The sequence below is a fragment of the Helianthus annuus genome, chromosome 5 (genome assembly GCF_002127325.2).
Source record: "Helianthus annuus cultivar XRQ/B chromosome 5, HanXRQr2.0-SUNRISE, whole genome shotgun sequence".
Taxonomy (NCBI): Eukaryota; Viridiplantae; Streptophyta; class Magnoliopsida; order Asterales; family Asteraceae; genus Helianthus; species Helianthus annuus.
In genome coordinates, this window is record NC_035437.2 from 147,033,824 (window position 1) to 147,105,912 (window position 72,089).

At 37.6% G+C, this 72,089-nt stretch overlaps 2 protein-coding genes across 2 annotated transcripts; both read right to left on the reverse strand.

Annotated features, from left to right (window-relative positions):
* Nucleotides 1–9,683: 9,683 nt before the first annotated feature.
* Nucleotides 9,684–12,939, reverse strand: LOC110939233. Its single transcript, XM_022180984.2, has 5 exons — nucleotides 12,880–12,939; nucleotides 12,698–12,814; nucleotides 12,322–12,624; nucleotides 10,196–11,251; nucleotides 9,684–10,126 (listed from the first exon to the last, which is right to left on the reverse strand). Exons 1-4 carry the CDS (start codon nucleotides 12,937–12,939, stop codon nucleotides 10,730–10,732), a joined length of 1,002 nt encoding a protein of 333 aa, XP_022036676.2. The 3' UTR covers nucleotides 9,684–10,126; nucleotides 10,196–10,729.
* An 11,096-nt stretch (nucleotides 12,940–24,035) lies between these two features.
* Nucleotides 24,036–29,980, reverse strand: LOC110941457 (auxilin-like protein 1). Its single transcript, XM_022183094.2, has 7 exons — nucleotides 29,500–29,980; nucleotides 26,286–28,587; nucleotides 26,110–26,184; nucleotides 25,513–25,578; nucleotides 25,334–25,423; nucleotides 25,000–25,176; nucleotides 24,036–24,368 (listed from the first exon to the last, which is right to left on the reverse strand). The coding sequence occupies exons 1-7, from the start codon at nucleotides 29,808–29,810 to the stop codon at nucleotides 24,333–24,335; spliced, it is 3,057 nt and encodes a 1,018-aa protein (XP_022038786.1). The 5' UTR covers nucleotides 29,811–29,980; the 3' UTR covers nucleotides 24,036–24,332.
* Between the last annotated feature and the right edge of the window lie 42,109 nt (nucleotides 29,981–72,089).

A 72,089-nucleotide genomic window follows, 5' to 3' on the forward strand; every position in this document is an offset into this window, starting at 1 on the left:
ATACACAGCAAATGCTCAAATTAATTGTAGAGACGGGATTATTACCATGATCGAAAAGAAGCGTAAGTTGTCCTTTGATGTTCAAACTAAAGTGATTAGTTATGAATCCATTGAGGGGTAGGGTGGTGAGTCTAGTGATTGTATAAAAAAGGTGTTCCAAAGAATGAGAAGAAATTACCCACCGGATCGTGAAGAAAAGCATATGGGTTCAAGCAAGAGCATATTTGATTACCCACCGAGTCAAAACAAGATGGATGCATTTTGCTCAATGGCACAAGGAAGTGATGGAGATGGCAGGAACCGATTCTTTGAGCCACCATAAATAGGGGTGGCACGGTATGGCTGAAGACTAGAAACTAAGCGCTGCTCGGGAGGCAACCCGGGGTTTTACATTGATCTTGTTGTTTTTATCTTTCTATGTTTTAGGGCCATGGCGACATTCAAGTGTGGGGAAGATGTACGGATATTTGTGTGAAGGTGGTGATAGGAAGTCGGATTGTCTACAACATCGGTTGTGTCAAACTTCACCAGGTCAATGTACTCTTTCCTTAGTCTTGTTATGTTCTTTAGCTTTGAAATCTTGGTAGTTATGTAACACCCCCAAAATTTCACCTGCGGAAACCCCGCGAGGCGTGTTACGCATCAGAGTTCGAACCACCAATCACATTGAACCAATGATAAATATCTGAATAAGTCATGACATTATTTTACCAGAATAAGTTATCAACAAAATATTAATTCTCAAAAGTTGTGTAGCGGAAGCATGTAATAAGTTGTTTAGCAATTGTTTCATAGTAACGCTTAAAACCAATGTATCAAATGTAATTTAATCCAAGAGCCTCGATCCATGACCACTCCAGCACTCCCAGATAGCAAGCTTCCCAACTCCAAGATACCTAACGACCTGCGAGCATGTAACACGTGTATCAGACAAAGCTGGCGAGTTCACAGTTTTAGAAAACGTTTGTTACCCGTTGTATGTAAAACAGCCCAATAACCAATGCAAGTAATATTGTTAATATCTCATTTCCGAACAATGACGGCTCCTGAAATACACGACTGCCCTTCCCACGTACTCCTATCTAGTACTGGGCCAGACTGGGTCATTAGTTCACCTCCGTCCTCTACAGGCACGGGGTGAGGGTGCCAAACCTAAGTAGCGCTACTAACTAATACCCGATGAGGGACTTACAAAAGATGATAGGTGAGAATATTAACCAATATACTCGTTTTTACCCAAAGACTCGTCCCCCCATGGGATACCCACTGACTGTCCCCAACCACTGGGACGCATGCTCGAATGTAGTGAACTCACCTTGGTTTGCTCGGTAGAATTAATTACTTGTTTCACAACAGTGATTTACCAAGCCCTATGATAGTTACACATAACAATCAGTTTGCATACAAGCACAACACGTATCATTTCACGTTCAGTCATCAGCTAGTGTACACGAATACAAGTGTTAACATTCATCACTAAGCATGGCATACCAATTAATCATGCACAAATTCCATCATTCAAAGTATGTTCATAACCCCCCAATATCTTTCGGTTCACAGTTATCTTTCGATCACAGTTATCTTTCGATCACAGTTATCTTTCGGTTCATACTTATCTTTCGATCACAGTTATCTTTCGGTTCACACTTATCTTTCGATCACAGTTATCTTTCGGTTCACACTTATCTTTCGATCACAGTTATCTTTCGGTTCACACTTATCTTTCGATCACAGTTATCTTTCGAACAACTATTATCTTTCGGTCAAACAGTTACGTTGTTTCCCTAATTTAAGCAGAATTTGTTACAATCAACCATTAATTCGATTGGCCAATATAACCGTTTCCTTAGTTACAGTTCCAATTAACACAATATCAACAAATCAATTTGTAACATATAGATCAAACAAGGCAAATTTAAGCTATCTCATAAGAACCCTAATCCAAACCAACATGAACAACATTCTCAAAACCTTGAATAAACATATAGACTTAACAACATGAAGCTGATTACATGCATACCCGATTCCCTAGCACATGATTATCCATCCATATCACAGCCGACTACATTTGACAACATTCTAATCATGATGCCCTAATCCAAAACATAACATGTTAGTCGATTGCCATTTAATCAGTTTTAAATTATTTTCATGGAACCTAACCCGCAAGAACATCAACACGTAATTCATATCGTTCATCACATCGACGGCCCTAATCATACTAATCCAAACATGAAATCATATAATCGTTTAATAAAGAAAACAACATAAGACACTAACCGAGGAACTGGAAGGTATGATAATGATGATCACGACAAGAGGGGGGGGTCCTTGACTACTGCCGCCGCACAAGAGAGGTTTCTAGGGTTTGGAATATGATTGAATGTTTTGTGCTAGGCATCTACGTAACGTCATATAATGTTGATGGGGGTTTTGGGCTGGTAACAAGTTGGGCCGAAAGTTAAGGTCTTTAGTCGAAAGATCTTGGCTCGAAAGACTTGAATTCCAGCCGAAGGATCTTAGCTCGAAGGATTTTATCTTAAGTCGAAAGATAGAGTCTTGGATCGAAGGATCTCATTACTTTCGGTCGAAGGATCACCTTATGTCTTAGGGTCGAAGGATTAGTATCAAGTGTTTAACGCGTTAATAACAAGTTTGCAACGTAATCCCACTAGTACAATACTCTTTTTAAGATTCCAAGAATATGTAGATACAAACAAAAGAGTCGTGGAATAGGATAATACTAACCTCGGGAATTCGGGTTGTCACAAGTTAGTTGTTTGCTTTTGTTTATGGTTGGGAGGTTTGGGGGTGTATTAGTTTGATGTTATGTTTTTGGGTTGGGCTAGTTGGTGGTGTGTTTAAAAAAAATAATAATGAATAATAATAATAAAATATAAAAAAATACAAAAAGAAACTTGGGGTTTGAGAGTATAAGCAAATGTTGGTGTTTGGATAAAGCATCTTTCCCTCAAAACCATACATTGGGACAATGTATCCCAAGTGTGGGGATGGGGGAAATTTTTGAGAATTTTGAAATTTTTGTAAATCCAAGCGAAAATTGTCAAAAATTTGAAAACTTGATATGGTTCCACTTGACACACCGACACCCATTCCTAGTCTTTTCTTGGTAAGGATTTGAGTCACACATGATTGTTATTGATATTCCATTGAGTGGTGGTGTGTGTAGTGTGTTAATAGAACTTGTGTGTGAATACTTGTTAAATCCTAGAGTTAGCATGCTTTTGGAAATGATAGGGGACTTTTAGGTAGCCTCGTCTAGATGTGTGAGAGTGCGGGATTGGTGGGTTGGACCTCATACTTTACATATATGAGCTTGGTATTGTGAGGGGTGGGGGTTTGGTCCTTTAGAAAGCCATGTTTGAGCCTTAAACCATTCGGTTGTGACCCAAACCTACTTCTTACAAAACTTTACCTATTGAGACGACCCGGTTTAGGAATTTAGTTTGTGATTGTTGATATTCTTGTATATATTGTTGAGTTCTATATTAAAAAAAGAAAAAAAAGAAAAAAAAAAAGAAAAAAAGAAAGAAAAAATATGAGAAAAGTGCAAAAAGAAAGAGTTAGTTGCGATAATAGTTGAAAATGTTGATGAAGTTGTGTATATAGTTGATGTTTGCTTTGTTTAGTAGTAGAAATAAAAACCGGGTCAAATCAATTAGCTCCTTCATGTGTATTCCACCATTCCCTACCTTTGCATTTAGCCCCGTTACAACCCGTAAGTCCCTTTGATTCATAAGCATGCTAGATATTTGTTAGGAGGAAACTTGATTCTTATACAAGCTTATTGTCGCACACACACACACGTATTGAGTGATTTAGCATAACATGCTAATTTATCTTGTCACCGAGAGTTCTTGTGAGGGGTGTGCCTTGTGGAATGATTGAAAGTTAGTAAAAGGACGGAACTTTAGCTTGGTTTACAAGATTGATTGCTTGAGGGTTGAAAATAGTTTGTGAATGAGTTGCTTGGGACAAGCAACGGGTAAGTGTGGGGATGTGACGGGTGGTCCGTAGGACAACCCTTAAAAGGTCTAAATGTACGCACATTCCCTGCTTTATTCAGTTAATTGCTTGAACTTGGTAACCACTCTATGTTTGATTATGCAGGTGCTAAAGTGCTTAAGATGTGGGACTTATGATATTTGAATGGATGTGGGAAGATGGCACCGTTAAGAGGTGAAGAAATCAAGCTGTAGTGAAGAAATAGGAAGACAAGTACACTCAGCGCCGTAACCTACGGCTGAGGGCCATAGGTTACAGCCCCAACCTTTGCATTAAAAGTTCTGCCGTAAAACAGGAGAGGCTTGCCGTAAAGAACCACTCAGAGCCGTAACCTACGGCTGGGGGCCGTAGGTTACGGCACCCTATGTTGACCTTGGAGCTGCTGACAGCCGTAACCTACGGCTGGGGGCCGTAGGTTACGCCTTCGACTGATCTTATTTTGTAACTTGCACATTTATTGGTCATTTGATGGGGTTTTATGGAGACTTATGATTGTTTTTCGGTTACTACTTGAGGAGAACGAGATTAGGAGTATATTAGAGGCTCTTGGGAGTGAAGAACATATCTTATCATCTATCTTTCATCTAGTTTTGTTGCTTGTGATTGTATTGAACAAGATTAACTTTATTTGCATTAGGCCACACGGGGCGGGTGCGTTATGGGCTTCCATAACGCGTTGAAAATTAACGGAACACCGCCGCCGGTGTTGTGGTCACGCGTGATAACATCAACGCGTTACACAGATCACGCGTTAACATTTCAAAAATTCGACCGTTGGGCACTTGTATATGACCGTTGATGAACGGTAAATTCAATAAAAAAAAATTAAACCATTTATCTATATATATCTACATTTTAAACCATTTTTCACACACCAAACTATATCTTTTTACCATTTTAAACCCATTTCACACAATTTTTATATCTTCTCAAATGGAATTCCCTACGGATTCGACGTTTCCGATGTCTAGCGATACCGATACCGAGTCGTCTTCCGACAACGACACGCTAAACTTTTTTGTGTCGGTGTATAACGAGCTTGATGCCGAGTCGTCCCGCCCAAAGAAGAAGATGGTCGACCGTGATCGTATAAGTGCCAACGAAGTTTTGATGAACGATTATTTTGTGGAAAACCCGCTATACAATGCCGAAACGTTTAGAGATCGGTTTCGTTTACCCAAAGAATTATTTTTAAAGATTGTTGGAGACATCGAGGCAAGCGAGGGGTGGTTTCAAGAAGGTTACGATGCGAGGGGCAAACCAAGTTTCACGCCGATACAAAAATGCACGTCCGCCATTCGCCAACTAGCGACAGGTAACCCACCCGATCAATATGATGAATACCTAGCTATGTCTGAAAGAACTTCACGTGAATGTTTGCAATTTTTTTGCAATGCGGTCATTAAGTTGTATGCTAACGAGTTTTTACGTAAACCGACGAGCCACGACTTCTCACGTATTTACGCCGCACACGAGGCTAGATGGCATTTTCCCGGGATGCTCGGTAGCATCGATTGTACACATATCGAGTGGAAAAATTGTCCAAGAGAGTTGCGAGGGGCGTATGTGAGGGGAGACATCAAAAGACCAACCATCATACTAGAAGCGGTGGCGTCGAATGATTTATGGATTTGGCATTCGTATTTCGGTGTCCCAGGTTCAAACAACGACATCAATGTGTTGCACACGTCGCCGTTGTTCCAAAGCGTAACGGATGGTACCGCACCTTCCTTTCCTTTCTATGTTAACGGTCGACATTACAGACGAGGCTTTTATCTTGTGGATGGTATCTACCCGTCTTGGTCTGTTTTTGTGAAAGCTCCCTCATTTCCCGTCGAGGCTAAAGAAAAGGCGTTCAAAAAATTGCAAGAATCGGCAAGAAAAGATGTTGAGAGGGCATTTGGTGTTTTAAGGGGTAGATGGGGTATACTACACCGACCGGTTCGTTCGATGACCAAGAAAGCAATACATAGCATAGTGTATGCATGTATCATATTGCACAATATGTTGATCAAACACGACGGACGTGCAATATCCCCGGATTGGGTACCGGATCCTCCTACACAAGTTCAAGTTCCACAAGATATCAATTTACAATTGCGTAACGAAGAAACTCACTTTCGGTTGAGATTCGATTTAATCGAACTAGTAGGTTCTCTAGGTTTGGAGTTTCCGGATTCGGACGAGGAGTAGGTTTTTTTTTAAAAAAATTGTATGTTTCTAGTATGTTAAATTCGAGTAGGGTTTTTTTTTTTTTTTTTTTTTTTACAAATTGTATGTTTCTAGTATGTGAAATTGAAGTAGTATGTTTTAAAATTAATGAAATTTTTAATTTTAGTGTTTTATTGTTAATTTCTAATTTAAAATAAAAAATTAAAAAAATTGGGAGGGAGTGACAGAATTCCATCACTAGTGATTCCACCCCTCCTACATTTCTATCACTAGTGATGGAAATTTGATTGATGACATGGCATTACTTGATTGGATAGTGGGAGTGATGGAATTCCATCACTAGTGAACCACCCCTAGTGGCCTTATGATGTTGCTTCAAGCCATGTGTGGCTAAACACTTTATGGTCATCTTAGGTGGAAGGTTTGTGAAAACTATTGTGTTTGTTTTATATTTCTAGAAGAGTAAACTGCCATTTTGGTCCCTGTGGTTTGGCCAGTTTTGCCACTTTAGTCCAAATCTCACACTTATTACATCTGGGTCCCTGTGGTTTGCATTTTGTTGCCATTTTAGTCCAAAATTCAAAAACCCCATTTTTTTACTGTTACAACCTCCTATTTTGTCCTTTAGTGCAGGGGCATTTTGGTCCATGTTAATTTATTATAACATTTCAATAATTAATAACATCATCTTCAAGAACATCATCAAACATCATCATCAAAACCCAGAAAATTCAGAAAATCAAGAACATCATCTTCAAGAAAATCAAGAACCCAGAAAATCAAGAACATCATCAAAACCCAGACCTCGTTCATCTTCAAACATCATCATCAAAACCCAGAAAATCAAGAACATCATCTTCAAGAACCACCATCTCTCACGGCAGATCTGAACCACCATCAACATCATCTTCAAGAACATCATCAAAACCCAGACCTCGTTCATCTTCAAACATCATCATCAAAACCCAGAAAATCAAGAACACCATCTTTTCCCATATCAACTCTACAAACTAGTCATTCGGTCTGCATCACAACCGTAAACATCAATCAAAAAGTTAAACCCTACTAAAAACATCAATCAAGAAACTTACATATATGAAACATCAGTTGATTTTTGTTGAGAGGGTTCACTCTTTCCACTGATAGATCATCTATACAACTCTGAAAGTGACATCTTTGAATCAAAATTTCACAAAAAAAAATCTCTCAAATTCACTCACACCCTTCAAGAACTCCAACCCACTTGAAGAAACCCCTGCAGAAACCATGACACCAAACATATTCTTTAATGGTGCCCTAAAAGATAAACAAACCAAAGCTGAAACTCAATCTAATTAACCTTCAAAAATGCATTCTTTAAGCAATTAACTAACTACCCACAACAGATTATTAATAAAGGTACAAACTTGATGAAAGAAGGTAGAAACCCACCTCTGTAACTGCAAAAAGAATCACAATCAAGAATACCCAAAAGAAGATCAGTTGATTTGAGCAGGCATGATTGATTTTATGAGGATATGAAGTGATAATCTTGAAGACCCAGATGATATCTTGATTGAAATAAGTGTAAATATGTTGAAAATGGTGAAAGTGATAATCTTGAAGACCCAGACCTCGTCCATCTCTCACGGCAGATCTGAACCACCATCCCGCACTAACAACCCCGCACCACCACCACACCGGCAGATCTGAACCACCATCTCTCCTCCATCCTTCTTTCTTTTCATATCTGTAAATATCGACGTTATTTCGGCAGGTTATAGCAACGAGATGTTGATGATGACTGATGATGATGATGGATGGTGATTATGATTATGAGGGTGTGGCTCGGGTTTGGGTTTGGTGAAGGTGGTGACGGCGGCTATAATGAGGGTTTGTGGTTTGGGAGGGATGATGAAGATAATGATGATGGGTTTGTGGTTTGCAAGATGATGAAGATGATGTCTTTATGATGATGACGACTGATGATGAATTAAGGAGATATGTTTTAATAAATTTAAAAAATGACCAAAATGCCCCTGCACTAAAGGACAAAATAGGCAGCTTTCAACAGTCAAAAAATGGGGTTTTTGGATTTTGGACTAAAATGGCAACAAAATGCAAACCACAGGGACCCAGATGTAATAAGTTTGAGATTTGGACTAAAGTGGCAAAACTGGCCAAACCACAGGGACCAAAATGGCAGTTTACTCTTTCTAGAATGATGAATTAAACTTATGTTTTGTTTATCATGGTGTGTTATTATTTGTTTGTAAATTGTTGATGTTTACAATTATTCTTCTTTGAAACCATACGTTCTTGGTGCCGTTGGCAATCGAGATATCATGGGTAGAATTAGGATTGGGTAAGGGTCAATTGGTCATCGGGTAACAACCTCACGTTCTAGGAATCTGAGTACTTAGTTCCCTTTTATCACAACAAGTAATTTCACATGAACTATGTCTATGTAGTTCTTTCTAGTAAATGATAGCACAATTGTTGAAACAAAAACGGAAGCTTAGGATGGTCATTTGTCTCTAATCTGTTTACAACCAAATCTTTTCTCTTGAATTTTAATTAGTTTAATTTAGTCTAAAACCAATTCACTCACATAAACTCTTGAATTTTATCTTTCTTGCAATTAGATTAATTTAGTTAAATTAGATAAACTTTCAAATAACACATATTCCACAAACTCCCTGTGTTCGATACCCACTTGCCACTATCTATTTAGTAGTAATTGGATTAAATTTGATTGTGACCACGACATCACGTCGAATATACCCAAAGTAATCTTATTCCAACCCTAAACCCACAGCCTCCGCCCGAAACCCACAATGTCCATCCGGCCTGACATCTTTTATTCTTGAACAGTAGGGGTGTAACACTTTTGGAATTTGTTTTTTGTATCTGTGCGCATATTCAAGCATTCCCTCATCAGTGATTAACGGAAAGACATTGCCCTTGCCAGGCTCTTCTTCACGTGAAGATGTTGAACGACCGCGTCGATTTAACGACCTTTGAGACTTTAGAGACATTGCAGACGTAGACGGTATTAGGGAATCTTGCGATGGTACATAAGAGCTATGTCGAGGAGGGTCACACCTACTTTGTTGTCTGGGAGGCCCAACTGAGCTATCTCTAGCAGATTGGTCTTTTCTTTGTTGTTGGACCTTGGAAGTTGGCCGCCCGCGAGTGTTTTCTTATACGACAGGCGGTTTTTTGTCGCTCATATATGGGTCTACCACCGCCATGATCTTCGATAAGACATTTTTCCTCACTTGCGGGGGTTGGGTAGACAATTTTTGTTTCACATATTCTATTTGTTTTTCTACATAAACATTTTCCTCATCAAAATTTGATGGGTTCAGGTCAAATTTTCTCTAGAAAATGTCTATATCTTCGAGCTGAATGACGCAGTCTGCAAAACAAAAAAAAAGAGCATTAGACAATCATATTAAATTAAGACAACAAAACATTTTTTATAAGTCTATAAGTACCTGTATTCTGCAATCTCTCCAGGCGACAGGCACATAACACAACCCGGCACTCGAGTATAGCTGACAGCCACATGTTGATCCGAATGACCGCAACGTGTCTATTCTCCGTGTTAGCTCGTTTTCCAATAGGTTAAGAGCATGGATGGAAACTTTAAGAAGTAGGTTGGAAAACATAGGAATCTGAAGGTGGCTGTTCATTCGCTTGGTGCGGCTTTCTTCCAAGGGTTTCTTTATTTGCGCATATTGCTTTAGTACCAAGGTGTCCACCTTTTTCACCAGCGATTCCAGACTGCATCTCGGTGTAGTAAGTTGTTTCTTTAATGCAGCATGTGCGCCTTCAGCTCTGTTTGTTATATTTTGCAAGAAAGTCAGGGTTTGATTGGTCCATGCAGATACGAACAATTGTCTGGAGGTGCTTAACCAGTTATTCCATAGGTAATTAAAAACATCTGAAAAAAATAAACATATTCAAATTATATATCAATTTGTATGAATGTATTTACTTAGAGAGAACATACATGTAAGTTGTTGATTGACAAGGTGTCTCTGAAGGTTGAGGACGTTATATTTGTATAACTCTTCGGTAGCAGAATTACACACTGTTTTCCACTGATTTATAAAGGCATCCCAATCTTGCCCATTAAGCGAACCCTTGCAGTGCTTCACAATATTTTGTAAGATGTGGAACCTGCAGAGATATATGTGTGCGCTAGGGAATATTTTTCTACACGCGTTTATCAGTGCCTGTTCCCTGTCCGTTAGAATTACATGCGGCTCTATGCACTCGTGCAGCATAGACCTGACCCTCTCCAAGACCCAGACGTACGTTGCCTCCTGCTCGTTTGAAAGAAACGCATGCGCAACACAGAAGGTGTGGTTTGTCGACGTCATACCCACAACTTGCAAAAATGGAAGATTGTACATGTTAGTCTTGTAGGTAGCGTCGATCATAAGCACATGCGGGAATGCCCTCCACATTTCAAAGGACTTATCGTGACAGAAAAATATATGTTGAACGACGTTGGTGGAAGGTTCCGCCTGTATGTAACAGGTCATTTTTTTTCCTGGAGCATTTGTTCTAGTCGTTGCATGGGAGACGGTTTTTTCTCGAACTTCGCGGCCCTAATCTTTTGGCGAGCGTTGTGTATGTCTTTCGGAACACATACGTTCTCAGGGTTCTGTTCGGATACGGCCTTCGAGATTGTATGGGGTTGTATGTCTTGATCTGTCAGCTCTTGCACCAGCCTAAACTCATTAGGAGTAAGCCTCCTGGCATACGCGTAACCCTCCAGATGTTCAGCAGGGCCGTGGTTGTGCGCCTCGTTAAAATTTTTGTTCAGATAATCTATCCGCCAAGCCCGACGACTCTGGTCGAGACGACCTATCACCATAAAAGGGCACGCGCATCTTTTGCTGCCGGTTTTCCTAACCGTGGCCTTACTCTCATGCTCACCGCTACGACAACATTGGAGCCACACCCGGTTATCCTTGGACCGTCTGGTAACAATTATGTATCCGTTGGCTAAACCCCTTCGTTTTACCCAACTTTCCAAATCATCGCGGGATAAAAAATCCTAAAAATATAACAAGTAATTTAAAAAAAAAATATAACAATTTTGAATGTACTTTTTTAAAATTCTTAAAAAAATATAACAATTTTAATTAATTTTATAAAAACATAACATTTAAGTTAATTTTATAAAAATATAACATTTTATAATCAATTTTATCTTATTTACAAAATATAACAATTTTGAATGTATTTTTTCTTTACAATTTTTTATTATTGTGCAAATTATTATTGTTTTTTATTGCGAGGAACGTGCGAATTGTGCATCGGTTTTGAAATGAACGAGGTAACAAGTATTAAAACACATAGAAATTGAGATAAAGTAAAAGAGAGGCTTGATAAAACATCGGATTGTTTCGCGTTTAGAAACTTCGAATATTCCAAAGTGAATCAAAAGTTCTTTCAAATTAGGGAAACGTGCTTTCACCTATAGGTAAAATACTCTCGTCGAGAAGCGATTAACGGTACTTTACCCTTCCAGTTACTACACGTCCCTAATCGATTGAAAAATCGAAAGTTTGGCGGGATTGAAAATCGAGGAACGGGACTAGTCGACAAGATGCGGGTTTCACCTCTAACTTGAAGATTTCGTACCATAAGTGTGGTTGGTATTCGCCGGGTCAAGAAAGTTAATTCCGACACTTTGACGAGGGTCCACTAGAGTTTGAATTGGAAACTTACCGTCAAGATGTGGATCTCACTCCTAACTTGATGGCGTATTTTCGTGCAAAATTGAATAAGCGGACTGAGAGTCATTCACCAAATTATGGGTTTCACGCCTATTTTGGTGAAATCATCTCGTTTGTATAATACGAGTGTCTTCAACTCTTCAACGAATATTTTAATTAATATTTTAATTAATATTTAAAAAAATATTTTAATGTATTTTTAATAATATTTAAAAAAATATAACAGGTTTAATTAATTTTATAAAAATATTTCATATAACATTTATTAATTAATTTTTATCCTATTTGAAAAATATAACAATTTTAATGTATTTTGTATTAACAATTGTATAATAATTTAACAGAAAAAAATATAACATTTAACAAAAATATATATCGTTCGTACCTGATCAGTTTTGTACGAAACTTCAGGGTAAGCGGGTGTCTCGTCACCCAATGACTCTTGCACGGCTGGCTCGTCACCCAATGACTCTTGCACGGGTGGATCGTCACCCAATGACTCTTGCACGTAAGAAGGGTGACTAAGGTCTCCTTGTACTGCCGATGGACCACTAACGAAAACGTTATTGCCATATTCTTCATGTCCGTATGAGGGAACGTAACCGGGTTCATAAAACGGAGACCTATAACCTTGATCATGGCTACACGCGTTCAAATCTGGTAGCAACGGTTGGTGGGGCATAGCAGACTAAAAAAACAACGGGTAAAAGGTAATGATAAGTTTAACGCCGAATAGAAAAAAAGTAAATATATATACTTGCCTCGTTGAGGCCTGGCAACGACGATTCATTATGACGGGGACGATAGCCGGACACGACCTCGTGCGCGTGATCATCATTTCCACCCAAATCGTAAGAATCAGGGCCATTAGACCCCGCCTAATACAAACGGCGTGCTAAGTATAAAACAAAAAAAAAACAGAATAAGTTAAAAAATGATATACCACACTGCTATCCGGAATAAACGTGCTTGTGTCCCGCCTCAGACGGCTCACCGAAAACATAGTTGTACCAAGACATGTTTGTTAGTGAATGTGAATATATAACGAAGACGATATATATATCGCCTTCTTCGTCGTTTAAATAAGGGAAGCAGAATTCAAATTCGGAATGGAATACGAGTCGTATAGCCCTATACGATGCGTATAGGACATACGTCAATCACTCTACGTCACTCAACAGTGACAGAAAGCTGATCGTACTTTCTAAAAAAAGTAATACGCATCGTATAGGCCTATACGATGCGTATTACTTTAACCCCCGTGAGACATTGTCAGCCTTTGACTGACACAGAATTAATTACCAACTCAATACGCATCGTATAGACCTATACGATGCGTATTGAGGGTGTCGATTTAATAAGGCAAGGTGTGCCAATAATACGACCCTTAGAAAAATATATTATGGTTAAAATTTTGATTATATAAATATATAATAATTACATAAAATGAATATATATATTTGTTTACCAGCTCGTGAAGTCTTGCATATGATCTAGATATAGGTAGCTTGATCTAGATGTAGGTAGTTTGAAGCAAGTTGATTCCATCCTTGATCATCTATGTAAGTTGTATCTGATTACAACCATAGAAAACCACAAAGAAACGATTACAACTTGAGCGATGTTGAGAACATCGAAAGATTCATGTCTCCTTCTTTCAAATCTCTTCTAAGCAAAACTGGAACTCCTGCAACCAAGTTGTACTCCATCATTCTGACTTCTGGAGGTCTAAAGCAACATCAACTTGTCCATCGAATTCTAGTGTTTCACCTTTTAAATTATTAGCTAGATTCAATATATAAGCTGAAATTAACTTCTATTTGATTGTAGTTTGATCATCTTGATTGGCATCATTGGGTGATACACACCCAAGTTTCCATTTATACAAAGTTCAAAAAGTAGTTATTATGAAAAAAAGTAGAATGAATCACATTTTTCAATAAATATCATCTGCAAGATCAAGCAAAACATCCGAAGGGTTTATGGCAACTAATGGTGAAAATCCAATACTAACAAAGTAAGACATAACTTCTGAGCCCTTACCAAAAACACCGATTTCTCTTTTGATAGCAATAAAAACTTATGAAAGGTGTTAAAAAGATGAGTTGAAGGTTGATGAATTGCCATCATAAGTGCTCACCCTCCTATTGCTAATTCCCATAAATTTGAAACAATTAGTCCCATAAATTTGAAACAATTAGTTGAGCACTAGTTGAATCTAGCCCAGATATTGGTCCATCTAGAAACAACAAACTAGGGTTTATAAGCATCTCTTGTCCAATGCAAACCCTTTTTCGCTCCCCACTTGATACCCCATTTAATGACCGGCGACCAACTACTGGGGTATCAGGTGGGGAGCAAAAAAGGGTTTGTATTGGACAGGAGATGCTGATCATAAGCCCTAGTTTGTTGTTTTTAGATGGACCCATATCTAGGCTCGATTCAACTACTGTTCAACTAATTGATTCAACTTTATGGGAATTAGCAATAGGAGGGCGAACACTTATGATGGCAATTCATCAACTTTCAAGTCATCTTTTTTACACGTTTCATAAGTTTATATTGCTATAAAAAGAGAAATCAATGTTTTTTTGGGAAGGGCTTGGATGTTATGTCTTACTTTGCTAGTATTTGAACTTCACCATTAGTCGCCAACAACCCTTCAGACTTTCTGGTTGATATTGTAGATGGTATCTAATGAGAAAATGTGATCCATCCGGCTTTCTTTCTTTTGCATAATAACTAATTTTTGAACTTTGCACAAATGGAAACTTAGGTGTATCACCTGATGATGCCAATCAAGAAGATCAAACTACAATCAAGCAGAACATAATTTCAGCATATAAGTTTAACCTAGCTAATAATTTAAAAAGTGAAACACTAGAACTTGATGTACAAGTTGATGTCGGTTTAGACCTCAAGAAGTGAGAACGAAGGGGTAGAACCTGGTTGCAAGAGTTCACAGTTTTGCTTAGAAGAAATTTAAAAGAAAGAAGACATGAATCTTTCAATGTTCTCATGATCACTCAAGTTGTAACAATTTAATCTCTTTGTGGTTTGCTATGGTGGCAATCAAACTTGGGTTAAAGCACTTCAGATTAGTGCATATCTCCATAACACTGTGCCGATCAAAAGACTCAACTTTCACACGCCAACATTTGCCTTATTCGGTTGTCAGCCAACGTACGGCCATCTTCGTGTGGTAAATATATATTCATAGCAAAGGTCTGAGTGAAGAGTTTATATAGGGCAAGGTTTGATGAAAAAAGAAATAAATATAAAAAGGGTGCTCGCCTAATTACTGTAACAATGTAAGTATTATGTAACAAACTACCGTTGGTAGTTGACGCTATAGTTGGGGTTTAATTGTTTAATGTTTAAGCTTCAATCATAAAGAGAACAAAACATGAAAACTCTAAACTTATGAACTGAGATCTATTTTGGCTATTCAAAAAGGGATAGCGGGTCACCTTGTTGCCCATGAACCCATGGCCCATGAACAAGCCCAACTAGTGCTACAGCTAGCTATCACTCACAATTTTGTTACATGCTTCTGACATGATCAATTATGAACATTTAAATTCATAAATTTTCATATTTATGGTACAAAAATATTTTTTTTTTGTTTTTTTTTTTTTTTTGACGGCAAATTTGGATCACTGACGGACCACCGGAGTATCAACATGCCACCAGCGGAACCACCCGATCATATTCATCTCCACTAGGCATAATGCCTATACACCAATTCATGAGAAAAACCCAATAAATCTGGAAAAACCCTCTTGTGGGAGTCAAACCCAGGACCTATTGGTCCCAAAGTCTTATTACACCCTCAAAATGTCACTAGGCTATAAAACCATGAAAAAAAAATATTTAATATCAAGTCATATACACTAAAAATCAGAAGTACACGTTAGTTAAGAAGAAAGTTCAAGGTTGGCTCATGATTTTTTTACTACCGTCGTACCTTTTACAAGGTTCACACATTGTATCTAAATAATTGTTATCGGAGAAGGGTTTTAGAGTTTATAGAGAAAGATGACGCTACGACGCAGACCATAGAGAGCTTTTATCTTTCATGTAGAGACTTTGTATATAACCATAGATGGACCACACAATTTAATGCCACCAAACGTTAGTTATTTTCCCCTTTTTTATGACCCAACATGATCTTTTCATGTTCTTGGTACTATATATACATCAAGATGCGCATTGTTCGATAAGGTTGTTAACCATCACGTTATTAGTACTATACGTCTATACGTACGCCACTACATTGATACGGTTGTTAATAATCAAGTTCTGGTAAACACGTGAAATCAAACATATTAAACATAGATGGTACTTTGTTCAGTCGATAGTTGCAATTTTGCGATGGATACATCTCATACGCTCTTCGACTTGAAAGACCTTCTTTTCTCCATCTTGGAAATAGGCTAGCGATGAGGCGATAAGGGTCTTGATTTATTAACCTCTTAATTGGTTAATCATAGCAAAGAGTAGATGCTACCGCTTGTTTCCTCTTACTAGAAAAAGAGCAAAACAAGCTATAAATCTTTTTTGAGTAAATTGCCATTTTAGTCCCTGAGTTTTGTTCAAATTTGCCATTTTAGTCCAAATAGTTTTTTTTTCGCCTCTGGGTCCCTGACTTTTCCCTTTTGTTGTCATTTTGATCACATACACTAACTCCATCCAAAAACTCCATCTTTAACCAGGAGTATTTTGGAGATTTTCATTTTAAATGTTTTCAATTGCCATTTTGATCCAATTGCAAAAAATCAAAAAAATTCCAAAAAATCAAAAAAAATTCCAAAAAATTCTAAAAAATATTAAAAATTCTAAAAAATCATAAAAATTCTAAAAAATCATAAAAATTCTAAAATATTCTAAAAAATCCAAAAAATCCGTTTCGACGCGAACCGTTTCGAGCCCGAACCGTTTCGAGCTGAACCGTTTCGACGCGAATCGTTTCGACCCGTACCGTTTCGACCCGTACCGTTTCGAAGCCGAACCGTTTCAACCCGTACCGTTTCGAAGCCGAACCGTTTCAAGCCGTACCGTTTCGAACCGAACCGTGCCTTATCGAACCGAACCGTTTCGAGCTGAACCGTTTCGACGGTTCAGGTCGAAAGGGTTCGGTTCGAAACGGTTCGCATCGAAACGGTACGGTTCGAAACGGTTCGCGTCGATAAGGCACGGTTCGCATCGAAACGGTACGGTTCGAAACGGTTCGCGTCGATAAGGCACGGTTCGCGTCGAAACGATTCAGCTCGAAACGGTTCGGGTCGAAACGGTTCAGCTCGAAACGGTTCAGCTCGAAACGGTTCGGTTCGAAACGGTTCAGCTAGAAACGGTTCGGTTCGAAACGGTTCAACACGAAACGGTTCGCGTCGAAACGGTTCAGCTCGAAACGGTACGGGTCGAAACGGTTCGCGTCGAAACGGTTTGGCTCGAAACGGTACAGGTCGAAACGGTTCGCGTCAAAACGGTTCAGCTCGAAACGGTTCGGGTCGAAACGGTACGGGTCGAAACGGTTCAGCTCGAAACGTTCGGGTTCGAAACGGTTCGCGCCGAAACGGATTTTTTTGGATTTTTTAGAATTTTTTAGAATTTTTATGATTTTTTAGAATTTTTTGGAATTTTTTTGATTTTTTGGAATTTTTTTGAATTTTTGAAATTGGATCAAAATGGCAATTGAAAACATTTAAAATGAAAATCTCCAAAATACCCCTGGTTAAAGATGGAGTTTCTGGATGGAGTTAGTGTATGTGATCAAAATGGCAACAAAAGGGAAAAGTCAGGGACCCAGAGAAAAAAAAAAAACTATTTAGACTAAAATGACAAATTTAGACAAAACTCAGGGACTAAAATGGCAATTTACTCATCATTTTTTTTCTGACTTAATCATTTAATCAGGGGGAAATCTCCAAATGGATATACGAAAAGTCAAATTCCTCAAAGATTATTGAATTTTAAACCTCCGAAAAGTGACCTTGTACATCCGGTGCATAAATGTCGCCACATGGCGAAGTTCGTACTTGTCCACTGGCCTCATGGAGCCACCGAATAGACACTACGGGTCTGCTAAGGGGGGACGGGGCACCCATGCGGGTACCCTTTCACGTACAATCTTGTTGTTCGATGCATTTATTGAACATTGGGCTTGATTGGTGGGCTTTGAACATTTGATTGGTTAAGGAGTTTGACTTTACTAAAATAAAAAAAATGGTTTATGGCAAGGCTTTTGTGGCTTAAGGGGAGTTTTTAAGATTTTTAATATTGCGGGATTTGATTGGTTAGGGCAAGGGTACCACCCTTGGGTGTAGGGCTGTTCATGAGCCGAGCCAGGGTAAGCTCGGGCTCGGCTCGATTATAAACCGAGCTGGCTAGGCTCGCCTTGGATTTGAAACCAAGCTGAAAATCTAAGCTCGGGCTCGGCTTGGTTTTAAACCGAGCTGGCTCTGCTCGGCTTAGTTTGGCTCGATTTTAAAAAGAAAAATATAATATATAGCTCTCAAAATTCAGTAGCCTAAAATATTATTCAATACTTAAAAAAAAACATATTCAAAATAAGTTCATCATAATACATTACAAGCCAAAATCATGTTCAACAACGAAAAATAAGTTTTAAATTTCAATTAAATACAATATTATTTCATTAGCAAGGTAATTAAGATTCAAATATGCCATGAATATCAAATTACAAGCCCAAATACATATAAATAATAACAAGTTAATTGTAATTTATTATAATGTATATAAAAATAAACATATTATAAAGAAAATAATCCGAACAAAGTCGAGCTGAGCTACCAAGCGAGCCAAACCGAGCCAATTCGGCTCGTTACGAGCCGAGCCGGCTCACTTTCTAACCAAGCCGAGCTGGCTCGGCTCACTTTCAAACCGATCCATATCGAGCGAGCTTTTTCCGAGCTAAATCCGAGCGAGCTTCGAATGAGCTCCGAGCTGCGAGCTTTTTGGACAGCCCTACTTGGGTGCCCTTTCCCCCCAAGAAGGAATCCGCGTATGGTAAAGAATATTTGTGAGAGTTCGGCTTCCACGTGGCACTAGATGTCTCGATGAGTGTGCCAGCCATTCTACCACTGTCTCGGCGGTCACCTTGGTTGGTATATATATATATATATATATATATATATATATATATATATATATATATATATATATATATATATATGTATATATATATATATATGTATGTATATATATATATATGTATGTATATATATATGTATGTATGTATATATATATATATATGTATGTATATATATATATGTATATATATATATATGTATAGAGTAGGAGTTCTGCGGAAAGTGTGTTTTTCCTAGAAAGTCTAGGAAGCGATCTGGGTCATCCGATTTGTGTTTTTAATGGCTTAGATCTAATGGATGGCATTTTCGTAATATTTGAGTTATATAATTAGAGACTTTTAATATAGTGAGGGTATTTTGGTAATTGGAAGTGTTTTAAATTAGTCAAGAAACTGCCATATTAATAACCAATCCCTAAAATCATGGGATTTCCCTCTTTCTCTCTCTCTCTCTCTCCCTAAACGCAACCAAAGAAGAACCAACCATTTTTCCTGCAAATATTCTTCTCTGATTGGTCATATATCGGTTGTTTTTCATACTTGTTTCAATTTTTTTATCTATCATTGAATCGGGTTCTTATTTTTAGTTAATGGACCTCAATGTTTGACATGTTAGAGTGGGCTCTAGGTTTATGTGTTTTACCATTTTAATGTTGATTGATGACAGTGTGTTGAAGACGAAGACACTGGGTTGTGTTGAAGAGGAAGACAATGACAGTGTGTCCAGCAATCTGCTTGCTGTTAAAACACAATGTCAAGAAATATGCTTGCTGTTAAAACACAGTGTCAAGAATCCTCCAGCAATCTGCTTGCTGTTAAAACACAGTGTCAAGAAACCTCCAGCAATCTGCTTGCTGTTAAACACAGCGTAAAGAAATCTGCTTGCTGTTAAAACACAGTGTCAAGGAAATCTGCTTGCTGTTAAAACACAATGTCAAGAAATCTGCTTGCTGTTAAAACACAGTGTCAAGAATCCTCCAGCAATCTGCTTGCTGTTAAAACACAGCGTCAAGAAATCTGCTTACTGTTAAAACACAGTGTCAAGGAAATCTGCTTGCTGTTAAAACACAATGTCAAGAAATCTGCTTGCTGTTAAAACACAGTGTCAATAATCCTCCAGCAATCTGCTTGCTGTTAAAACACAGCGTCAAGAAATCTGCTTGCAGTTAAAACACAGCGTCAAGAAATCTGCTTTCTGTTAAAACACATTGTCAAGAAACACAACGTCTTGTATCATTTAAATTGAAACTGCCAATTTGATTTAAATGGAATATTTAGTTTCCATAGTTAGTTATCCTAATAAAATAATCCATAATTAAAATAATATTCAAATTACACAATTGCCCTTTTAGTTAAAATCCTTCAATGCCACATGTCGCGTTCTTATTGCTTCCTAGACTTTCTAGGAAAAACACACTTTCCGTAGGAACCCTACTCTATATGTATATATATATATGTATATATATATATGTATATATATATATGTATATATATATTTATCTGTTTTGTTATTAAAGGTTTTATCTTACCAGCTAGTGTTCCTCACCAAGTTTTTATGGACGCCAACACTAATAGTTTGTCTTTAAAATATAATTTTTTTTTGATAAATTGCTTTTTCTGATATCGGTGACCACTACTCCCTTCTTTTATCTCGTAAAGTCTTTTGATTTATATTCATCTACTCCCTTCTTTTATCTCGCAAATCTCTTTCTAATATTTCCGTTCTCAAAACACTCTTATAAGTAGACACACGTAACGTCACTCTTGTAGTTTTCCCATGGCTTCCTAGATGGTTAGGCGTGCAGTATCCCATCTGTTTTCGCAGATTGTGAGGTGTGCAGTATCCACGATGAATCCATAGATAATGAGGCCTGTGTCAGAATGTTTTGTCAGGCCACAACATGACCTTTCAGCATAATCAAAGCAACCCATATACTTGAGCCCCTTTGAGCTAGCCTTTCTTAACCTTAACTTCTTCTAAAGGGGTCTCCTTTTTGCAAAGAGACCTCACTACTTTCTTAGATGAACTTTGCCACTCTCTCTCCGCAACCCCTACTCATTTAAACCCTGTGGCGGCTCACTTAGTAACCTGAAAAAAAAAGATAACACACCTTCATATGTCATCTACGTTGACCCAAAAAAAATCCTGATGAACTCCGTCGCGCTCTCTCTCTCTCTCCAACCCTCACTCGTTACAACCATGTCGCGGCTCGTATAGTAACTTGAAAAAAAGATAGCCCACCTTCATATGTCATTTACGTTCCGGGTTCCAGGACTGTTTTTGGGTCAACGTCGATGACATATAAAGGAGGGTTATCTTTTTTTCGGGTTATTAAACGAGCCACAACAAGGTGTAATGAGTGAAGGTTGCGGAGAGAGAGCATCAGAGTTCATCTAAGAAAGCAGCATGGGAGAAATCTTGGTTCTCCAAAGGTGGCTTTGCAAAAAGGAGACCCCTTTGGAAGTAGATAAGGTTGAGAAGGCTAGCTCAAAGGGGCTAAAGTATATGGGTTGCTTTGATTATGCTAAGAGGTCGTGTTGTAGCCTGACGAAACATTTCGACACACACCTCACTATCCGTGGAGTCATCGTGGATACTACCCACCTCAAAATCTGCGAAGGAGGTGGGGATACTGCACGCCTAACCATCTCGGAAGCAATGAGAAATCTTATTCATTGATATCAACATCATATACAAATGTCAGTGTATGTAGAGGCACCATAACATTGATACAACTATAAATGTGATAATAGAGTAGGAAAAAAAGTAGAAATGAGAATCAAAGTAGTTGGAAAGGGGTAGATCTTCTACTCTACAACTGTATTGCATGTTCATGTTGGTCCCCCTATTATTTATGATCCATCTAAGAATAACAAACTAGGGTTTATAAGCATTTCTTGTATGATACTAGCTCTTTTTCGCTCCCCACCTGATACCCCTCTTAATGAAGGGTCACTAATAATACTACTTTTGCATCTTGTTACCCGAGTTTATTTATTACATCTTTCGTGCGTGTGATTTTTTGTTGACTAGTGAGACTATTGTTGGAAAATCTGGCCCTAATCTATTTTATAAATTAGAGTAAACTGCCATTTTGGTCCTTGTGGTTTGGTCACTTTTGCCACTTTAGTCCAAAACTCAAACTTTTTGCATCTGGGTCCCCGTGGTTTCAGTTTTGTTGCCATTTTGGTCCAAAAATGAAATCAGCTAATATTTTTCTTATAAAATCCTGCTATTTTGTCCTTTTCCGCAGGGGCAAAATGATCATTTCTTTTTTATAAATAAATACCATATTTTATACGATAAATATGACCTGATTTGCCCCCTGAGGAAAATGACAAAATTGCAGGATTTTATAAGAAAAATATTACCTGATTTCATTTTTGGACTAAAATGGCAACAAAACTAAAACCACAGGGACCCAGATGCAAAAAGTTTGAGTTTTGGACTAAAGTGGCAAAAGTGACCAAACCACAGGGACTAAAATGGCAGTTTACTCTATAAATTATTTTGAAGAATTAAAAGTGAAATTAGTGTCAAATTCTTAGTTTGAAACAACTATTTTGTAATTTTTTTATTATTTTTTCTATATTGGTATAAATTGACTAACATATTTTGTCTTAATTTGCTATATTGATGTAAATTATTTGTAGGATGTGAAAATGTAATCTAGGTTATCTATAAGATTTATAAGAGCATTCACAATAGCTCATATATTTCGAGGTTGTTTTTTTATCATTTTTCCATCTTATCCATTCTTTTCTATGGTGAGCATCATTTTTTCTATGTGTATTTGGGATACATATTTGTTGAATAATGAATAAAAACGAGTATCTTGTCAGGTGGTGGAGCCAAAGGTGGGGGTTGGGTGATAAATTAAATGTAAAAGGTGGTGATGATGTGCCAATGTTTTTAAGTGTTTTTGTGTTTTCTTATTGGGTGGGTTTTTTATGTTTTTAAAGGGTGAGTATTTTTCTGATGTGGCAGCTGACTGGACATGTTTTTAGGTGTTTTTAATGGTTCTTATTGTGGATGCTCTAAGCTTGGTAAATGTAATGTTTATTACGATCTCTAATGTAATGTTTACTTATTTTGTTATATGTCATAAATAATACTTTTTGTCCACAAGTGTAATAATGTTTTTAATTCAACGTTATACTTCTCTTGAATATTTTACGCTTCTATAAATTGTTCCTGACATTAATATATAATATTTTTCACATTTAATTAATAGTAGTAAAGTAATAGTAATAGTAATGGACTGTCCAACTGTGTAACCAATTGTCCAATTGGTAAGTCAACATATTAAATTTCATTTCATACAAGTGTTATTGAATGCGTACACCTAACACGTACGATAACACACATTTTTTATCCATAAGTTTTATGTATCATAGAGCACATGGTATAAACTAATTTTTTTTATAGAATTATACGGATTTTGATAATTCAGTTACCATATTATATTGTAAAATCATGTCTTATATACGTCAAATAAACATGTTTATATCTTGTGTAGAATTACCATTTTGAATTCTCATTACTCAAAAACTTTTTTTAAATTCACTTGAAAAAAAACCAAGCAGGATATAAAATACTCCACTATAGTCAATTAAAGTCTAAACTTATTAACAATTTAGGCTTCAAATAACTTAAAAAATACTATATATTATATATCTTAAGATCACATAGTATTATTTTTAATATACTTGGGTCGATACATGTAAACAGACATAGAATGGTTTTGATATCAGTGTACCCCTTCAAACCCGTGAAAATTTTATAATTAGTCACCTGGTAAGCACATTATACGACCATTGTTAGTACACATGGATAATGATGTCCGGTTTGAGTTTAAAAACAGAAATGAACATAGTTTGCGACGTCAGGTATTGCTACCGGTCGTGGGTGTCATAGGCCATACCAAAGACTCGTTTCTCAACTATATGTTCATAGATTTGGAAGAAAAAGAAAAAAAAAAGAAAAAAAAAGAAAGAAGTTATCTTTTATATGAAAGTGCATTTGTAAAAGAAATGGTGTGAAGTACATTAAATAACTAACTAGAAGACAATGTTATAAAAATTAAATTAAAAATGAATACATTGTTTAGTGTCAAAGTCTTGTATATTGACTTCTCACATACAGACAGCATCATGTCCAAATATGAGAAAGCATATACCTCACTACACTAAACTCTTTTCTTTTCTTTTCTTTTCGTTTAATAAATCACCAAAGAAAGTTCAGTTCATGATAAAATTCAGCTACCATCACCTCCTTGAGGCTGCTATCTCTCCTCGGAGTTAAATTTGTTCCATGCCGCCTGCGCACATACATATAATACATCATAAGAAGATGCTATAGCTTATTAGACCCAAAATGCAATCACCGAGGATACGCTAACCAGAAGTGGCAATTTTGACTCATTAACTAATGAATGGGATTTGATGTGGGTTAACGGGTTAAGTTTTATCTCAAACTAGTAATATGGACCAAATCAATATAAACATTAGTCAAACGGGTCGAAGGTTGCAACGTCGTGCATACTACCTCTTAATGGTTTTATTTATATATCTAAATTACCAATATAATAATATTTTATAAAAGGTTTCGGACTTTCGGCCCATACTAGAAAGAGTTTATTCAACCCGAACCTATTTTGAACTGTTTGCCAAAGCATTTTTTAGATATTTAAATTTTATTGTAATAATATTGTTTTGAGCATCATAGTTAACACATTATTCAAATTGTTAAAGAAATTGACACAGAATCGCTAGTGGATCAACTCGACCCCTTTCATTCCACATTAAAAACGGCTCCTTTCCACCCGAACCTGTTTTGACCCGTTTCCCAACCCGCTTGAATCACCCATCTTACCACCTCTAAGTTGCTCATACATATACAACAATTGTACATTGTTGTAACAAGAGAAGACCGGAAGATGAATCACATACCTTCAAAAGATCGAAAACCTTTTCACATATATACTTTTGCTGAATGGTTGCCCCTCGTTGTTGCAGTTTGTCGGGATGAACACAAAGAGTGGCTTTTCTATATGCTTTTTTTACGGCACTTGTGGTTATGATCTCCGTCAATGTAACCGGTTGCCAACCACTTTCAGGTCCAAGAATCTGTAAGTTCAAGAATTTAGTTAAATATCTTCGGCTGAGATGTTCAAGGAAGCAATCTCGGCCCTTCACATATAAAAGACGTTCATTTTGGGCTACAGTTTATCTCTAACGGCCACAAGTTGGATTATTATTGTAAGAGTAGGAAGGTTTTACGTACATATTGAAGTGTTGAAAGCAATGCTCGCAAGTTCCCTTCTTTTCCATTAGACCACCGTTTGATATCAGCATCAAGATTCTCGGCTAACCGCTGAAATAAAATTAGATACAAAAATATGAAGATAATAATATAAAGAATAAAGAAGACGGTAATCATTCTATTTAACTAAAAATCGTTACATTTCTCTCAGCTTGTTCCTTTTGTGCAAGTCGGTCTCGCTTCTCTTTCTCTGCAAGTGCTTTAGCCTAAAAATAAAACCATCAAATTAATGAGTGATTAATTTTGTAAATATTCATAAACCCGTTGTTTAATAATGAGTTAACTGCTATTTAAATCCATGTGGTTTGTCCACTTACGCCATTTCATGCCGAATTTCAAAATTGTACAATTTTCCTCCTTGACATTCTTGAAACGTGCCATCTTAGTCCAAAACAAACTAGCCCTGGTTAAAAACATATGTTTAATGAAGGCTAAAATTGTCATTTCCCATTTTCTTTTAATTTCCTTTTTTTAAACACTTGTTAAAACTCACCCCTTTTAACATAGATTTAAAAGGGATGGGTTTTAACAGGGATTTAAAAATAAATAAAAGAAAATGAAAAATGACAATTTTACCCTTCATTAAACAGAAGTTTTTAATTGGGGTTAGTTTCTTGGACTGAAATGGCATATTTCGCTAATTTGGAAATTTGGCGTGAAATGGCATAAGTGGAAAAATCACAAGGACGTAAATGGCAGTTAACTGTTTAATAATGAAGAAAAAAAGCAACACATACCGCCCTTTCCATGATCCTGTTATGCTTTTCTAGTTTTGCTTTTGTTCTCAAAGCCGATTCGGAACGGTTCAACTCCTGCGAAAACGATGATAATATATACAATATAAACAACAATACGAATACATAGGTAATGACTTGATTAGCAAGAAACATATTAATTTCATTTCACTACTTACAGAAGCAGTCTTCTGAGAAATAGCCTTCTCTAAAGCCCGTTGTCGGGCCTCCGCAGTGGCTCTTTCCACTGCAGCCCGTTCGGCTCTAAGCTTAGACTGTGCAGAAGTTTTGTCGGAAGACGATTTCTTCATAACTGAAGCTTTAGAAACCTTTTCATGGGCCTCCGCCATCATTCTTTGCCGGACTTCCTCTGTAGCTTTCTCAACGGCAGCCCGTTCGCGCTCAGCCCTCTCGCGGGCTTCGGCAAAGGCCCGTTCACGAGCTTCACGGATTGCTCGATCGACTGCTAATCGGTTTTTCTCCCACTCCCTTTCTTTAGCAGCTGCTTCTTCGTCAATAGTTTTAACACGATCTTTTCGTGATACTTTGTTTGGCCCAGACTCCTCAACAATCTTTCCTTTGATTTCGTTTGTGTTTTCGGTGTCGGGTGTTTCCGTTCGTGGTGGTTTGATATTACTTTCTTCGTCAATTGTCGTCTCTCCATGTGTGCTAGCGGAAGAGGATTCAGATCGTACATCGTTCTCCGAACCAAGATCAGCCAGATTGTCAATCATATTACTTTCTTCATCAATTATCTTCTCACCATGTGTACTACCTGAAGATGATTCCGATCGTACATCATTCTCTATACCAAGATCAGCCAGATTGTCGATAATATTACTTTCGTCTGATTTTACTTCGTATTCACTCTCATTGTTATCAGATACAGTTCGATCTATAGAAGTTTTTTCACAGAAATCTGCTTCTTCTGCTTGAAATTCACAAGAAACTTCAATGTCTTGAGTTGTTTCCACATTTACATCATTCATTTCGACATCATTGCTTGCAACATGAACACGATCTGTATCTACAGTTTCTTCAATAACATCATCATCTTCTACAGATTTCTCGTCAAATTCCTGATCACAAGATTTATCTAATCTTTCCCCTTTGCTTTCAACTGCGTGATCATCTTCCTGTTTCGTCTCACAATCATCATGCAGATTCACTTCACTTTCTTCTAACTTATTATCACAAATATCATCAAACACCTCACTAGTTTCTTCACCCTTGCGGATTTCAGAGTTTCGGTCATGTTCGGATTCTTTCTCACTTTCAACCAATTCAGAAGCTTCTTCAATCTCCTCATGTTTCTCACTTTCTTCATACTCAACTTCTTCATGCTCAAGAACATTCTCTTGTTTCTCATTTTCTAGCAACTCCAGTGACGCATCTAATCTATTCTCATTATCATTTCGATTAGAATCTTCCGATACCTCATTAGCATTCTCTTCTGATTCTAGTTCTTTCACAACAGTCGGATGCTCCAAGATGTCAATGGTGGGCTCGCTTACCTCGATTTCCGCTTCGTATTCATCTACAATCTTGTTATCTGTTTGACATTCATGCACAAAGTCTGAAGTCTGAATATTGCTTGTTTCTGTGTCAACCGCTTCAGAACACGAATTCGCGTGTTCATCTTTTCCAGCTGAATCAGCCGGTTTGGCTTCCGTTTCGCTAGTAACTTGCGTAGCATTAGAAGCAACGGTATCGTCAACAAATTTACTATCTTTAACCGATTCCGATATTTTCTCATGTATTTCATCTATAAACTTCTTTGCAACAAAAAGCTTTTCACTCTCCGTAAAACTTGGAAGAACAACTGTACCACCATATTTACGATTCCTACCGACATCCTGAAAACCTTGTGATGAATCTTCATCTCTGCGTTTCTGTTCTTCAACTTTCGAGCTATTTTTAAATTTATTATTTGAAAAACTTCGAAGACCGTTCTTCTTTCTTCCAACCGATTCTTTAGCAATTCGTATACTTTCTTGAGCTTTTTCTATCGCTTTTTTCAAAGCGAAAGCAGCCGAATTCACATCAATTTCCTCATCAAAATCTGTTTTACTCGGCTCTGAATTTACCGATCTCTTTGAATCGTCTTTATCATTAACTACACCAATCGGTGAAGAAGATACCATCGAGGGACATCTTTTAAAATCAACATCAAATGTTTTAGCTTTCTTATCTTCAGAGATCGACTCAACAGGATTATTTTCTTTTCTCACAACATTTCTTGAAGATTTAATATTAAATGCTGATAGATTCGGCTTCCCAGCTTCCATAACGGGTTCATCAACGAAACAAGTGAATCCAGTTACCGGAGGTACTTGTGTAACATGTTTTGTCCCATCTAACCCATCTTTAGATTTCGGGTTGATCTTGTTATACGACATGCTAAACTGCTTTAACGCATCAGGAGACTGACGAGATAGATTATCCGAATCTTGTGAACTTGGTGATGTCGACGAAGGCGCCCTGCAAAAACCATTAATCGCGTAAAAAGGTTAGAACTTGCAATCAATACTCGCGTACAAAACCGACAACTTAAACAGGAAAAGATCATATCATACTAGGAAACTGCAAAGATCATCAAGCTTCCCAACTAGTTTAAAAAATTATATTTTACAAATTTTTTATGAAGATAGCACTAGTAATTGGTTTAATTTTATTACTTATTATATAATAATTTTACAAATTAGGCCTTCATCAACAACTAATATCTAGATAACATAATCAACAACACCATGTACATAAATTTATAATCTTCTGCACATAACTTAAAACACTTACCAATCTTCTAATAATTTAACCAAAAACTTATATCTTTAACTAACCTCAGAAGTCAAAATTTCAAAACTGTTTGATCTTCTTAATAAAAAAAAATTATAAATTTTATACTCACAAAAAAGTTTGGCAAAAAACAACAAAGTTTGGTACTTTAACACATTCCAAAATCATATAAACTACAAATTTAAGCATACACATAAAATTTTAATCTTCTGCACATAACTTTAAATGCTTACCAATTTTCTAATGTAGGAATTTAACGAAAAAACTCAAATCTTTAATCAACAAGTAAAAATTTCAAAACTATTTAATCTCTTAAACCATAAAAAATATGTATTTTATACCTATAAAAATATTCACCAAGAATCACAAAGTTTGTTACTTTTGTACATTCCAAAACTATAAACTACAAATTTAAGCATATATAAAAACCAACAAAAGTTTACAAAACCCACATTAATATTGCCAAAAACTGCCGTTCATAACTCCATATATAGCAAAAAAACATCAATAACAAGATCAAGAAAACTCTGTTTCAATCGACCCACAAAAAAAGACAAAAACTTTCCAACACCCATTTAAAAAAGATCAAAAACCCACCTCACTTTGTCGCAACCAAACAACTCTTCGTACGAAACAGCGACACTTTCGTCACAAAAACCGCCAAAAATCTTGGAATAATCCGGCTTCAAATCTTTAAAATTGAAGCTCAAAGAATCAACAGGTTGTGTTAACGTAGAAAGATCAAGAACCGGAATAGAAGAAGCTTCAGAGGTGCTAAAAATTTCACGGTAATCTTGAAGGGGAATAGGCGACGGTTGGGAGTATTTGCGACGGTTGCCGGAGAAAACGACGTCGTAGGGGGCATCGGAAAGGTTTTTGGAGTGAAAGGGACGTGAGAGAGACTCCATTGAAGAGAAGTGTTTTTTTTTATGAATTTGAGTTTTGTTTTTATGAATGTTTTTTTTTTGATGTATAAGTGTTGGGTTTTGGAATTAGTGACAGAGTTTTGGGAGTTTTGTGGGTGTTTGCAGATGAAATGCTGCACAGACAGGACAATTCGGAGGTAGAAGAAAGACAGAGGGGTATGAGTGGTAATATGATTTTTTTATTAGATTTTTATTTTTTCGCCTTTTTTGTTATTCTTCGAGAAAAATGCCCGGATAGTCCCTGTGGTTTCGCCTTTTTTCACCTATAGTCCCCAACTTTCTAAAATTACCTGAATAGTCCCCAAGTTTTCAATTTTCGTTCTCGGATAGTCCCTGGCGTGGATGGAGGTTACTTTTCTCAGTTAAGTTGGTGTAAAATGACCATGATGCCCTTACTGGTTAAAAAAAGGGACCCACCTTTATTCTACCCCTATCCCACCCCACCCCCACCCCCACCCCCTCTCCCTCACTCCTTTCTCTCTTCCTCTTTCTTTTATATGTCTGCAACATTTCTACTTCAAGTAAACCACAGGATTGAAACATCTCCACTTCACCACCACCACACCCCACCCTTTATCTTCTTTTTTCAATCTTTCTACTTTCTTCTGCAACCATTCTATTAACCGATCCGCAGGTGGTGCGTCGGAAGATGGGGAGCAACGGATCCGGTCTGCGGTGTCTTAAAACGAAGAACAAGCGTCACCCACTGCCGGTAAATCGTCACTTTTAGAACGGATTGTATGTGTATATGATTTACAAATCTGTTAAAGATCTGTTCTTAGATCAACAAATCTTTCATTTGATTTTTATTATATAATAATCTACAAACCAATCTTTAGTATATCTGCATTTGCTTAATGTATGATTAATAATAATTACAACAATTTCATTTCCTTACTTCTCTGAGGTTAATACATGTTTTCGTACATGAATGATTTTGTATGTGGGGTGAAGAATAACAAGAGTTACTGGAAACCATTGCCGGATAAACAATTTTGATTCGACAATTGATTCGCCTAGTATACGAACAACCTTTAAACCAAATCATTGAAAAACCTTCTGAACCGGTATACGACAAGACCGGTGCTTGAACAGGGTTGAATCGAGACCGTTAACGTATTTTGTTTTCCGGCGACCACAACTTACCCAACTGGTTCGGGTTTTGGGGGAAATCAAACTGGAGAACAAAGGTTTCGCTAGTGATCATCGGAGTTATTTGCAAGTTTCGCAAATCCTTGATGTGTACCTGGAACTTCGTTTTTCCGGCGATTGTGGGGGAGGTTTCGCCGGAGAAGAAAGGGTGGGAGGGTAGGGTTGGTCGCCGACTCATTTGTCGGAAAAGAATTGGGTGTGGGTTGAGGTTGGTTTATTAATGTTTAATTTTTATAATTTTCTTATAAGTGGGCCCAATAAAGGTGGGTCCTTTTTTTTAACCAGTAAGGGCATTGTAGTCATTTTACACCAACTTAACTGAGAAAAGTAACCTCTATCCACGCCAGGGACTATCCGGGAACGAAAATTGAAAACTTGGGGACTATTCAGGTAATTTTAGAAAGTTGGGGACTATAGGTGAAAAAAGGCGAAACCACAGGGACTATCCGGGCATTTTTCTCTTATTCTTCTTTTATTTTTATTTTCTTTTTGTCTTGGATACATTTGAATTTGCAATCTCTTGGGTTTAAAAAAAAAAAGTGAAATAATCAAATTCTATGCAATCTCTTGGGTTTAAAAAAGAAGTGAAATAATCAAATTCTAATAAATGACTAAAAAGTTGAATATCTTTCATCATCATATTTCAACATATCAATTTTTTGATGTGCAAATCCCTTCAAAACTTTTTTTTTATTAAAGGTGTATTTTTTTTAATTATATTGTCTCTGAGACTTAAACCAAGATTTTTAAATCTTTGAATGAATCATCAACCTCATGATAAAGTTGTGACATAATAAATTAATTATTAATTATGAAAATATTTTATTCATCATATATAATCCATTAACAGAGATTATAATTTTATAATAACTAATTATTAATTAAATCCACGTAACATTGTTCAATAAGAATACAAAATCTAATTTATGACATAATAATATTATTATTAGTTACTTTATTAAAAGTTATTTTTAAAGATACACAATAATAAAAATAATATTATTAATATACATTATTATATCTAGCATATATATATATATATATAATGTGAGGTTCATTGGGGAACACTAAAAAAGTGGGGAACCGACTCAAACGAACTCCGATTGGACTCATTCCAGCGGCGTTGAAACCGTCTCGTCGAACCCTAACTAGGATCTCTTAACCCTAAACCCCAAATCATAACCCCTAAACCTTAAATATATTAGGGTTTGGCTTTTAGTGTTTAGCTTTAGGGTTTAGCATTAGGGTTTAGTTTTAGGGTTTAGCTTTAAGGTTTAGAGTTTAGCTTTAGGCTTTAGGGTTTAGCTATAGGATTTAACTTTAAGTTTAGCCTTTAGGGTTTAGCTTTTAGGGTTTATAGTTTAGATTTTACGGTTTAGATTAGGTTTTTGCCTTATTTTTTAGCTTTAGGATTTAGAGTTTAGGAGTTAGGATTTAGGGTTTAGGGTTAAGAGATCGTAGGTAGGGTTCGACGAGCCGGTTCCAACGCCGCTGAAATGAGTCCAATCGGAGTTCGTTTGAGCCGGTTCCCCGTTGTGTGTGTGTGTGTGTGTCACACCCCAACCGATGGCGGAATCATCGGGATGAGACGAAGTAGATTGCAAGAGACTTCATAACACTATTTGTGACAATATTTAAATCAACCATTTTCATTTCATAAAATTGTCAACATTACATATAAATTCAAATAACAACATTGTTCATAACATAAACATAACAAAATTGATATAACAATTTAAACCTAGGACGTCTAAATGTGTATCTAGGCATCATCGCTACCTCGTTTCATATCATCATCATCCTCAACCTGTAACATGTTTAAAATAATTTCAATGCAAAAGCAAAGGCGAGTACACAATGTTTGAATAAGAATAGCATAAGTATAAAAGCATTTTCTCGAATCCACATGGCAATTTGTGAACAAGGTAACTAGCATGCAAGCAATACGTCAAACCCAAGTGTCCACTAGTATTTAGCATCCCTCGTTACAAAAGTAACGAGACCATTTTTAGAATAAAGACTTAACAAGACACCGACGGGTGGTGTGCTACTCCTATAGCGCTATATATGTTAAGTTGAGGGCTTAGCAAAGTTAATGACATATAACATGTATAATCTAGCATGAACCTAAGTAAACAAGTAGCATGTATAACGGATTGAGAGCATAAAGAATGTTTAAGTATGTGAGTGTGTATTTTGTATATTAACATGTTACAACCCAAAGTGTCTTTAAAAGTAAAGGGGTCAAGTGCACTCACGGCTTTGCAAGTCTTGAACTTGAGAATCCGCGAGTGAGTTGTTTGTTGATTAGGGGGTTGGAACACCAAGTCCTTCTACACGAAGTAAACAATGCGTATGAGTATCGGAGAGTAACGGTAGATTAAAGATTTGGATGTTAAAACATAAGAACATATGTATACGAAAGTAATCATCTTTTAACACAAAATACTTGTTTTGACACTATGTAACCCCAAGGGTTATAATGTTTTCATGAGTAGTATACCCATTAGAATCATAACAAGTTTTATATCTTATATGATATTATTCTAGTACTTTGACGAATGAACACAAGTTCATCATCAAAGGTTCGAATGTTGAATGGTATATATAAGTATTATTTAGGTTATATATTATTATGTCCAATAGTCAAGCATGAGGTAGAAGATTAAATCTTCATTTAGGTACCTCTAAGTTTCATGGAAGTCATGTAGGAGGTAGGAAGAGAAGTCTTCCATTTAGGCACCTCTAAGTGTTCACCACTACATTTGATGTAAAAACATACAAGGAGGGTCATGAACTACAAGTAATACAAGAATATAAACAACTAATCTATAAGAAATCATCAAGCAATATGGGGATTTTATGTAGGACAACCCAGGTTAATCCTTAATCACACCTTCATCAAGTCTTTGGACTTGAACATCACTTGTGGGTTAAACCCTTGAACAAAACAGAAGGTTTGTGAGGATAAATCCTCTGATTTTAAATGTCTCAACCTTGTTTTTAAGCCTAACTAACCATAGAATGGTTATAAGCATAAGGACATAGGTTTGAGATGAGTTAGACTCAAGTTGAACAAGTTTTAGTAAAGGTTTAATCAAAATAGAAACAAACAGTGAACTTTGGAGCCTTTTGGCGACGTTCTAGGGATTGATTTACTGTGAAAAACCCATGGAATCGAAGCCAATGTCAATCCAAGCACATAGGAAAAAGAATGAGGTAAAACGGACAAGAAACGAGTGAGTTATGCTCACTTTTGTGAAGGTGTATGCTTCTGTCCGAACTTCAGAATTCAGCTGCGAATTAGATGATTTGAGAGTGATTTGGATGAGTTTGTAAAGTGAAATGAGTTTGGGAATGACTTGGTATTTATAGGAAGGGTTAGGGTGGTTTGTAGTTGGGCATTTATTGTTAAAAACGAGTTTAAACTCCAAATAAACCCAAGTCCCGCTCAAATTCGCGAGCTGAAATGAGGAATCTGATCTGGGGATTGGCTCAAGGGGCGCGAAGCCCTAGGACATGGTCCTTCGCGGCCAGTGACAAGGGTGTGAACTCAAGTTTCATTTAATTACAAAATGGCCCCTGAAGTTTATTATTTACGGTTTTTAAGTTGTTTAGGGGTTGTTTTCGGCATATAAGCATAGTATGAAGGTAAATCAAGTATGATGAACATAATCCAAGTATAATTAAGTGTATGAGTGTTGTATTTAAGTATCGTATGCATACAAAAGACGTATTATTAGCATGTTTCACGTATTTGCAAGTTTGGCACATAATTTCCAAGAATTTTGAATATGTATCAATTGTTTCACGAAATTGAATGTATGAGCATGTATAAAGTATGTACAACATGAATTTAACAAAATGCGAGTTTTATTTATGATCCAAGTCACGGATTTTACAACGATTACATGGAAAGAACGATTACAAGAACATAAGACTTCCAAAAATAGAAATACAAACAAGACTTTCTATTTATGGAAAGTATGAAGAAGCAGGGCGTTACAGTGTGTGTTACATATTTCTTAATAATTAACTCATACAATACACTGGCTATTATGATATTTCAATGTTATTAAATAACATAGCCAGTTTTTGTGACAAATTCAGGTTAGTTATGTGAACTTATAATTAAAAATAGTATCACTGACTAACAAAGCGCGGTACGAGATTAGTCAATGATCCGTTAAGGATAATGCTATCGAAGATTTGCAGGTAATAACCACATGTTATCCGATGATTAAGTAGTTATCGATGAAAATATTCATCAATGAATCATCGAAAATATGGGGTCGACCTACCATTAGTGATATAAAACTTAAAAATAATAACAACCAATTTTGTGAGGTATTTAATTAACCATAATGAAAGGGTATGGTTCCAACTGTCATGCAGGCTGCGACCTAGCCCTGTGCACGTAGGACTATACCCACAATTAGTCTAAAAACAGTTTTTGTGCGCCACTGCGGGCAGGGCCGGCCCAAAGGGTGTGCGGTATAGGCGACGGCTCAGGGGCCAAACCCGTCGGGGGCCCAATTTTTTTTTTGTTTATGTATTAGTTTTACACTGTAAAATTAGAATATATACATAATGAATCGGAAAAGTACCATCCTGAACCACTTGGTTTGGTGGTTTGAAAGTCACTTTAATAATAAGAAGACACGGGTTCTAATCCTGGCGTCCTCAATTTTGTTTTTCTTTTTTATTTCTTATCTATTTATTAAATGCACATGACATTGATTGCCTAATTTTGTCAAGTTAAGTTAAATGATTGGTGTTGATTCAATTGATATTAATTCATTTTCATACATATAAATATTTTTTATATGTATTCTTTTTAAAAAATTATATTTAAGGGGCCTGTATTTTCTGTTCGCACAGGACCTAAAGATTTTCGAACATTTTCGGAGACGGCCCTGACCGCGGGCACGGAACCACCCCAATACAGAGGTACAAACAGTACAACATGAAAGGGGTGCACAACCAATCAACACTCGCCAGGCTCTACGCTAGTCGCCGACACGATACGCGATCGTGCAGGGAACAAGTATTACAACCGACAATGGCGTGTGGCAAATCAACGTGCACCATGTCACCTCCTCTCAACCTCCACTAACAGTTGATGGCAATCGAGACAAGAACTATATCATGAAAGTGACGTGTGGCCAATCACGACGCACGATCGTACTCCCACCTCTAGGGACACTAATTATCACGACATAGGGGACCAAATGGATGTTCCTGTTCCTTGATAGCGACGTCTGGCCGAATCAACCCATCTCCTTCTCCAACCATTCGACTATAAATGCCAACCTCCGCCAAAGGTTTAAGGATTCTGATTCCTGCTCTCTTCACTCTTAACACACACTTGTTCCCCTTCTCTCTAGGAAGAACATATACTTATTCTCACGTTAGAGTGTCGTAACGAGAAGACTCCACACCTCCCCTTCTCGTAACGAGCTCACAATGTTGTTTGAGTTTTGCAGATCGATTATGAAGATAACACTTCGTGTTGATTAAAGAGAATCAGAAGAGTTAACACCAGTTGAAACACCTTTATGTTTATACTCTACGAATTAGACTCTTGTTTTTTTCACGTAATAGCTTATATCATTTCAAGAGCTTCAAAAATATTAGAACTTTTTAAATCTATAAATATTTGATTGTCATGAGTTTAATTTATATCTTCTTTTTTTTTTTTGAAAAGTAAACTTTATTAAAAACACACCTCTGACCCAAACGGGCAAAAGGCCAAACAATAAACAACACCCACGACCCAAACAGGCAAAGGGCAGACAATTACAACATATACAACGAATATTTACATCAATCTACCCATTTAATATATTTACTTGATAATCTATTCTTAGCCCACCCAAAACCCCTCGATTTAACCTCCCCTAAAATATCATGAGGACTTCGTCTAATCTGTTGGAACACCATTTCATTTCTTCCTTTCCAAATACACCAACACGTGATAAACACCAATCCTTGGATGAGAGTCTTAGCTTTCTTACTTATATGCGTGAACTTGTTAATCTCCATAATGTCTTTGAAATCAAAGGCATAAATCTGAGGCAAGTTACACCAAGCACTGAATGCGGACCAGACCCTATCCACCAACGAACAAGCAGTAAATAAATGCTCTATCGTTTCCTCAAACTCTCCGCAAAGAGGGCACATAACCGAAGTATATTCACATTCCTTCTTCTTAAATTAACTATCGTAGCAAGTCTATCCAAATTACCTTTCCACACCATAATATTGCATTTGAGAGGCACCCATTTACACCATTCAAAGTTAGGGGGATGATTGCCATCTCCGTCCTCAATTAAAGCCAATTTGACAGCCTTCACCGAAAAACCTTCCTGATTGTCGTCGTTCCACTTCCATAAATCCTTATTATTATTAAGCGAAATCCTATTACGGATCTCATGACATTCCTGCCACTCCTTAAGCTCCACGTCCGACTCCAGTTGTCTAGACCAATTCCACGTAAATCCGCCATTTCCTTGGTTCACTAACCTTCTGTCCGCTACCCTGCATAATTTAGACAATTCCAAACCGAACAAATATGGTCATCTTTCTACGAAAGGCGAATCGCCCGTCCAAGTGTCTAACAAAAAACGAATATCCTCCCCATTCCCAACCTTACCCAAGATCAGATTATTTAAACCCTTCCCGTTAAGTCTCAAGTTGGATATCGAATTCACAATATTTTTCCAACATCCCCTAATGTTACCATTTAGCGGAAGGAAACTCCTTTGATTGTTTTTACCATGTCAAGCTTCCACCACATTTCTCCATAAATTTTGATTTTCAACCATGTATCTCCATCCCCATTTAAAAAGAAGAGCCAAATTAATCTCTTTAAGTCTATTTATACCCAACCCTCCTTTAGATTTAGGCCACGTTATCCAATCCCAAGTCACCCAGTTCATTTTTTTTTTAATTTCATCAGTTCTCCCCCCCCCAAAGGAACTTTCTCATTTTCGCTTCAAGAATCTTGATAATTCCAACCGGGGCCTTATATAACGAAAAGTAATATATATGGAGACTTTCCAACACGGAATTAATCAAAGTAAGTCTCCCCTCTATCGAAATAGTTTTAGCTTTCCAAACCGACAATCTTTTATCAAACACCTTGATAATCGGATTCCAATTAATGATTCCGTTCATATTAGTCCCCACTATAATCCCCAAATAAAATATCGGAATTGTATCAGAATTACAACCCACCGCCATAGCCATATCCCTCATCTCCCAATCTTCCACTCCCAGCCATATCCCTCATCTCCCAATCTTCCACTCCCAACCCTAATTTATATCTTCTAGATTATCTTTTAGATTAACCTTTTTCATATAATATAGCACAAACATTGAGAAAGAATATTCAATCACCCTTTAACTTTATCTTATAATAATATATAAATAAATATGTCATTATTATTTTATACTTCCAAGTTGCGTCGGTGTAATTTCCTATGGGATTAGGTTGTTAGGGTGAAGGGGGTGCTCACCTAATAGGTGAGTCCCCTCTCTTACGTCAAACCAATCCCCGTGTGCCACGTCAAGTCCCCTCTTAAACTCCCCTAACACCCCAATTTGATGGCGTCACTCCCCTCTTAGGTGAATTGGTTTTTTTTAAAAAAAAAAAAAAAAGAAAGAAAATACCTGATTGGTCACTCCCTCTCTCTCTCCTCCCTCTCTCTTCGGTGAGCCGCTACCGCCCTCTTACCCTCTCTCTAACTCACCGACAGGTCGGCGGCACCCCCCAATTCGGCGAAACCCCTCCCCGCTTGCCCTCCCCGAAGACGCCCCTCTCACCCTTATGTACAAAAATCACTTTTCTTTGACAAAAAAGTTAAACGAAATTACCTGCAATATGTAAATTATTATTTCATTTCATATACTGAAAAATTGTATATTAATATTATCTTTTAATATTATACTAGAACCCACGTTGTTTGAATTCGTCGCCTACACATAAACATCAAAATCACGTTGTTTGAAGTTATGATTATAAAGTAAAATTCGTTTACTTTCAGTTTTGAAGCTTAAAATCGTAACTGTTTAAAGTTATTGCATTAAAACCCATTTTTAACCTTTTTATTAGTAATCAATATTTATAGTTAATAAAATCAATTTCAGTGCACCTTTTTAATTATATTAAAAAGCCCGTTCAAAAAAAATATATTAAAACACATTTAACAATTAATAAATAAATTGGTTTAATAAACAAAAATATTAAACACCTCGGTGAACTAAATAAAAAAGTACAAAAAATAATAATACAAACAAAGAGAAGGAGGTCGGCGACGCGTTTAGTAGTACATTGTGGTAGTTGGGAAACATAAACGTTGGATAAATATGTTCACATCAATTTAATATCTCAAATTACAAATTTATAAATATCGAATCATAAAAACAAAGACGATTACAGACTAATGGCAGGTAGACGAGCAACAAGTTGCGCCGCTATCCCCTTCTGAATAGCAAACCCTACCCGGCTAAACACAAAATTCTGCCCCTTAACATGCGCGGTGTTACTGCTTACCACCTGCTGAACCTGCTTGAGGAACCGCACTGCGTCAGGGGCGAGAGCGCCAAAAGTATCGAAAGCGAATGAGATGAACACGTGCTGATTCTCGATGCAAGCTTTCTCATGCTTAGCTACTTTGGCCGCCTCTGCCTTAGTTATTGCTTGACCCGCCACAAACCCGTGGTCCCTTAGCCCAACGAGGGGGGACACACCTGTCAAATCAACACACGCGTGTTTTCCTCCTTCCCATCAAAAAACAAGAATGTCAGCGGGCCGTAGGGTAGATCTCCCTTCTAATGGATCGGTCAAGAAGTTCACCGGAGCTTCCTTTTTCGCCGAGATCCCTGCCCGCTTAAGGACATCATAAAGCACATCACGAACTAAATCGTGTCGATATTTACATTGCTACCAAATATGTTTATACGTTTATTTATTTACTTACTACGTAGCCAATTCTTTTGTAGTTTGTTAAAGAAAAAAAATAATTTGTTACATGTTTTTTATAAAACTACATATCATCGTCTCAGTTTTTTTTTTTTTTGAACGGCAAGTAACGACGTGCCAATCACCGTGACACCGGGCGCTGTGGACAAGGTCGACTACTCGACCGCCGCTAGCCCCTTGGCTCTCCTAGATGCGCGGAAACCCAGCCTCCACCCGCCCGAAGGCACGACAGTGGAATAATTGGTAAAACCTCGCATCTCATCCAAGACGAATCGGCGCCACCCGTATTCGTCCTTCAACTGGATACCGCAGAAAATAATGGGGAAAGTGGGAGTTAAATTTGGGTTATAAGGAACACTAAGTCTTTCCCCAACCATTTGGTAGCAATTAGTATTTTAACATGTAAAGAAAATGCATATATAATGCTTTTGTAGGAAAAAAAAAAGTTAGAAAACGGATTTAAACTTAAAAGTTAAAGTCGCCTCTTTGATGGAAAAAAATATTAATTTGGAATTATTGGAGAATCAATGCCCGGTTTATTTTTAGTGGACCCCTAGCAGCTTGACTGAACGGCTATATCATTTACACCGGACCGGACGCTTTTATATTTTTAAAACGGTAAAAGCTTTATTTTTGTTTATATTTTACAGTATAGTAAAGAAAACAGTTATCTTTATACAAAGAATCAACACTTTAATGACAACATCAGCACCTTAATTAGACCATGTGTAGTGGTAAATTGTTATAATGCCCCCATCATGGGGCATTATTCGACACGTGTCATCCCAGTCAGCATGGAGCATTATAACATAAAGTGGTGTAGTGGGGCATTATTCCAATAACGCCCATACAATCATTTTCCAATTATTATTTTTTTTAAATTTTAAATACTTCATTAAATTTAAAAAAATACAATACTAGAAATAAAAAAATTAAAATCCGATTAAATTAAAAAAAACACTAGTTTTCGTTTTTTCTAATTTCATTTCACATAATTTCTTAAAAAAGAATTCAAAAGTTTTCTTCATCTTTAAAACCATATCTAAACTACAGGGACCAAAGTTGTCAAAACCAAACCTTTTAAACCCCATCTTCTTCTTCGTTTATAATAAAACGGCTACAGGGACCAAAGTTGCAGGTTTTCCGGCTAACCACACAGCCATTTCCGGCACAATCTTCTCCTTCTGGCACAATTTCTAGGTGTCTCCATCTGATTGGATGGTGAAATGGGTGCACAACATTTTAAATAAAACGCCAAACTCATTTTTTTTCAAAAAAAAGCCCCAAAACGCCTAGCGTAGTGGAGGGCCGGGCATTTTCTGGCGTTTTCGGGCGGTATCAGGGGGGGGGGGGGAAACGCCCCAGTACGCTTGGTCTTAGCAGGGTAACACCATCGTCAGCACATCCGACAGTAACAACCCACACCACCACCATTAGCACATCCCGTAATCAGCATACTGTAATCAACACATTAACTAGTACCGTAATTAATACAATTTCATGTTTTTTTTTATTTTGTAACCAACGGATACTATTACATAACTAGCACAATTTCATTTTTTTAATTTTATAAATAACACATACTGTTACATACTAGCATAATTTCATGTTTTTGTTTTAATTTTGTAAATAGCACGTATTATTACATAACTAGTAGAAAACAAGTTTTTCAAATAGGCTCCCAATAAAAAACACAAAAGGAAAAAATAGCAACACATAAGAATTACACAACAAAATAATAACTTACATATAGAATTAAAATCAACACAATACATTTTTCATATTAACACATTCCAACTACATAACTAGTACATTTATAAAACACTTTTTTATAACTTTTTGAAAAGTCACTTTTAGATAAAAATATATAGCAATATGGTACTCATATTAAAAATAAAAATAGTTGATTTTATGGTATAATTTTTTTTAAAAAATTAATGAAGTATATAAAATTTATTTTATTTAAAATAATTGGTGAAATTAGTATTTAATGGGAAATGACTACATAACTAAAATACCTCTAACTTTATAGTATTAATTATTAATTATAGGGGTTTTATTTGTAATCAATATCAATCATTGATTTAAACAATCAATGGCTCAGACATGGCCGACTATGATGGTGTGCAGGGAGGACTTCCACACAAGGCCCGTGATTTCGAGGGGCACATGATTTTTAAAAAAATTTCGATATATATATATAGGTCCATTATAGGTCCATTATCAAAATAGTTTTTAAAGGTTTATAATTTAGCCCACTACACATTAGGTTTATTGGCTCAATACTAATATGATTTTAATAAAAATTATAACACACGACGGCAATTTCATGGACTCCTAGAATCTGAAAGGACGAGACGAACAAACTCATCAGAGTAACGAACAATCGAACATCATCACTTCAATTTTTGTCAAATATTACAATTTTTGTCATTTTCGTAATTATATTGTTTATCATTAAAGCATATGGACACATTTTTTCGAGCTCGAACAGGGTATGTGAATTCTTAGAGACGTCACTGGACTCAGATCTGTTTTTACGGTTCTTACAGTTAACATAGTTTGTACAGGATCCTGACTCTTGATTATCTTACCTTATTTGTACTATAAGATTTTGTGTTTGAATGTTACTGTTGGTATTATATTTTTAATCATATAAATGTATTTGATGCAATGTATGATGTTCGAATAAATTTATTATTTTCCTGTTAAAGGAAGAAAACAAAGCTGGCATCTTACGAAGGCCAACCCAGTATTAGTCATTGTGTTTTTATTGATAAAAACAGCAAACTCTTATAATTATTATTATTATTATTTAAAATACAAATGATAAAGGCATGATTAGTGCTTTATGAATTTTAGTGATTTGTTTTTTTTTTTTTTTTTTTTTTGAACGGCTAGTGATTTGTGTATGTGAGCCGCTGCTATAGACCCAAAAACTACTTGTGTGTCATCAGAACCGTGTGAGAGGAGCGAAAAGTAGTAAAATGGTCATATGATTGAGCGAAAAATGGTTACATGGGTTGTATCAGAGCCAAATCATACCGTATATATGAGATTTTAATTAACAAAGAAATGATTGATACGACCATTAATAAAGTCATACCGTCCGTATGACCGGTTTTCGCACTATCATACGGCTCATATAATGTGACATATGACCTGGTGTGCAAACGGGTGGTGTCTTGATAGTTGATAGCAACACCCGTATTTTGTATCATACGATAAATTTGTTGTGTACAACTACGGATGGCAAACTAATTCGAACCTGACGGACAAACTTAAAACCCTGAACATCTAGGTTGGGTATTAGAGTATGGCATTAATTATAAAAGAGTTCGATATAAAACGGGTATGGTATTATATGATATCCGACCTATTATCCAAAATGTACTTACCCATTTACTCGACTCATAGCCGTAAATATATTTTTTTTTATTTTCTTAATCTTTAGGTAATAAATATTAAAGAGTAATCTACTAATTCATTAAATATTATTTTCTATTATTTCTATTTTCCTTATGGGTGATCTATACTTATATAAAAATTAAAATAGAAAGAATTGTACATGAAAATTTCAACGGATAACTTTTAAAAAGCTAATAATTATATCAATTACTATGGGTATACATGATACTTAAAAAAGCTAATAAGTATATCGATTACTATCGGTATACGTGATACCTTATAGATATGAAATTGCAATTATTAATACTCATCCTCGTCATAATTCCTCTATACAACATACTAATAGGTTTTATGTCACGTCAATTCGAACTTGCTCAATCTGTTCAATTGCGATCTTATGATGCAATCGCATTCTCTGGTCCAATTGTCGTTTTTGTTTCTGTATTCCTGATTTATCCACTAGGCACTAGGTCAGTCTGGTTGGTTCTTTGCGCCTAATTTTGGTGTAGCAGCTATATTTCGATTTATCCTCTTTTTTCAAGGATTTCATAACTGGACATTGAACTCATTTCATATTATGGGAGTTGCCGGTGTATTGGGCGCTGCTTTGCTATGCGATATTCATGGTGCTACCGTAGAAAATACTTTCTTTGATAGAGATGATAATTATTCAATGAGTAAGTTGCCAAAATGGTCCTTGAATTTTGGTCATTTTTAGTCCAAAACTTAAACTTTTTAAATCTGAGTCTATGTGGTTTCAATTTTGTTGGCATTTTCATCTAAAATCAAATTCTGGTCAAATTTTTCAGTTAACATCCAGTTTTTTAATCTTTTTCCTCCCTTTTAATAAAGGGCAAAATGGTCAGTTTTTTATTTGTTATAATAAAACGTTAAAAGACCATTTTGCCCTTTATTAAAAGGGAGGAAAAAGAAAAAAACTAGATGTTAACTGAAAAATCTTACCAGATTTTGATTTTGGATGAAAATGGTAACAAAATTGAAACCACAGGAACCCAAATTTAAAAGGTTTAATTTTAGACTAAAGTGACATAAGTGTCTAAACCTCAGAAACTATTTTGAGAGTTTACTCTTATTCAATTTTATTCCTTACCTAAAACTAAAAACCAAATCTAGCTAGTTGGTTTCCGTATTGTGTTTTAGGGATGACAAGGGGTGAGTTTGAGATGGGTTTTGTTAGTTCTAACTCTATATTTGATTGGAAAATTGTATCTCATACCCGGTCTAATACCTTTCGGGTATCTATCGAGTAATTCGCGGATATCAAGTGTGCTTGTTGGTTTTTAAAAAACAAAATATTGTTGCTATTCTTTTCTTTTCCATAATTATCTGTTAATAATACCGATTGTAAACCAAAAATACAATACAAACACTAGCTTTGATAATATCAATGTTGATCGGTCAGTATCAGTTATGTTCGTTACGGTACCAATACTCGGTATAAATTACAATACCTAATAAACAATATTTAATTGTGAATACAACTTTGCTTTCAATAAAATTTATACCGAAGAAATGTTGTGAAAAACTAAACAAACCTGGTTTTTTTAGCTAATAAACACAAGTTATCAGAAGAAAAAAAAATTATTACTAATTTTTTTATGGATTAAAGGTGCATATATTATTTATAGTATAACGGGTGAAACCAATTTTTTTTAAAACAAGTGTTAATGTTTATCGAAACGAATTTGTGTGTATATGCAGGGAAGAGATCAAAAGAAAACATAAAAGATATCAGAAATCTTCGAGAAAATTATTTTTAAACAAGTTTTTTATATTGCTTCTTTCATTCTTGTATTACGTTACTAATACTTATGGAAATTTTAAAAAAATGTTGACCGGTAAGCTACATATACGTAGCTCGTAAACCATATATATATATACCTCATATGTGTATCTTTGCGAGCTACATATATATAGCTCGTCAATCTACATATATTTTTTTATATTTATTTATTTTTTTACAATACTAACCTTATAATTAAAAGAAATAAAAAGTAAAAAAATATTGATTAGTTGGTTGTAGTTTTCTAAGTTTTAGTGGTTAATTTTCTCGTGAACCTAACCATATATATATAATTTTCAACCGGGAAGTTTGGGAGAGATTAATGAGCTTCATTTTTTTTTAGAATTGAGTACGAAGGTAAATAATGAAGCGAAGTTGTACGCATAAACTGGGAATCAATAGGAAGTGATACATAGAAGGATTTTTTTAATCTTTAATTGGTTTAGAGAAGTTTTCAAGGTTTTTAGTTAATTTTCAGAACTTGTTTCGATTCAATGTGAACTAGCGGATGTTAATAGTGTTCATAAGGACCCTTTAATTGAAGCAGCGGGTGTGATGAGTTGGCAAAATGAAGGGGTATGGTCCCAAAAATCCTGCGCAGGCGCAGAGGACCATACCATGATTATACTCTAAGATCATCTTAAACAGACCCTGCGCGCCCCGCGCAGCGTGTCTGAATAAGATTTGGAAAGATCATTCCTTAATGACCATGCGCCGGAGAAAGGAAAGATAAAAGATTCATTTAACACCCTTGCGCGGGCCTGCGTAAGGATACAGTTAAACTTGAAGATTTAACTACTAAAGGCAGGTCTCAGACTTGTCCGCGCGCATAAAGAAATAAGGGCTTGAACAAAAGGAACCTTTTCTGTTATAACATAATGGACACATGGCAAAAGATTAAAGGCTTACAGCTGTGGATCTTCTAGAAGGCATTAAATGATCATCGTCCATGGCCTCATTCAGTTATAACCGAATGTGAGGTGGCAACATCTAGAACATTCATCTAAATCACGATGATGGCAACAATTTACATGCAGATCTAGATCAAGCTGCTTTCCACGTGGCATCTCCCCAGCCATTGATAAATTCGCGATCCGTGTGCATGGATGGGGAGTTAACTGCAAACAGAAAAGAAGATTCCGTTATTTCCTCCGTTATATTTTTGGCGCCAAACCTTCGGCTATAAAAAAGGGAATTCAGGTACAAGTCTAACATTCACTCTCACTTACTTTCACTCTTACTACTTCATCTTCTTCAGATCACTGTACTTATTCTCACGTCGGAAAGTGGTCATGGAGAGAACCCCCATTCTCCCCGTGGCGAGGTTAACAGCGTTTCTGTTTTGCAGTGATTCCGGCGAAGTAGTATCCAGCAGTTATCGGCGAGGAGATTAACCATTTTATGCAGAAACCCTACCCCTAGATCTGAACTGATTCCGATCATTTAGATCTGGTGTTTCTTCATTGGCGCCCACCGATTAATTCTTTTATTTCATCTTCTCGTTCTATTTCTTTCTCTCTTCTGTTTCCATGGTAGAAGGTCCGTCAAATCAACCACCAGATCCTCGACCTGAGAGCAGAGGCAATTTTGCTTATGCTTCTCGTGTCGACGGAATCGTGGAAGAAGCGTCCGATGATAATGAGGTTCATCATGATGCCAATCATGTTCATGATCCTGTCACTCCAGGAGTTCAGCCGGAAATTCGATCAATTCAATACTCCCTCCCGGCGAAACTCCAATATCATGGTATATCAAATCTCAGGGTGCTTCGAATGTCATTTATGCACAAATTTGTGCACAAACTACTAGAACAGCACCGCAGGTGCAAAAACCTGCAGCTCAGGTGCGATCCCCAACTGCACCTCGAGTATTGCATTATGATTCACCATCGTACATGTCGGTAGAAGACACGGAGGTTTATTCTCAGTCTATCACCAGATATGAGTCTACTCATTCTAGCACTAGGCATCGAGATTATTGTGAAGAACAGCACTCTCAGAAACGTTCATCTGTTCATTCAAGGTTGGGCCCGCGTTTGTCGCAAAAACGGGACACCCAGACTGATGAATATGATAAAACATATGATGAGGACGATAAAACAAGTGTTTTTAACCGGTTACAGAAGGATCATGCCAGTTATAAGCCAAAGGTACGTGCGGTGTATAATCTAGAGGCTGAGCATGTGTAACACCTCGAAATTTTGCGTCCAATAATGTATTGACACGTGTCTTGAGTTTACACGTGGTATTAAATACAGAATAAAGGACTAAAGTTGACAAACATGGAAAGTATGTAAATTCGAGGGTTAAAAATGTCAACGAGGGATAAATACATTGTACAGTAACTCTAAATGATGCTCGTACCTTCAAACGGATAAATCATGGATCGTACGGAACGAAATACGGAAGAAAGTGGGAGATTACAAACTACAGGGGTTAATTGTGTCAACATGTTTAAGTTATACCTCTGAGTGACCCTTTAACATACCCGAGGCTTTGTAACAGTAAATTACGCTCACTAGAATATACGATATAAATTTCGCGAAGTTCCGTTCTAAAACGAGAAAGTTATGATCAATTCCGTATGCAAGGGGTTAGAAGCGTCAACAATGAAAGATAAGGCTTTTCGGATAGTAATTAAACTAACTGGGGACTTAACGGCGCGGGTAAAAGTCACGAGGCCCTTATTCGTAAATAATCAAGGCCCAAATCGCAAAGTTACCCATTCGAAACCGAAAGGTCAGGCTAATAATGGCAAAAGATTTGAAAATCTTGAATTACAGGCCTCAGGCGGGCCGCATTAGAGAAACAAGGAAGTTCAGGCGGGCCGCGAGCTATGTGAAGATCCGGTTCTTGACATAAGGATTCAGGCGGCCCGTGTGAGCCTAGCCTGATCCTTAATGCGGGCCGCGTCAAGGTGCCAGATGCAGAAAACATGCACAGATTCACTGTTTGATGTTTAAATCGACCTTAGGTGCAATTATGGCAGCATGGGCACCCCCTAGCACTCAGGGACAACTGCTGATCATCCATGGGCAATTATAGACTTAGTTGTGATAATCTTATGCACAATTTTTCACTATAAAAGGCCATGTAGTGCACACATTTGAAACACACCTCAAACCTGCTTTCTTGAACACTTCTGGAGCTCAAGAGCATTCTTCTAACATCTCTGGTCGTGCACCAAACTTCTGTAAGTATGCCTAACCCTTTATGGCTTAGTTTTTGCATAGTTTAGCTTAAAAGTCAATCCGTCGTAATTAACGATTGACTTTACGATAAATCACAAATGGTCCAGTGGTTTGTCGAATCAAAGGTGGTTATATGTTGGTAATCATGTGGGCTTTTAACCCCTAAGAGGGCACCCTCTGATTCCCACTCTAACTAGTCCGATTGTCGAGTCAAACTTGCTTAGAAAAAGTCAACAGAATGCAATTTTGCGATTTTATGCATAATCAGTAATGTAGATGTCGTGTAACCTGTTTTAACACTCAAATAACATGATAATAAGTATATTAACTAGTCTAAGCTTGTTTGATCCGACCATTTACTGTTTTGACCCGGTTCGGAACCGAAAGTCGCAAAACTTTGACTTTTGCTTTGACTTCAGTTCTGACCCGTTTTGGTATGATTTAGATATGCCTTAGGACTCTCTTAGAACCAGGTTACATGATGTTATAACCCTCTGTGACCGGTTCGTTGTTTGTCCGAGTCTTTAACACATTTACGTTAATTGCTTAAAAGTTGACCGTAACGCCCTTTTTAATTTAAAACGAGAATTTTTGACATGTGAAAGGACAATAACCTTAGTCACTGATTTCTAAGCATGTCCCTAAAATTTCACGTCAATCCGAGGTCCAGAATAGGAGATATGCTAAATAGCGCAATTACGGAGACTTTAGTAATTAAATGGTGCAATTAGCATAACGCCTATCTAAACCCAGATTTCGACACCAAACCTTTTACACACAGATGTAAAATAATATTTTGGAATTTTTAAAGATTTTTAATTATTTTTAACCTGCTCATAACTTGCGGTTATGGCATCGGTTCGGTAAATACCGAATATACCCTTTTCGAGCATAACTTGAGTTCTACAAGGTATTTTGACCCGATTCCAGTTGCTACTGATTTTAAATAATAAATAAAGTATTTTGGACTTTATAAACTGTTCGGAAAACTCAGATTTCCTGTAGAACTCAGAAACCTCTTTTATAATCTTTAAAATGACCGAAATACCCCCACGGGGCATATAATGGATTTAAACTCGTTACGGGCATTATGGAAGGTATCCTACTGATACCACAACCTCTTTAAAGCATATTGACTTAGGAAACTTGTGTAGGACTCTTACGGTTACCCGTTACGCCTTTTGCGCGCACAGTTCGGCTTATGTAACTAGTTTACATAAACTAGCCGAAACGGGTCAAACCTTATTGTTTTGACCTCAAAATCCAGAGTGTGATTATATTACCCATATGAAACAAGCCTTCGAACTTGTTGGGTCCAAATCACACTCCATTCCCGGTTTTCGCCTTTCACGCGATTAAGCCGTAATTATCCCTTAAAACTGTCCGGTCTAAGCTAAGGCTAAATTAAAGACCCGTTAGGATTCTAATGGATTGATTTAAACCTTCGTTCCAGAATAGGAGATCAGTAAAAGAAACTTGCATTGTTAATTAAGGATTAATTCTTGCTCAGGTAAATACGTTTAACTTATTTTCCGTTATACGGGCTTGGGTTACGGTATTTAAAATACCGCTTGGTCAGGCAATTGACCCCAACTCATTAGTAGTTGGGTATTATCAATGTGACCCGTTTAAAAATTGGTTTTGTTGGCTTTACGCCTTTGGGAGCTTAATGACCATGTCCCGGATATCCTTGGCATCATTTTACGAAATGGCCACGACCCCGACACACGGGTGTAGGCGTACACCCGTAATGTGTCTATATTATTAAAGGTATAACCGTTGGTTTTCCCACCATAGCTTTATGCTTTATGGCGTGTCTATTAACCTTAAACCCGGCACGACCCGGGCGACCGAACGCATAGTAACATGTAATTCTTTTACAAGATTTAATTATAAATTATCCCAAGTTATAAAGAGTTTGTGCCTTGTACATTCAAATCAATTTTATTAAACATTTTACAAAAGTGTCGGTTGAATGTATTTACCAGTGTAAACTGACGTATTTTCCCCAAAAAGATTAAATGCAGGTTCTAAGCGTAATTGGCTGGATATTTCTCCTTAGCATCAATAAAGAGTCTCGCAAGCTTAAGATGCCTACGTCTGTTGAACAATACTTATATTTTATTTTGATCCTCTGTGGATTATATTTCGACAATTGTGATACTTTGATTTTACATTCAAAGGTTGAAATATATTTAACTTTATGCTTCCGCTGTGCATTTATATATTGTGTGGTTTGACTATATTGTTGCCAACTACGTCACGGTAATCCCCCACCGGGCCCACCGGTGAAACACGTGGAAATCGGGGTGTGACAGCATGATTACAATTTGATCTATCGACCGGCTGAAGCATCAGAGAATTCTATGTTTGTCAAGGAAATTGCGCTGGCTCCGCTTGAGCACGCAAAATTACCATCCAACATGGGGAAGTTTAATGGATTGACAGATCCTGACGATCATTTGTGCTTGTTCACCAGCGCAAGGCTAATTGGCGGATGGACGTTACCTATGTGGTGTCACCTGTTTGTTCAAACCCTTACAGGTTGTCGCAACCCCCGCCCCCTATCTTTCCCGGGAACGGGTGGCCGCGAGATTCAATATCGGTGGTATCAGTGTTTATTAATTTGGCAGCGGAAATTACATCAGAACCGTAGTTAGGAAATATTTTATCAGAGTAAAACACCACATTTTATATAAATAAATATATTGGGTTAAAACCGAAGTTTTAATTACAAACTGATTTATAGGGATAAATCTCATTTTATTGAAATAAAACATCTTCTTTATTTAGGTAACTTTTTATAGCCACTTTTCCAAGCCTTCAGTGCTGTCCAACTGGCTTCTATTTGGCTTTCACATCTTGTTACCTGAAACGCGTTTAAAAATATATTGTCAGTGGGAAATACTGGTGAGTAAATCCTAGTTTAATCAAGAAGTGTTTTATCTTTTAACAGTATTGAGAGCGATTACAATGTTTACATCTACACAATTACTTATTCAGTATTGTCAATCCTGACTGGTGGGTCATATTACCCATTGACTAACTATTTGTCCAATGGTAACATGTTCCACCTTTGTAATTGAAGAATTACAAAGACTCAATTACTGCTTAATCACATTGTAAAATATTTAAGGTTTTGTAAAAATAGTTTACAAAAAAGAGATTACTCACATTGCCGTCTTAGGTTTTCCTTAAGGATTTCCTGGTGGTTATCTATAATTTACACAAATGCACACGCGTTAGTATAATAACCCAATATTTACATTAGTAATACCCTCCCCGAGACGGCATTCCAACGACTACGTCGGGCAGAACCTCGACAGCCGTTACGGAACCCTGGATCAATCGGGCAACGTATCTAATACGTAACTGGGGTTATCATGCTTACAACGAGGCAGAACTGCGTTATTTAGGGGGTATTATGCCCGAGAATATTGACTACACTATAGAAATTCGAGAGAGAAAGTTGAGAATGAGCGACTCGAACTGAAGGCCGAAGGCCTCTCTTTATAGGGCTGATTCTGGACTTCGTTGTGCTCCGCGTAGCTATCCTCCAGGGCCTTCGCGGCCCGCGAGGCCAGCTAGGGTAGGCCCTAGCTTGGCTGATTTGACTCATAGCCTCCACACGCGTCCTGACACGTGGCGCCCTAGGGTGCGGCCTGATCTCCCATCTGTCGCGACCCGCGTAAGATTCCTAAGGGGTCTTCGCGCCCCGCGACAGCCCATTAATTTTTTTTTTAATTTTAATAAAACTAAAGGTATTTGGGGCCCGTTTTCGTATACGGGGTATTTAGGACATATTAGGGCACTCTAAATATTTTTAGGGTGTTGGATTATTTAGGAGGGTTGTTATATCCTCCCCACCTTGTTTTAGAGCTCGTCCTCGAGATCTACTGGAATAAGTGTGGATATTTCCTTTGCATTTCTGATTCAAGTTCCCATGTGTATTCTGGTCCTCTTTTGGAGTCCCATTTCACTTTGACTAGAACTAATCTCTTGTGTTTTAGATTCTTGACTTTCCTGTCTTCAATCTGTAAAAGCTTCTCTACCTTCATTTACCTCTATATCCTTAAGAGGTACTATTACCGATTCATTAGTTAAGCATTTCTTGAGATTAGATACATGAAATACATCATGTATTCCTGCCATTTCCTCTGGCAGTTGTAGCTGATAGGCTACAGGTCCTATTTTTCTAATAATCTCAAAAGGTCCAACATACCCGGGGCTTAGCTTTCCCCTTTTTGATGAGTCTTACCACTTCTTTCCAAGGAGAAACTTTTAATAACACTTTGTCTCCTACCTGAAATTTCAATGGCTTTCGTCTATTATCTGCATAACTCTTCTGTCGATCACGTGTTGCTTTCAGTCGTTCCTTGACTTGAATGATTTTGTCAGTTGTTTCTTGTACTATCTCAGGTCCAGATAGTTGTTTTTCTCCAATTTCTGCCCAACAGAATGGGGTTCGACACTTTCATCCGTATAGTGCTTCGAATGGTGCAGCATTGATACTCGTGTGATAGTTATTATTATAAGAAAATTCGATTAATGGTAAGTGATCGTCCCAATTGCCTCCGAAATCAATTACACAAGCTCTAAGCATATCTTCCATTGTCTGAATTGTCCTTTCGCTTTGTCCATCCGTTTGAGGATGATAGGCGGCGCTTAGATTCAACTTGGTTCCCATGGCTTTTTGGAAATTTGTCCAAAAATGAGAGGTAAAACGGCTATCTCTATCAGAAACAATTGATAAAGGAATTCCATGTAATGAAACTATTTCATTTACATACAATTTAGCTAACTGTTCCATACTGAAAGTTTCCTTCATTGGTAGGAAATGAGCTGACTTGGTTAGCCTGTCTAGAATCACCCAGATTGTATCATTGCCTTTTCTTGTTTTGGGTAATTTGGTAACAAAATCTATTGTTATCAATTCCCATTTCCAAACTGGAATCTCTAACTGTTGCAATAAACCTGAGGGTTTCTGATCTTCAGCTTTAACTTGTGAACATGTTAGACACTTAGAAATATAAGCTGCTATATCCTTTTTCATTCCTATCCACCAAAAATTCTTTCTTAAGTCCTGATACATCTTATCATTTCCAGGATGCATCGTATACTTAGATTTATGGGCTTCTTCTAATATATGGTGGTGTAGGTTTCTTAATTTAGGTATCCACATTCTTTTCTTATGGAATCTCCAAATTCCATCCGTTCCTTGTTCTAATTCCTTAATCATTCCTTTTAATTTTTCAGTATCAGCCTTGATTACTGATTCTTGTGCTTTTCTTATATGTTCATTTAAATCTACTTGTAGATTTAATTTAAGAGAATGTACTCTTTTTGGCTTTTCATGATACTTTCGACTTAAAGCATCGGCTACCACATTAGCCTTTCCTGCATGATACTGGATATTACAATCATAATCACTAAGTATTTCCATCCAGCGTCTTTGCCTCATACTCAAGTCCTTTTGCCCGAAGACATACCTTAAACTCTTATGATCAGTGAAAATGGTAAACTTACTACCGTAAAGGTAATGTCTCCAAATCTTAAGGGCAAAAATTATGGCTCCTAGTTCCAAATCATGAGTTGAATAATTCTCTTCATGGTTCTTAAGTTGTCTAGATGCATAGGCTATAACCTTTTGTCGTTGCATCAGTACACATCCATAACCTAACTCAGAGGCGTCACAATAGACTACAAAGTCTTCAGTTCCTTCTGGTAATGCTAGTATGTGTGCATTGGTTAGTCTTTGCTTAAGGATTCTAAAAGCTTCTTCTTGTTTTGGTCCCCATTCAAACTTAACAGATTTACAGGTTAGCTTAGTTAAGGGAATGACTATTCTAGAAAAATCTCGAAAAAATCTTCTATAGTAACCGACCAATCCTAAGAAACTTCTAACCTCGGTTGGCGACTCAGGGGTTTTCCATTTGGTAATTGCCTCGATCTTGGTGGGATCCACATGAATTCCATCATGATTAACTAAATGTCCAAGAAACCGTACCTGTTCTAACCAAAACTCGCATTTTGAAAATTTTGCACATTTTCTTTTTTTTCCTTAATAAACTTAGAAGTGCGTGCAAATGCTTTGCATGTTCCTTTTTACTCTTAGAGTAAATGAGAATATCATCTATAAAGACAATTATGAATTTATCCAAATATGGCTTACATATTCGGTTCATCATGTCCATAAATGCAGCTGGGGCATTGGTTAAACCAAATGGCATGACAGTAAATTCATAATGGCTATACCTTGTTCTAAAAGCGGTCTTAGGAATGTCCTCTTCCTGTACCTTTAATTGATGATATCCTGACCGTAAATCGATTTTGGAGAAAAATCGAGCTACTTGCAATTGATCGAACAGATCATCGATTCTCGATAATGGATACCGATTTTTAATCATGACCTTGTTCAATTCGCGGTAGTCAATGCACATACGCATAGATCCGTCTTTCTTCTTAACGAATAAGATTGGTGTTCCCCATGACGATTAGCTTGGCTGTATGAATCCTTTCTCCAACAATTCGTCTAACTGTTTCTTCAGTTCCTGCATTTCTGCGGGTGCCAAATGGTAAGGTGCTTTGGCGATTGGTGTTGTCCCTGGTAGCAGGTGAATTCTGAATTCAACTTCCCTGTCTGGCGGTAGTCCTGGTATTTCTTCTGGAAATACATCTGAAAACTGAGATACTACTGGAATATCTTTCAGTTCTTTTCCTTTAGTGTTAGTTATGGAAATCAAATACACTAATGATCCTTTTCTTATATAACTTGTTGTTTTCATCACAGAGATGAATTTCGTAGATCTAGAGGGCTTATCTCCTTTAATTGTGATCTTTTCACCCTTTGGTGAATTTACTTGAATTGACTTTTGATCACATAAAATACTGGCTTTATTGGTTACTAACCAATCCATTCCTAACACAACATCAAATCCTGCCAAATTCATTGGATAAAGATTTGCAATAAACTTTTGATTTAAAAATTCTATTCTTGTTCCCTATAAGATTTCAGAAATCTTAATGGTTTCTCCATTGGCTGTTTCTACTAGACATTCTTGTGGGAGTTTAGTTAATGGTTGATTGAGAAGTTTGCAAAATGAAGTATTAATAAAACTTTGGTTCGCACCAGAGTCAAATAATACTTTAGCAAAAACATCATTAACTAAAAACGTACCGGCGATTACATCCAGAATCATCTTGGCTTCATCCGCAGTCAGAACAAATGCTCTAGCATTTTTAGTATTCTTGTTGTTCGTAGCTGGGGCTAGTTTTGGACAGTTTAGCTTGATGTGGCCTTGTTCTCCATAGTTGTAGCATATCCTGTTGTTAGGTTTCTTCCTGCAGTCTTCTTCCTTGTGTCCAGATATTTTGCAGAAGTTGCAATATATGGAGCATCTTCCAGAATGCTTCCTTTTGCAATACATGCAATAAGGTGCAGAAGTAGAACCTACATTTTTCCCACGGTTGGAATTTCCAGAGCGAAATTCTTGGGTAAGCCTTTGAGCTAGGTTCTTCCTTTGATCCTCTTCTCATGTACGCACTAACTCATCTGTCAAGGTATTTGCTAGTTCTACAGCTTCTTCTATAGTTTGAGATCTAGCTGCCTTGACTACATGCCTAATCTCACTGATTAATCCCCAGATGTAACGGGAGATTGATATAGGTTCTGGTGATGCGAGGGTTGGTACTATTCTAGCATATTCAAAGAATAATGTAGTATAACCCTTACTATCCACTCCAGTCATCCTAAGGTTTAGGAATTTATTTGCTATCTGTTCTCTTTCATTGGGAGGGCAGAATTTCCTTTCTACCATATTCTTAAATTCCCCCCATTCCATATTGTAAACCCTGTCACTTCCCCTAGACTGGAGGATAGTGTTCCACCGTTCTAAGGCTGAGTTCTTAAACAGATTGGAAGCAAACATTATCTTAAATTCCCCCCATTCCATATTTTAAGACTGCCTCAGTCTTTTCTATCCAGCGTAGAGCTGCAACGACCCCCTCATTGCCCGAGAATTCCATTGGTTTACAAGACCAGAATTCTTTATAAGAACAACCATAGGATATGGTTCTTCTTCTTTTGGGAATGATCACTTGAAGAATGGGTCCATTGTTTACGATGTGTTCAGGTTCAGTTGGTCGTTTACTGCTATGATTACTTTTATTATCCGCTTCCCTAACTGTTTTGATAATATATGGCATCGCATCTATTATTCCTTGTGCCACTATGTGTTGAATAGCACTGTTATCCACTGGGTTTCCATTGTTATCATTGTTCGGATTCTCATTATTCGGGTTATCATTATTTCGGTTATTGTCATTCTGGTTTTCCTGGTTCACTTCGTTGTCCATCTGAATTTTAAACATTTACCACGTATTAATATCACAAGATAATATTTAACACAACCAATCATATGACACGCATATTGTTCAAAAACGTCGGACATTGCGACTTACTCTTTCATATATATATTATGCATCTAATACAAACTGAAACTGGAATTTAAAATTACAATACTAGTAGGCATCTATAACTATCGTTTAGATTTATTTTTTCAAACATAAACACATATGATATATATTATATTATTATTATTATTATTATCATTATTATTATTATTACTACTACTACTACTACTACTACTACTACTACTACTACTACCACCATTACTGATATGGGTTCATCCAGAACTCCATATTACGCTCGTCATACTTCCAGACGAGTCGTTCTCCAACATGTCTCATTCTCTCACTACTTTCTAAAATCTCCTCTCCGAAAGTTTAGAGCTCTTGCACATTTTCTGCACTCATTGGGGGTGCAGGTGCTGGGACTGGATTTGGGAACTGGGGCATGGGTTCCTGGTATGGGTATGGATTCTCTAAAAATTCCGTGATGTACTGATCGCTATCATAGTAGGGATCTAGAAGGTCCAAACCTGGGTAGGTTGCTAGATTTGGCATAGGTTCATCTTCTGGTGTCACACCCCAACCGATGGCGGAATCATCGGGGCGCGGCACTGAGCGAAACAGATTGTTCAAAGAAATTCCATAACAACTATTATTACCGAATAGTTTAAATATCACGTCCCATACCGTGACCTATAAGATAAATTTAGCTATTACAGAAATAGATATCCTTCAAACAAAGCATGTTCCGACAACTCAGATTTAAGTACATAAATATAAATTGTCTTGGTTTCTAGACTCTTTCCTAGCCTCGATTTCACAGCAGATAGAGCAAGTAAGCATCCTAAACACCTGTCACATACGTTAAAATAAAGTCAATACATATAATGTAAAGGTGAGCGTACAAGTTTGATAATAGCATATAGAGTTCGAATAGTTTACTCATAACCAGCACGTACACAGAGGGAAATGATGCATGTTAATTATCGACATGGACCTATCGATACCAACGACTGCGGGTTGACTGTCCGAGACAGTTCGCAATACATGATTACCACCGTAATCCATGCAAGTAATTGTCCTTAACAACCCCCGTGTGAACGGGTGCTGATTCCAAACTATAGTACTACGTTGCTAAGGCAGGTAGACAGCATTCCACCTGTAATCATAACAACAAGCATACATTTAGTCACGTAATACATGCAATCGGTTAGCGTTCAAATAGTTTGAATAGTGTGTTCGATTGTGATTTTGATAAGTAACGTATGTAACACCCAAAAGTGCTAAAGCAAAAAGGGTTCGAGTATACTCACAGTGATTGGTTATAGATTGAAGGGAGCGCTGAGAGTAGGGTTAGCTTGAATGTTCGATAGCATAACGATGAGTAACGCGGAAATGCAAACAAGTGTAACTGGATCGAACAGCCTGGTCGATCGAACAGTAGGTTCGATCGAACGGGCTGTTCGTTCGGCTTGAAAGTCCGTTTGAATAATCATGTTCGATCGGCCGGTAGGCTCGATCGGCTAGACCATTCGAGTGGATTGTTTCTTCCTCTAGTGTGTTTGTGTATGATGGTTTGAACTTTTGAAGTTTTCGTTGTAGTATTTGGGAACACTGAAGTGTTCTTACCTTTCAGGTCGATCGATCGAACGGTCTGTTCGATCGGCCGGCTTAACCGATCGGTTAGGAACTTCAGAAGTGGTTCTCAGCAGAATGTCACTCGATCGAACAGCCTGTTCGATCGGCTGGCATTCCATACTACGAACGAGTTGCAAAATCGATTAAGTGTTGAAGCATAGTATCTCATGATCCGAAGAGTAATGTTTACCAATCGAGTAGCGTATTCGATCGAACATCACTTCGTCAATAGCATACTTCATGAGATTTGAAAAGTGTGGAACCATGTGCTAGCCGATCGGCTGGCCCGGCCGATCGGCTGGCCCGGCCGATCAGCTGGTATGTCCGATCGGCTGGGTTGTTCGTTCGAACAGCCTAGCCGTTCGGCCAGCAATTCTGACCTGGTCGGCCTTTCGTCTAACACTTGGCTGTTTAATTATTTGTCATGATTTTAAGGTATTCTGACATCGAGTTAAACCATAGAACGTGGGTCCTTACTTGCCTCACCGGTTCGGACAGGAATCACCCAAGTCCGGCCGGTGAACTGTTCGGAATGGTAGTTTGATGTTTAACCTGAAATCGGTGAACCTTGTAGATAGTATCCAAATCTTGAACCTTTTAACTGTTAGAATGATTAGCTAGTTGGTTCTAGCTCCGTTCCTATCGGTTTAAGGTTTTGAGTGTAAAATGTTGAAGAAAAGTTGGAAATCCTTCCATGAAAATGTTAAGATTCTCACGAATCCTAGTTTGTTTATGTGGAAATCGGTCAGATCTAAGCTATCCATGGTTGAATGAGGCCAAAGTATGATGTTCTTCAAGAACACCATGATGACTTCACCTAAGAACACTTAGATCTTGGTGATTTCATGGTTAGAAATCAAGTTTTGAAAGATAGAAAGGTGTAGAATCATGTAATGATAAAAAACGTACAAGAATTAGAGTGAAAACTTACCGGAGTTGAGAGAAATCTGAGAAAAGGTGAAGAACAAGGCTGGTTCGGTCAGAGCTTTCCAAAAGTAGAAAGAGTGACAATGACAGGGCTATTTATAGGCCTCCCAAAGAGGAAAGTGTCATCCGATCGGCCAGGATCTCCGATCGAATGGCCTGCTCGATCGGCCAGGAAAGTGCTAGCCGATCGACTGGCCTGTTCGATCAGGATGCTTCCTGTTCGATCAGCAACCCTTTTCGAGTGTTTCGTGATGGTTTTCGATATTTCGATTTCGGTAGACGAAGATACTGTTGGTGCAGTTGTCTGTCGCTACATCTTCGTTCGAGTCTTAGAGTCAATAGAATTGATTGTATATATGAGAAATAGTGATTGTATAGGTGTTAGGTTGTTTGGATCGCTTATAGGGTCAAATTAGATGTTAGGGTCGCTCATAGGATAATTAAGAGTATGGACCACTCGAACGGCAAACAACTTGGACCGCTTATATGACATGTTGCATGAACCGCTCGAGTGACATGTATGGGCCGCTTATTGGGCCTGTCCAATAAGCGGTCCCAGAGGTCTATATATACCCTTGGGCCGATTCTAGTTGTAACGGTTAGAATATTGAGTAGAAATCGTGCCGAAGCTTTGCCGGTGCGAGATTTGAGCTGTAAACGTCTGATATTAGTAAAACAAGTAGTTAAAGTGATTTGCCTGCTGTTTCTACCTTAGTTTCTTGTTATTCCGCACCTGAAACCAAGGAGAAAGCCTCTGAACGACTCGTTTGGGTCAGAATATGATCCTACAAGTGGTATCAGAGCTCAGGAGGAGGTTCTCTGCAGAAATTAACTGGATTTCATCACTTTTTCTTACTTCTACACCTTCTTTTTCTGATTCGAGAAGATTTCACGGTCGGAATTTGCTCAATTTTTCACAGATTGTGCGAAATAGTATCGAGATAAACCCTAGAAAGTTTCAGATCAAAATTCAAAGTCTAAGTGGATCAAAATTGGATTTGAATGTGGACCGCTCGTTCGAACATAGCCTGAACCGCTCGACCGAACAGTTCTGAACCGCTCTTCCGGACGTTATGTGGACCGCTCATTCGATCGATTAACCTGGTTCGCTCAAAATTTCACTTTTGGACCGCTTATCCGGTCGAATCAGGAACCGCTCATTCGATCGGACTACCCTTGAATCGCTCATTCGAACGGTTGGGAACCGCTCATCCGGACGGTTGAGGATCGCTCATTCGAAAGATCAGGAACCGCTCATTCAAAAGATCAGGAATCGCTCATTCGAACGATCAAGAACCGCTTATCCGAACGATCAGGAACCGCTTATCCGGACCATTGTGAATCGCTCATTCGGTCGGATTGTACTTGGATCGCTTATTCGAACTGATTTGGACCGCTCCAAATTCACTGATTGTAGATCGCTTATTTGGATCATTTCTGGATCGCTTATTCAGACAATTTTTTTTGAATCGCTTATTTGTCATCCGGATTGCTTATTTGGACCGCTTATTTGGCTCAATTGCTGTTTGGTTCGTTTTTTCTGTCACATTTAGATCGCTTATTCGTCAAGAAACACGTGTCGTTCTGTTTTGCGAAACATGGCAATGATGTTTGATGAACAGGAGAACTATTATTTCGAAAGATTTAATAACTGGAATAACGGATTTCTAGATGAGGGGTATAGAAAAGTGAGCAAAGATGGTTGGGCAAAAAGGTTCAAATATTTCGTGTGTCTGAAAGATGAAACGTTGGAGGATCTTAAAGACCGATATAGTGTTTTACTGAATTATATGAAAGATCATGAGATATACCCGTCAAATGTTGAAAAATTGTAGAAATTTGCAGATGCATTACCGATTGAATGGGGTGAATGTTTGAAGAATTTAAGGGAGAACTCAAATTTTTCAAAATTACCTCTAAATCAATTCATCAGCAAACTTCAAGCTCATGAACTTGAAACCAGAAAGAAAAAGAAAGATTTGATCAAGGTTTTGGAGTATAATGTGCTAGATCTAAGTTCAGATGTGATTGAAGAGATGCACAAAAGGGTTACTAAATGTATCAGGGCAAAACATGTGCTGAAATACGATTTCAAACGAGGTTGTTATATTGATAATAATGGAAATCCTCTTGGTTTCGTTAAAATGTTCTGTGCAGGTACATTCACAGCAAAGGAAGAAGAAACTTCAAAAGCTGAAGAATCGGTGAAGAATGAAACAATGTGCTCAACATGTGACAACTTTAAGACTGACAATGACAAACTCGTGAGAGACATAGCAAGTTTGGCATCCGAAGTCAAAAAGTTGAAAGACGAAAAGCACGTTGCTGAAAATCAGATTCTTATTTTGAAAGAAAATTGTGAGAAGTTGAAAGCTGAAAATGACAAACTGTTGGTTGATTTTAACAGTTTGACATTGAAACATCAAGAATTTGAGGGGCAAGTGAAAATTCTTGAAGATGGGAGAAATGTGTTCAGTAAAAACAACATTGAAAAACAGAAAATGATAAATTCCCATCTTCAGAAGATTGTCGAACTTGAAAAAGAAGGTGAAAGCGCTCAAAAGAGAATCAAAGAGTTGGTAAAAGAGCTTGAAATCAAACAGAAATCTTCAGAAGATTTAGATTTCTGGATAAAGCTTGAAAACAAAAACCTGAAAGCGAATGAATCAAAATTTCAGGAACAGATCAAAATTTTGATAAATGAAAAGTCTGTTCTTGAAAATTTGAAGGTTGAGAATGAAAATTCCATCAAGTCTCATCTTGAGAGAATATCTCAGCTTGAGAAAGAAGCTAAGAATTCCAGGATCAAGATAGATAAACTTGAGAAGAAATTGATCAGTTTTGCGACTAAATCTGACAAGTTGAATATTCCTTGTCCAAAACCGATCAATTCAGTTCCGATAAGTGAAAAGGCTACAAACTTTGACAAAGTCACAGTCAAAGATTGTGATGATAAAACTGATGAGGAAAATGAGAATTTTTATTCAGCAGATGAGTCTGAGACAGAGTCTGATGATGAAAATGTTAAAAAAGAAAAACAAAAATTGTTTTTAAAGTTGAAAGAAAAATTTCAGAAAACTGTTCTGCAATCAACTGAAAAAGGTGAATGCTCTAAGCAAAAACCTGTGAAGAAGATTGTAAAACAGAATCAAAACTTTAAAAATGAAAGAAAAAACTCATCAGTACGATCATCCAATCAAAAGAAAAAATTACAAAAAATAGAAAATGAAAATTCAAAATTTGTTGTGTGCAGGACGAACCACAGTGCAAAAGCGTCAAAACCAGCACATTTGAAGAAGGAATATCACCAAGCCAGACAATGTTATGATCTGAGCGTTTGGTGTGAAAATGGTAACTGGTATGATAACAGGGTGTGCTACAGCTGTGGATATCAGGGGCATATTGCTGTTAACTGCCAATACTGGAGTTATGAGACCAGGAGGTGCTATAATTGCAATATCAAAGGTCACATTACCAGAGATTGCCCAAGGAGATCGCATGAAAGATTGAGGGCCAATTCTCAGAAAATGGCAAAGAAAATACCAGCCGTTGTCAAGCCCAAAGAATTGAAAGCTTCGGGTCAAAACGTCAAAGAACAGAAAGTCAAAAAATCTAAAGTTCAAGAAACAAAAGTGAAGCTTTCTCAGGGGCAGAAAGACCGACTGAGGAAAAAGAGAAAGAAAGCGAGAGAATATCTCGAAAAGATTTTGTCCTCGGGTTCACCCGACAGATCGAAGAAGAGTGCTGATGAATCAACTTCCTCAACTGCAAAGTCAAGCAAGTCGAATTCATCAGATGCAAATCTGAGGACAAAAGAGGAGAAAAAGAAGAAAGTGAAGTTTTCACTTCCTGGCGATGAATCTGTTTCTTCGAAAACAAAGGAGCCACATGTCGGCGATGAATCTGACTCATCAAAGTCAGACAAGCCACATTCAGGCAATGATTCTGGTATGGTAAAACCAGAAGAGCAATGTGTTGAGGTAAAAGTCGAGAATTCTAGTTTAACAATGGATGAGAAAAATTTTCCACCATTGTTGAATAAGAATTCAAAATCACCCAAGGCTGGTCAGGCTTGGGTGAAACTTTTCAAATAGAAAAATCTGACTTGCCGGAGCTCCCAGGTTTGTAAGCGTGGAGCATGAATCGGCATCTTTTTAAATCTGTGTTTGAAGATTTTGCAGGAATTGCCGGAGATCCCAAGATGGTATCGTGGATCATGAATCGGCATCTTTCTTGAATTTTATTCGGTAACGTCAATCATGCAAACGGTAAAGAGGTTTGGTTGTGTTTGTGAATGTTTTACAAGTGGTACAGAGGATTCTGGACTGCATATGGTAAATCAAGGACATTAACTTGTACTTGGATTTTCCTACTTTTGTGTAGAAAACAAGATGATGAAGTAACCCCGTACCTAAACTGTTTGGTAAACAAACTAAGTTTTCCGGAAAAGCCATTTTGATTAAAACAAACTTAAGTGTTTTGAAATCACAATGGGAAAATAGTTTGTTGTGAGGGGGAGTTCTAATTGTTTACGCCAAGTGGATGGAGAATTGAAGTGATTCTCATCATGTTGTCAAGTTTGTACAGTTTGTTTCAAATTTTCCCAGAAAATCAAAATTGAAACATATTTTGATTTTAGGGGGAGAAAAATTTTAAAAAAATTAGAAAATTTGAAAATGTCAAAAACATTGAAAAATTGTAAAAATGAGTTTTGTTGCAGAAAAAGAGGAAATGATAGTAAATCAGTGGACTATCACAGCATGCTAAAGAAATGTAATGCTAAATGTGATAAACGGTCTCACTGATGATGTGACGATAGGTTTTTATACATTTAGTAGATTTATTCGGGATATAAACCTAAAATTTCAAACTTATGAAATTCGTGGGGAACACTACTTGGATATATAGGTAACCCCTGAAATCTCGTTTGAAAGGTCTCGTATTCTGATATACTAGGTGTTTATACTCTATGATGTCTGGGGTATTATTCCGGGACTTCTGCTGAACGGTAGTTCTGACCTAGTCCTTGGCTAATACTTTCCACAAAATGCTTGAAATATAGCATAAAGCCCTCAGTTGATTAGACAATAAAATTGATAATCATCTGTTGTAGCTGAAAAGATCCTCTAAAGGGGACACACTGCTAAGTCGAAGCTGATATCTCTCTGCTGAACGGAAGTTCTGACCTGAGATCCCTCAGTTCTCGCATCTTTCCCCTAATTTATGTACAGACATCATTGTAGTGTTCATACCTGTAAGACTGAATATTGGGATTCTGGATACGGGAGTATATTCAAGAGGTGGGACACATGAATTGAACTAAGTTCATAAAATACCTAAATAGTATCCTGAATAGATTGAAAATTGTATGAAAATTTAAGAGGACAATTATATCGTCAATCTACGTGAATCGTTTAGAACTTAAAACGATTAAAAGCTTAACGGTGCTTGTGTTATGTCTCAAAAACTGATATGATCCTCTTGCACAAACTCACAAAAATATGTTTGTTTTGCATTTAAATTTCTGTCTTTACATTTATGTTTCATATTTTCAAAAATCCAAAAAGATTTTCGACAACTGATGGTGAAGAGCTGATTTTCAAAATCTCAAAGGCTAAACTTGATGAACAGACAGGTTGGTTAAGTTATTTGAAATGTTTAAAATGATTCATTAAGTTGAATCAGAAATTGGAATGTTTCAAATTTGTGAAGCAGTGGTTAATTGAAAACAGTATCACATGATTAAGTTGATTCATTAAGTTGAATCACAATTATTCTGGTTTGTGATAGAATGTTTGAGATGTATGCAGATGGTGCAGATGATGAGCTGAACAGAGAAGCCAGGAGATAATTTCGATGGTGGTAACAAAATCCCAGACGACTATCCTAGCAGAGTGATAGGGGGAGTCTGATGAAGGTTATAGCCAAAGAAAGTTAGATCCAGGCAGAATTCTTGAAGAAGACCGAACTATATCCGAGAATGTCTTGTTGAAGACTCTCACTGAAGATTCCGTCAACATTCAAGGGGGAGTCAGTTGGTGCAGTTGTCTGTCGACTACATCTTCGTTCGAGTCTTAGAGTCAATAGAATTGATTGTATATATGAGAAATAGTGATTGTATAGGTGTTAGGTTGTTTGGATCGCTTATAGGGTCAAATTAGATGTTAGGGTCGCTCACAGGATAATTAAGAGTATGGACCGCTCGAACGGCAAACAACTTGGACCGCTTATATGACATGTTGCATGAACCGCTCGAGTGACATGTATGGGCCGCTTATTGGGCCTGTCCAATAAGCGGTCCCAGAGGTCTATATATACCCTTGGGGCGATTCTAGTTGTAACGGTTAGAATATTGAGTAGAAATCGTGCCGAAGCTTTGCCGGTGCGAGATTTGAGCTGTAAACGTCTGATATTAGTAAAACAAGTAGTTAAAGTGATTTGCCTGCTGTTTCTACCTTAGTTTCTTGTTATTCCGCACCTGAAACCAAGGAGCAAGCCTCTGAACGACTCGTTTGGGTCAGAATACGATCCTACAGATACGAATACGATAGAGTTCCTAGTCAAATTACTTTCAGTCCCAACTACTATATCTAACATACAATCATCTATAAGTCACGTTTCGATGTCGGTTTCGATTAAGTTTGATTGCTTTTCGAGTTTCGATTGATTCGATTGAATACCACACAAACATAAATTAAACATGTACAAGTAACACATAAGGCACACACACATGTAAGTATTACCACACCAGTTTCGCATAGTTCGAGCCTCGAGTTCGATTGATTGATATGATTAACTTGATTATCGATTGATTAACTTTATCGCATTGTTACTTCCTATCATTCACAGTCGTAAATCGGTCGCTTTGATTGAACATTCGATCATTTCATTTAGACAACACTTACTCCACATAATACAAGTAAAGCACAAAATCGACTAGTTACAGTCAAAGAAGTCAAAGTTGACTTGGACTTTGACTTTGACTTTGACATTCGAAAACACGGGGTGTTACATCTGGTATTGGGTAGCGTTGCTTGTAATCCCTATGTTCATCTAACCACGGGTCATAGTCTGGGTCTAAGCGATTGGGTGCTGGTACTCTAGGTATCTCTTCTGGGTTAAAATCATGCATTTGGATTTGATTTTCTGGATTGTTCTCAATTTCCATTAGCTGGGTGGGAAATAGTGGTAATGGTTGGGGTGCTATGAGTTGTTCCAGGTTAGGGTCGGCAGCTGTGGTTGCTAGAGTATGGAAGTCTTCTAGACTCCTATTGAGCATATCCTATGTGTGGGCATCTGTCTCTCTTTTTGGCGGCTGCTAGGGCTCGCTGCTGTTGTAACTTTTTCATTCTTTTCCTTCGTTTATGCGCTCCTCTACTGAACCATCCTCTCTTTTTAGGAGGGAATGGCTCTTCTGACTGAGCCATAAACACGAATATCCCATCTTCATTGTCAACTGAATACCCTGAGAGGGCAGGCTGTGAAGAGGTGCCTTCGCTTCTAGGTGAGCTGGACAACTGACGATAGGCGTCGGAAGGTCCTTGGTCGCTCATACTGTAAACTAACAAATAGTCAAATAACACATAACAATAAAATACAAATATGCACGTAGTTCCGTAATTTATTTCCTAACATTTTTAATAATATCTTGGTGTCAGCAGAACACTTCTGTGGCTGAATCAGTGGCTTAGCTCTGATACCACCTTCTGTCGCAACCCCTGCCTCCTATCTGTCCCAGGAACGAGCGGCCGCAAGATTCAGTATCGGTGGTATCGGTGTTTATCAATTTGGTAGCGGAAATTACATAAGGACCGTAGTTAGAAAATATTTTATCAGAGTAAAACACCACATTTTATATAAATAAATATACTGGGATAAAACCCAAGTTTTCATTACAAACTTATTTATAGGGATAAATCCCATTTTATTGAAATAAAACATCTTCTTTATTTAGGTAACTTTTTATAGCCACTTTTCCAAGCCTTCAGTGCTGTCCAGCTGGCTTCTATTTGGCTTTCACATTTTGTTACCTGAAACGCGTTTAAAAACATTTTGTCAGTGGGAAATACTGGTGAGTGAATCCCAGTTTAATCAAGAAGAGTTTTATCTTTTAACAGTATTGAGAGCGATTACAATGTTTACATCTACACAATTACTCATTCAGTATTGTCAATCCTAACTGGTGGGTCATATTACCCATTGGCTAACTCTTTGTCCAATGGTAACATGTTCCACCTTTTGTATACGAAACCCCAACATACCAGCAGTAATTGAAGAATTACAAAGACTCAATCACTGCTTAATCACATTGTAAAATATTTAAGGTTTTGTAGAAACAGTTTACAAAAACGAGATTACTCACATTGCTGTCTTAGGTTTTTCTTAAGGATTTCCTGGTGGTTATCTATAATTTATACAAATGCACACACGTTAGTAAAATAACCCAATATTTACATTAGTAATACCCTCCCTGAGACGACATTCCAACGACTACGTCGGGCAGAACCTCGACAGTCGTTACGGAACCCTAGATCAATCGGGCAGCGTATCTAATACGTAACCGGGGTTATGTTACTTACAACGAGGCAGAACTTCGTTATTTCGGGAGGTATTATGCCCGAGAATAGTGACTACACTATAGAAATTCGAGAGAGACAGTTGAGAATGAGCGACTGGAACTGAAGGCCGAAGGCCTCTCTTTATAGGGCCGATTCTGGACTTCATCGCGCCCCGCGTAGCTATCCTCTTGGGCCTTCGTGGCCCGCGAGGCCAGCTAGGGTAGGCCCTAGCTTGGCTGATTTGACTCGTAGCCTCCACACGCGTCCTGACAGCCCATTTAAATTTGTTTTTATTTAATTTTAATAAAAATAAAGGTATTCGGGGCCCGTTTCCATATACGGGGTGTATTTTAGGACATATTAGGGCACTCTAAATATTTTCAGGGTATTGGATTATTTAGGAGGGTTGTTATACAGGTGCTATGCGCCTCTGGTTTGATAACTTGCCAACAAGTAAACTGACTTCCTGGAATGATCTTAAGGAGAAATTCTTAGTTCATTTTAGTCAGCAACAACGTTCCATCAGAGATTCCGCAGATGTCATGAACATCTGGCGAAGAGATAACGAATGTCTAGAAGATTTCTTTACACGTTATAACAAGGAGGTCCTTGAAATTGGTGATGTACACAAGCATTTGATTCGTGCACAATTCAACTATGTTGTATGGTGTGATGACATGATCAAGGTGTTATCAGCAACTAAAGGGTTACCAACGAGTTGGGAGAAACTTATGGCAACAGCTAAAGTTTACGCTCAAACCGAGTGCAACTTAAGCTCTAATCGACCTCCATTACCTCAGAATCGTCCGCAGGATATGAGCAGAAACAGTGGTCGAAAATTCAAAAAGAATTGGAAGGATTCAACTTTGAGGGCATACTCTTTAGAAGACGCTCGCGTAACGATCAACAAGATTGCAGCTCAAAAAGCAATTAAGCAAGAAAATTATGAGAGGCAATGGACGCCTCTAACCAAAACTCCCGCGGAGGTTCTCAGTACGGAAAATTATCAGTTTAAACAGCCGCGGTAGATGAATAACAAGAAGGGTCAGGATCCAAATCTCTATTGTGATTATCATAAGGATACGGGTCACACAACTGACAACTGTACCAGCTTGCGTACTGAGATCAAAAAGGCACTTAAAAGCGGGAAACTCACTCACTTAGTGCAAAATGTGCGCAAGGAGGTTCGCCAAATTACCCGCGGGGATGAAGGTCCAAGCAATAAGAAAGCAAAGCAAACATGCATGGTTCAGGTGGTCCGGCGCAGGCGTAGCCACAGATGAAGTCACAATGAACGCTGGCGCGAGCAACAAGTGATTTTCCCCATTGTACCTGGAGGCCCACAAAACGAACGACCGGTCGTGATAAATGATATTTTTGGTCATTACCGTACTGATTATATGTTTATTGAACCAGGTAGTTCTATGGATATCATTTATGAGCAATGTTTCAAACAGTTGGATCCAGAGGATAAGGCGCGCTTAGAGCCAGTTGATTTCCCATTAACTGGTTTCTGCAATGAAGCCGTCTTTCCGCTGGGTCAGATTTCTTTCCCTATTACGCTCTCAGATGGTAAATACACGCGCACTGTTTAAGTTAATTTTATGGTTATGCCAGCAGCATCTCGTTATGATGTTTTGTTGGGTAGACGTTCGCAAAGAGAATTTAGCATGATTACTTCTATTCCGCATGCTGCTTGTGGTTTTCCAATTAAAAGTGGCGTAGCAATTCTATCTCATGAAAGGAAATCATGTCTGTTAATGACGAACCTCCAGTGAAAGTCGCGAAGCCATCTTTTTCCAATGAACCAGAGAAATGGGTTCTTAATAGCAAATATCCTGAGCAAACTGTTCTGGTAGGACCCGCAGTGTCTCCAACAATTCGTGCACGACTCAAGCAGCTCTTGGTCCAGAATATGGATGTTTTCGCATAGTCTCCAGCGGATATGACTGGTGTACCAAGGGATGTGGCAGAGCATTGGTTGAACACTCATCCTTCAGTAGAACCAGTGGTATAAGCGAAGTGCAGTCTAGGTCCAGAAAAGACTCGCGCAATGAATGAGCAAGTAGCTGAACTGCTCCAAGCAGGTATATTACGCGAGGTCCGATATCAAACATGGGTGGCTAACCTAGTGATGGTACAAAAGCACAACGACGGATGGCGTATGTGTGTTGACTTCAAGGACCTTAACAAAGCTTGTCCAAAGGATTGTTACTCTTCCAGAGATTGACAAGAAAGTAGATTCTTTGGCCTCTTTCCGCTTGAAATGTTTTTTGGATTGCTACAAGGGCTATCATCAAGTGCAAATGAAAGAAGAAGACGAGGATAAGACAGCTTTTCGCACAAAGAAAGGTATTTTCTGTTATACAAAGATGCTTTTTGGTCTCCACAATGCGGGAGCTACGTATCAACGTTTAATGGATAAAGTTTTTGGAGATGATATTAGCATTACAGTCGAAGTTTACATTGATGATCTAGTCATTAAAAGCCTTGATGAAGAATTAATGCTCAAGAACATTCAGCGCCCCTTTGATTCCTTGCGCAAAGTTAATTTAAAGCTGAATCCAGCAAAATGTTCGTTTAGCATGGAAGAGGGAAAATTCTTGGGATTTATCGTAAATAAAGACGGTTTTAAAGTTAACCCAAAGAAAGTGGAGGCTATCCAGCATATGCCATCACCAGCATCTATCAAAGAAATGCAACGATTAGCTGGTCGACTTGCTGCGCTTAATCATTTCTTGGCGAATCATGCTGCTAAGTCCTTCCCTTTCATTAGCACGCTGCGCAACTGTGTAAAAAGGAGTCAATTCCAATGGACTCCAGAAGCCGAAAAAGCTTTTCAAAAGATGAAAGAGTGCATGATTCAGTTACCAACTTTGACAGCCCCGCGGAAAGAAGAACCGGTGATTTTATATCTCTTTGCATCCGATGTTGCAGTTGGCGCAGTTTTATTGGTTGAACGAGATGGAGTCCAAACACCAATCTATTATATCAGTAAGATGTTGACTGATCCTGAAACTCGTTATTCAATCATGGAGAAGCTCGTTCTAGCGCTAGTTCATGCCTCGCGCAGACTACGCATGATTTTTCTGACCATGTTATCATTGTTCTTACAAATTATCATCTGGGCTAAATTCTGTCTAAACCCGATGTTGCTGGCCAGTTGGCGAAATGGGCCATTGAGTTGGGAGGACACAATATTTTGTATAAGCCGCGCCTACCTATCAAGGGTCAAGTGTTGGCCGATTTTGTTACTAAAGTTCAGATCTATAAAATTCAATAGGGTGAAGCTATACAAAACCCTGTTGCAGTTTTCGACGATGGGGTTTGGGCTTTACACACAGATGGTGCATATAATGATGATGGCGCAGGGGCTGGTCTTCGTCTAGTCAGTCCCGATAATCGTGAGTTTACTTATGCCATCCGGTTGGATTTCAAAAGCACCAATAATGAAGCAGAATATGAAGCTTTTCTTGAGGGACTTCGCTTAGCAATCAAAATGGGAGCAAAAAAATCTGGAGGCGCATGTTGATTCTTTGTTGGTTACTGGGCAGATCAACGGTCTCTATGATGCGAAGGGTGAAACAATGGGTCTGTACCTTGATCAAGCGAAGTCTTTAATTGCTAAATTTCATAGTTTCAAGGTAATCCATATCAATCAAAGTGAAAACAAGCATGCGGATGCACTCAGCAAGTTAGCAGCCATAAGTTTCAAGCATTTTGCTAAAGAGGTGCGCATCGAGGTCCTCACCAACCCGTCCGTACCTTTACGACATGTGAACCTTATAGAAATTGGGAATCCATCTTGGATGTCTCCAATTATTATGTTTCTACAACACGGGTCTCTTCCAGAAGGGAAGGCGGAGGCAAGAAAAATTTAGAACAAGGCGTTGAATTATGAAATGTCAGACGGAATTCTATACAGAAAGTCGTATATGGGTCCTCTTTTGCGTTGTGTTGATAAGCAGGATGCACAATACCTAATTTGGGAAATTCATGAAGGGTTATGTGGAATACATGCCGGTCCGTGCATGGTTGTTGTAAAGATCATGAGTGCAGGGTATTATTGACCTGGTATGCATTTGGATGCTGTGGAAACTCTACGTAAATGTGCATCACGCCAGCGCCATGCCCCGAAAACCCTGCGCCCGAAGAATCCGTTGGTCCCAATAACGACAGCTTGGCCTTT

Excerpts from the sequence above, each read along its gene's own strand:
- LOC110939233 (XM_022180984.2), bottom strand. The coding sequence starts at position 12,939 with ATGTTTTCGGTGAGCCGTCTGAGGCGGGACACAAGCACGTTTATTCCG. Across the intron at positions 12,815-12,879 it reads TTATTCCGGATAGCAGTGTG|GCGGGGTCTAATGGCCCTGA; the intron begins GTATATCATTTT and ends CGTTTGTATTAG. Across the intron at positions 12,625-12,697 it reads CGTTGCCAGGCCTCAACGAG|TCTGCTATGCCCCACCAACC; the intron begins GCAAGTATATAT and ends TTGTTTTTTTAG.
- LOC110941457 (XM_022183094.2), bottom strand. The coding sequence starts at position 29,810 with ATGGAGTCTCTCTCACGTCCCTTTCACTCCAAAAACCTTTCCGATGCC. Across the intron at positions 28,588-29,499 it reads TTTGGTTGCGACAAAGTGAG|GGCGCCTTCGTCGACATCAC; the intron begins GTGGGTTTTTGA and ends TGGTTTTTGCAG. Across the intron at positions 24,369-24,999 it reads AGGTTTTCGATCTTTTGAAG|GCGGCATGGAACAAATTTAA; the intron begins GTATGTGATTCA and ends GTATGTGCGCAG.